This window comes from Lampris incognitus, chromosome 9, assembly GCF_029633865.1.
Source record: "Lampris incognitus isolate fLamInc1 chromosome 9, fLamInc1.hap2, whole genome shotgun sequence".
Taxonomy (NCBI): domain Eukaryota; kingdom Metazoa; phylum Chordata; class Actinopteri; order Lampriformes; family Lampridae; genus Lampris; species Lampris incognitus.
Window position 1 is genome coordinate 54,470,363 of NC_079219.1, and position 72,089 is coordinate 54,542,451.

At 48.2% G+C, this 72,089-nt stretch overlaps 2 protein-coding genes across 2 annotated transcripts in view; one reads left to right on the forward strand and one right to left on the reverse strand.

Moving 5' to 3' along the window:
* Nucleotides 1-14,477: 14,477 nt before the first annotated feature.
* Nucleotides 14,478-31,968, forward strand: LOC130118585 (metalloreductase STEAP4-like). Its single transcript, XM_056287026.1, has 9 exons — nucleotides 14,478-14,684; nucleotides 15,070-15,177; nucleotides 15,449-15,519; nucleotides 19,340-19,424; nucleotides 21,910-22,188; nucleotides 27,416-27,510; nucleotides 27,633-27,786; nucleotides 27,986-28,156; nucleotides 31,705-31,968. Exons 1-9 carry the CDS (start codon nucleotides 14,478-14,480, stop codon nucleotides 31,966-31,968), a joined length of 1,434 nt encoding a protein of 477 aa, XP_056143001.1.
* A 39,122-nt stretch (nucleotides 31,969-71,090) lies between these two features.
* Nucleotides 71,091-72,089, reverse strand: part of LOC130117931 (serum amyloid P-component-like) — a 10,187-nt gene continuing 9,188 nt past the window's right edge. Inside the window, exon 5 of the mRNA XM_056286199.1 lies at nucleotides 71,091-71,825. Within this exon, the coding sequence (XP_056142174.1) occupies nucleotides 71,607-71,825 (219 nt within the window). The 3' untranslated portion in view covers nucleotides 71,091-71,606. The remainder of the gene's footprint in view (nucleotides 71,826-72,089) is intronic.

The window sequence follows — 72,089 nt, forward strand, 5'->3', positions numbered from 1 at the left end:
ACATAATTTCAGGGTCATGATAGCTAGGCTACATGTTCTGTAGCTTCTCTAACCATGACAACATGATAATAATATGTAAAACAGTGGAACTAAAACAATGCTGAAATGTGAAGGGATATCTGGGGGATGTGGTCATTCTGGAGCAGTATCTCTGAAACACACTGAGAGGAACCTATGAGCTGCAGTACTACAGCAACCAGCCAGCTGTGCTGTCCTGAGGACTTTATACCAAGAGGAAGGTTTGAGGATGCACACTCGTATCACACAGAACAATAACTTACATGCAGACTACAAATCAATCCCACTTGAAATAAATAACAATTCAAACATTACATAACATCACACTACAGTGATTTTGTCAAGTATCTTTGCCTATTCTATGTTCAACCATGCCAGTGCCACATCAGAAGACTGGCTGGATCTGGCTTCATTTCAGCTTCAAAGTGATGGAGAGAGCAGGGGACTCTCCAGATCCAGTCAGTGTAACGTTAACGTTATATGAAAGCATCACTGGAATTTACCGTACTCAACTAGCTAGCTAACGTTACTGGCTTAACTCTGTTGACTAGCTAGCCCCACAAGTCACTTATGGGGCTGTTGACTAGCACGCCCATGTCCAAAATACAGTGGCATGGCATCTGTTCATCTACTGGATTACCTCTATCCAGCTAATTTAACGTTGCTAGCCACTCGGCGGAGAAAGCACATGTAATTTACATTAATCTAGCTGGCTAGCTAACATTGCGTCAAGCTAAAGACAACGTTAGCTACGTTAGCTAACGTTACTTGCGGCAAGCTAAGGCATAACGTTATTTGTCTCACATAAATAACGTTAACGTTATTAAGCGTATCGTCAAATTACAGTTTCTTGAACGATGGATTATGGCCGACTTTAGCCTATCGTTCAATAACGTGGGATAAGGTTAGCTACGTTAGCTACGATTACCGTTAGCACAACTCACCGTCCTGACGGTGTCTTTATGATAGACAACGGATCTAGTCATAGCTCTTTCTTCGAATTCATTTATTTTATTTTCCAAATCTATTTTAGATTTGAAACGTTGAATATCCTCCTGATCTTGAATGCCGTCCACGGTGGCTAGCTAACGTTAAACAGATCACACCGGTCGCGTGTGCCGTGGATCAAAATCCGGCAGATCTCCGCGTCATTTCCGTTTGTCTGTCCAACATGTTTCAACGTGGTCACAGTTGCAGAAGGTCGGTTACATTCAGATACCCATCCATTATCCTAATTAGGCTCGCGGGATGCTGGGGCCTGCCCCAACAGCCACTGGGCACGTTCAGATACAAAAGCATAATTACTCTCCATCTCAATGGAAAAACAAACCAGCGGCTCATTACAGGGGTAACATTTATATTACATGTTAAGAGATTTCTTGAAGTTCATTGGTTATTGGGTATGAAAAAAAAACTGAAAAAAAAAACTGACCAGCAACGCTTCCACTTAACTGGACTCAAATTTGGAGCTCTAATCAAAATTTTCATTTTTTTTACCCCCCTTCTTTACCTAGGTAGACAAAACTATTTAAATATCTTTTATAATAATTATTTTTTATAATTTTAAAACGTCTAAGGTTTGTGCAATGAACACATTCAATCTCTCTGTGGCTGTAAACGTATTGAAATATTATAATTCGCTGGATTTCCGGAAGTGGGCGTGGTCGCTGTTGGCGCGCAGCGTTCTAGAACGTTCACAGGAGCAGTTAAAAGCGCGTTCAGCGGCCGCGCCCTTCATTTGCTCGTTGGGCACGGTAGAGAGAGGAGCTCCTTGCTGCACACGGCGAAGTGAGAAGGAAAAGATGCGGAACCCACGAGAAGTTGAGCAACAATGTCCGGTGGGAGAGCAGGGGTACGAGGGACTCCCAGATGTGATGGAGTGGGAGGAGGAGGGGAGCGAGTTCTTTCACCCGCATAGTGTATTGGAAGATTTATCATACCTCGTTTACGAATACAGAAACCTGTATAGTGAACAGGAAAGTGCTCTCCTGGAAAAGGAAGCCAGCAACTTTGAGTTGCAGGCGGAGATGAAGGAGATGCAGGCGGAGATGCAGGTGGAGATGAAGGAGATGCAGGTGGAGATGAAGGACATGCAGACGGAGATGCAGGCGGAGATGAAGGAGATGCAGGCGGACATGCAGGCGGAGAGGAAGGAGATGCAGGTGGAGATGAAGGACATGCAGACGGAGATGCAGGCGGAGATGAAGGACATGCAGACGGAGATGCAGGCGGAGATTAAGGAGATGCAGGCGGACGTGCAGGCGGAGAGGAAGGAGATGCAGGTGGAGATGAAGGACATGCAGATGGAGATGCAGGCGGAGATGAAGGAGATGCAGGCGGAGATGAAGGAGATGCAGGCGGAGAGGAAGGAGATGCAGGCGGAGAGGAAGGAGATGCAGGCGGAGATAAAGCAGATGCAGGCGGAGATGAAGAAAATGCCGGCGGAGATAAAGGCGTTGCGGAAGGAGAAAAAGTCCCTCTGCATGGAGAATGACATACTCCACTTTAAGAATAGCCTCCTCATGGTTGATTCTGTGAACAAAGCGGGAAAGATACGGGCTGCGATTCTTGCCAAGGATGAGTTTGAAGGAAGGATGACGGCTGCTGTCCTCCGGGCTGACGAGTTAAATATGAACCTCCAAAAGTCGGAGGAGGAGAAACTCCGCCGAGAAGTGTGGTTCGTTGAGGAGAAAGTCCGTCTCCTCGGCCTCCTTCAGGCTGTGGAGGAAAAAGAGATATTGCAAAGGAGCAGAGAAGAAGATGTATCGAGATGTTCTGCTCTGCTGAGAGAGAAGGAGGAGGAGACACCGCTGTCAGCAACAGATTTGCTGGCCCAGCAGAGGGAGCACAAGAAGAACTGCCACGCCACAAAGGCGGGGGAGAAGGAGGAGAAAAAACACTTGGCTCGGATAGAGAAGGAGAGAAAGAAGGAGAAAAGGCTCTTAAAGAAGAAAGAAAAGGAGGAGAGAACGAAGTGCAAAAAACTCCTGGCCAAGGAAGAAAAGGAGAAGAGCTCCGTGGATGGCAGTACATATGACGGAGACAGGTATGGTCACTGTGTATCTAGTGGTAGATGAACCAAACTATGCACATTATAGACAAGTATATAACTTTGCCATGTGTCTCAGTGAAGTGGATCAAAGAAATGTGCAGTAATGTCAGCCAATCGGTGTGAAGCTGTAGGATGTATTAAAGTGTGTTAACAGTAGAATGACGAGAATTTTGTGCTTTACAGAACTTCATCTAAGGGGGAGACATCCCCGCATGATGAAGAGGAGGAGGAGACCAGGGCAGGAACATCCTCCCCTGATATAAATGAGAAGGCCAAGGGAGTAACCCAGCATAAGGCCAAGAAGGCCTGCTTCGGGTGCCTCCTGAGGAGGAATCTTCTCTTCTGATGTTCCCCCTCTTCCATCTTGCCCTCTTCTCTCTTCAACCCCAATAGCCAATGGACAATAATATGACTTCATGTGTATCGGAGGAGACGTGGCAGTCTGCAGCCTGTAACCGGATTGGCAGAGGGGGTGGAGCAGCAACCGGGACATCTTGGAGTGGGGTAATTGACAAGGTACAGTTGTGGAGAAAAAGAGGGGAAATTGGGGAAAACAAACCCAACAACAACAAGGGCCTAAGAGAAAAATAAAATGACCTGTCTGTGTCATGGGTGTGTGACCTAGGTCATCGGGGCTCTCCCATCCCCTGATTGTTGCTTTAGCGCACCTGCGCCCAATCTCCCTTCCCTTTCTCTGATTGGTTGAATAGTAAGCCATCGGTCGATGGATGGTGCCGAACCGGCACCGACTCATTCTGGGGAACCCGCCTGGCCAGGGGATTCCCCGTAGTCTCCGCCAGTCTCATGTCCTCCAGCAGCCGGTCGATGTCCAGTCGGACTCCCGGCTGCCGGCCACACCGGCCGACGCCTTCCACATGTTCCTGTTCGGCCGACCTGTCGGGATCGGTTGCCCAAAGTCCCCGAGTTCCAGACTGGTCGGTCTGTTCCTGTGCCGTCAGCCATCTTTGCCGACATGCGGTTTGTTCCTCAAAAGCCTGCACTCCGAACGGCTGTTCCGCCGACTCCGGAGCCTGTCCCCGCAGTGGCTGCTCCACCGTCTCCGAAGCCTGACCCCCAAGTGGCTGCCACGTCGTCTCCGAGGCCTGTCCCCCGAACAGCTGTTCCGCCGCCTCTGAAGCCTGTCCCCGGAGCGGCTGCCCTGCTGCCTCCAAAGCCTGTCCCCTGAACGGCTGTAATGCCGCCTCCGAGGTCTGTCCCATGAGCGGCTGCCACGCCGCCTCCGAGGTCTGTCCCCCGAGCGGCTGTCCCGCCGCCTCCAAAGCGGCGAATGGTAAGCCATCAGTCGATGGATGGTGCCGAACCAGCTCCAGCCCTAGACTCATTCTGGGGAACCCGCCTGGCCAGGGGACATCCCCGTAGTCTCCGCCAGTCTCATGTCCTCCGGCAGCCGGTCGATTGTCCAGTCCGACTCCCAGCTGCCGGCCACACCGGCCGACGCCTTCCACATGTTCCTGTTCAGCCGACTCCGGAGCCTGTTCCCAGAATGGCTGCTCCACCGACTCCAAAGCCTGTCCCCCAAGCGGCTGCCACGTCGTTTCCGAGGCCTGTCCCCCGAAGAGCTGTTCCACCACCTCCGAAGGCTGTCCCCGGAGCGGCTGTCCCTCCAAAGCCTGTCCCCAGAATGTCTTCCCCGCCGCCTCCAAAGCCTGTCTCTGAAGTCTGTGCCCCGAGCGGCTGCCACGCCGCCTCCGAGGTCTGTGCCCCGAGCGGCTGCCACGCCGCCTCCAATGTCTGTCCCCCGAGTGGCTGTCCCGCCGCCTCCAAAGCCTGTCCGCCGAGTTGCTGTCCCTCCGCCTCCGAAGCCTGTCCCCAGAATGTCTTCCCCGCTGCCTCCAAAGCCAGTCTCTGTCATGGGTGTGTGACCTGGGTCATCGGGGCTCTCCCATCCTCTGATTGGTGCTTTAGCGCACCTGCACCCAATCTCCCTCTACTTTCTCCGATTGGCTGAATGGTAAGCCATCAGTCGATGGATTGTGCCGAACCGGCTCCAGCCCTGGACTCTTTCTGGGGAACCCGCCTGGCCAGGGGACATCCCCATAGTCTCCGCCAGTCTCATGTCCTCCGGCAGCCAGTTGATGTCCAGTCCGACTCCCAGCTGCCGGCCACACCGGCCGACGCCTTCCATATGTTCCTGTTCAGCCGACCTGTCGGGTTCAGTTGCCCAAAGTCCCTGAGCTTTAGCTGCACTCCGAACGGCTGTCCCGCCGACTCCGGAGCCTGTTCCCGGAGTTGCTGCTCCACCGCCTCCGAAGTCTGTCCCCCAAGCGGCTGCCACGCCGTCTCCGAGGCCTGTTCCCCGAACGGCTGCCACGCCGCCTCTGAGGTCTGTCCCCCGAGCGGCTGCCACGCCGCCTCCGAGGTCTGTCCCCCGAGCGGCTGTCCCGCCAACTCCGAAGCCTGTACCCCAAGTGGCTAACACGCCGTGTCCGAAGCCTGTACTCCATGCTGCCGCCACGCCGCCTCTGAAGCCTGTCCCCCGAACGGCTGCCACACCGCCTCCGAGGTCTGTCCCTCGTGTGGCTGTCCCCTGTAAAAGGAAAAAAACAAGCCCCGTTATATCTTTCATGGCAAGGGCGCTATCATCTTACAGTACTACAATCTGTGACGTCACGGGGTTTGGCTTGGCTGGGTTCAACAGATAAAATGGTAGAGACAGTGAAAAATATGAGTGACATCATCAATAAAGGCATTTGAACTCACACAACTGGTGTATTACCTTGTTATACAGCATCACAATACACTTCCAAAGGTATCAAGCCACAGGAGTTAAATTGGGATTTGTTATATGTGTGTGTGTGTGTGGGCGGAGGGGGGGCTGTGGTTTCAGGATTGCCCTGGGTGCACTTGTGTGTAGACTACAAAATCTGATTGATATCATTTGGCAAACTGAATAAAATATAACAAGATTAGACAACCCTTTGTTCTGAACACTAACACGCTAATCAGAGTCATTCTGGATCCGCTTTGCAGTGCGCAAAACTACACATGACAAAATCTTTCTGTAAGAGCACTCTGCTGTGTATCTGTATCACCGGGGTGGTTATCACTAAAGAAGATAATAATACAAAGTATTATGAATAGAACGGTCTCTTTAAATGGTTACATTCATGTGGAATTATATTTTACAAATGTACAGGCGGGGCGGCACAGTGGCGCAGTGGTTAGCGCGGTTGCCTTACAGCCAGAAGGTCCTGGGTTCGCGCCCCGGGGTAGTCCAACCTTGGGGGTCGTCCCGGGTGGTCCTCTGTGTGGAGTTTGCATGTTCTCCCCGTGTCTGCGTGGGTTTACTCCCACAGGCCAAAGACATGTAGGTCAGGTGAATCCCCAATAATGGATGGATGGATGGAAATATACAGGCTGCCAACACCTTTTCAAATTTCCAAACCTTTCCATGACTGTTTGCTACCAAAAGATTGGAGGCAACCTGCCGCAAACTATCTTCTATTAGTTTAATTTTGTTAAAATTAAACATTAAGCAGAAGATCAGAGCAATTTACATTCTGTAACTAAACCTGTCAGTTTCTACTGACCCCTTTTTCTCCCTACCTTGCCATTCACCTATACCACATGCTGGATGGTTCATATCAATTTACAGTCATAAAACTAAGCCTAGCAAAATGGCCCTGGCTGATGATATTAGCAAGCAAGCATCATTTTTATTTATATAACACTTTTAAAAAAATAGCTACAAAGTTTCGAGATTTGCCCAGTTATATTTTAGGATGGAGTTATGGGTGTAAAGCCAAGGGTGGTAGTGCTGGATGTCTGCTGGGATGTCATTTTTGTACTCGGCCACCCTTTCAGAATCACGTTTGTCACTCTCTGTAACTTTGTGTCCTCTTTTGTAGCAGATCTAATTGAGCCCAGTCTCTCTGTAGAGATGTAGTTAACCATGTTCACAGTCTCTAACTCTGTCTCAATTTCTCCCTTAGTGCTCTCTGGTAAGTTTGCCCTACTCAGCATATCTGCCAGCAACAGATCTCGCAACTCGGTATCATGAGATTTCGTGTCATAATCACGAGATTTAATCAATGAAATCGTGTCGGGGGGGCACGATGTCGCTGAAATTTTCTTGTCCGGCACCACAAAGTTCTATCCACTGCATTCCTATGGGCTAAGTTTTTCTTGAGCGAGTCATGTTATCAAGATGCTGGCTCTGGCTGGTCTGGCCTCCCGGGAGAATGCCGGTCACTTACATATATATGAAAACACAAAATATGCGGTGGTTAGGGTTAGGGTAGTTTTTTAAAACGTGGCCTATAGGAATGCATTGGATACAACTTCGTGGTGCCGGACAAGAAAATTTCAGCGACATCGTGCTCCTCGAGCACGATTTCATATATTGAATTTCGTGACTATGACACGAAATCTCGTGATACCGGGCTGTATCTCAGCCTGGTACATAGATCACTCAGATGTCATGCTTTTGCAGCCTCGGTAGCATCCGCTGCAGTCTCTTTGGCGCACCAAAAAGCGGCCTACTGTGATTATTCTCCAGTGGCTTATGGTCGCTCTGTACAGTCACCTGTCTGCCATAGGTATATTTGTGTAAGTTTTCCTTCCCAAACATTATTGCCAAGCATTCTTTCTCGATTTGGACATGTCGCCTCTCAGTAGGTGTGAGTGCCCTACTACCGTCTGCTACTGGTTTACCTCTCTGTGCCAGGGCTGCTCCCAGTCCTGTTTCTGATGCATCACACTGTAGCATCAACTCGTCATTCTGGTTGCAGTAATTCAGAACCGGTGCATTAGCTATTTTGTCTTTCTGCCTCTGAAATGTTTCTTCCTGTACATCAGTCCATTCCCACATGTTCTGTTTGTGTGTGAGTGGTTGCAAAAACTCACAATCATTTGACAAGTGATCATAGAATTTTGACAGGTAGTTTAGCCATACCCACCAGTCTCTGTGCCCCCTTTACATCTGTCAGCCTCGGCATCTCCATGACTACACGGGTCAATCCGCAGTCCCTCAGTCGTCAGCAGGTGTCCAATGTAGGGTACTTCCGGTCGCCGTAACTTGAATTTGTCTATGTTCAGTTCGATGTTTCGTTCTCTGCACCTTGTCAGGAAGCGTCTGAGTTTCTCGTTGTGGTCTTGGTTTTCCTCCTCCTGTGTTGCCCCCTCACCTGTGATCAGCACTACTTCTACTTTCGGCTGCTCCCGTTAGGGGTCGCCACAGTGGATCATCCGTCTCCATCTCTTCCTGTTCTGTGTCTTCCTCTGTCACACTAGCCACCTGCATGTCCTCCCTCACCACATCCATAAACCTCCTCTTTGGCCTTTCTCTTTTCCTCTTTCCTGGCAGCTCCATATTCAGCATCCTTCTCCCAATATACTCAGTATCTCTCCTCCACACATGTCCAAACCATCTCAATCTTGCCTCTCTTGCTTTGTCTCCAAACCGTCCAACTTGAGCGGTCCCTCTAATATAATCATTCCTAATCCTGTCCTTCTTCGTCACTCCCAGTGAAAATCTTAGCATCTTCAGCTCTGCCACCTCCAGCTCCACCTCCTGTCTTTTCATCAGTACCACTGTCTCCAAACCATACAACATAGCTGGTTTCACGACCATCCTGTAAACCTTCCCTTTAACTCTTGCTGGTACCCTTCTGTCACAAATCACTCCTGACACTCTTCTCCACCAACTCCACCCTACCTGCACTCTCTTCTTCACCTCTCTACTGCACTCCCCATTACTTTGGACAGTTGATCCCAAGTATTTAAACTCATATGCCTTCATCACCTCCACTTTTTGCATCCTGACCATTCCACTGTCCTCCCTCTCATTCCCGCATAGGTATTCCGTCTTGCTCCTACTGACTTTCATTCCTCTTCTCTCCAGTGCATACCTCCACCTCTCCAGGCTCTCCTAAACCTGCACCCTACTCTCCCCACAGATCACAATGTCATCCGCGAACATCATCGTCCATGGAGACTCCTGCCTGATCTCATCCGTCAACCTGTCCATCACCATTGCAAACAAGAAAGGGCTCGGAGCCGATCCTTGATGTAATCCCACCTCCACCTTGAACCCATCTGTCATTCCTACCGCACACCTCACCACTGTCACACCGCCCTCATTAAAGTCCTATACCACTCCTACATACTTCTCTGCAATTCCCGACTTCCTCATACAATACCACACCTCCTCTCTCGGTACCATGTCATATGCTTTCTCTAAATCCACAAAGACACCATGTAACTCCTTCTGGCCTTCGCTATACTTCTCAATCAACATTCTCAAAGCAAACATCGCATCTGTGGTGCTCTTTCGTGGCATGAAACCTGCTATCAGCACAACGTCTGCTAAGATGTATACTCCAGGTAAGCCCTCAAGCGCCTGCATGAGCTTCCTTTGAAGACTTCTGGTGCTGGACTTAGTATACTCATCGGCATTCTCAGCCAACGGTAATGGCCAAATGAGGTGGAGTGGAGAATGTGGTGAGGTAGCGTGACTCTTCCTCTAATTTGACGTGCCAGAAGCCGTGCTTTACATCACAGACTGTAAACACCTTCGCCTTTGACATCTCTGGGAGGATGTCATCAATAGTGGGGAAGGGGAAATTGCTCCTTTTCAGTGCCCGATTTAGTGGTTTCGGGTCTATGCACATCCTCGGCTTCCCGTTCGACTTTGACACTGAGACCACGCTACTTACCCGGTCTGTGTTTTGCAGTTTGGATAACTACAAAACACATACATCCAACATTAAAAAAAAATCACTGTCCAAGAGAGTGAACGCCAGGATGACTGTCGGAACTGCCGGTCTGCATGGGCTAGCAGTTAGCATAGCCTGCCCCGCTTCCACATCCTATCAGACCGCTCTCGGTGTTTTCTCCTCGGGTGCAGGGCCGTGGTCCCTCGGCCCACCGGATGCAAAAGACCAAGCTCTCCCAGCCGATCCAACACCAGCTCTCCCAGCCAGACACCCAAGACACACCTCCCCGCACTCCACACGACGACACCAAAAACACAGTCAATGCGAGGCCGCCGCCAGACCATCCTCAGTGTTATCGGAACTGCCGGTCTCCATGGGCTAGCAGTTAACTTAGCCCGCCCCGCTTCCGCATCTTGTCAGACCGCTCTCGGTGTTTCCTCTTCGGGCGCAGCTCCAGGCAGGGCCGTGGTCCCTGGGCCCACAGGACAAAGCGGACCAAGCTGTCCCAGCCGATCCAGCACCAGCTCTCCCGGCCATCAAACCAAGACAAAACAAACTTATATGTGGACAAGGACACTGCATGGACGGTACTGGGTGAGGCCGCTTCAAATGTGTATTCGTGCCGCCATCTTCCCACTTAAAGGGTCTGTTGATTGTTTCTTCCATCTTTAACGTTGTATTTTTTTAATTGTTGCAGATTATTGCAGAACTATAAAAATGCACTGTGGAATTTTACATTTTTCACAGAGGGTGAGTGAGAATTAAAGTATTGCTACCGAGGAAGGAATACTTTAAGTCCAAGTCATCCTATTAGTGTGATTGCTTGGAGTGATACTGAGACGCCTGGTAAGTATGGACCCGGGTCATCGATGAATTCATTACGGGCAGCTCGAGCTGGATTGATTCTGTGTTTTCAGAAAATGTTTATTCAAGAAAACAGTTGAAGGCGGTGAGGTGAAGAAAGGTCGGAATGCAAAAGACTGAGAATGAAGAAGACCGACGGAGAGAGAGAGAGAAAACAGAGAGGCAAAGACAACGAGAGAGAGAGAGGAGAGAGAGAGAACAACAGAGACAGAGATGAGAAAAACAAAGGAAGAGAGAAAGACAGACAGAGAGAGAGGGAGAGAGAGAGAACAGAGACAGGGATGAGAAAAACAAAAGGAAAGAGAGGAAGAGAGACAATGAGAGAGAGAAAGCAGGAAAGAGAGAGAGAGAGCAGGAAAGAGAGAGAGGGAAAGCAGGAGAGAGAGACAAAGCAGGAAAGAGAGCGAGAGAGAGAGCAGGAAAGAGAGAGAGGGAAAGAGCAGGAAAGAGAGAGAGCGAGAGAGAGAGAGAGCAGGAAAGAGAGAGCGAGCGAGAGATGGAGAGAGAGAGAGAGAGAGAGAGAGAGAGTGAGAGGGAGAGAGCAGGAAAGAGAGAGAGAGAGCAGGAAAGAGAGAGAGAGAGAGAGCAGGAAAGAGAGGGAAAGCAGGAGAGAGAGAGACAAAGCAGGAAAGAGAGCGAGAGAGAGAGAGCAGGAAAGAGAGAGAGCGAGCGAGAGAGAGAGGGAGAGAGAGAGCAGGAAAGAGAGCGAGCGAGCGAGAGAGAGTGAGAGAGAGAGAGGGAGAGAGAGAAAGAGAGAGAGAGAGCGAGAGAGAGAGAGAGAGAGAGAGAGAGAGAGGGAGAGAGCAGGAAAGAGAGAGAGAGAGCGAGAGGGAGAGGGAGAGAGCAGGAAAGAGAGAGAGAGAGCGAGCGAGAGGGAGAGGGAGAGAGCAGGAAAGAGAGAGAGAGAGAGAGGGAGAGAGCAGGAAAGAGAGAGGGAGAGCGAGAGAGAGAGAGAGAGGGGGGGGAGAGAGAGCAGGAGAGAGAGAGCGCGAGAGAGAAAGGGAGAGAGCAGGAAAGAGAGAGAGAGAGAGCGAGAGAGCAGGAAAGAGAGAGAGAGAGAGAGAGAGAGAGAGAGAGAGAGAGAGAGAGAGAGAGAGAGAGAGAGAGAGAGAGAGAGAGAGAGAGAGAAGCGGCAGACGGAAACATGTCTTGAAGGCAGAACTCATAAATGAGTCATCGGAGCGGTTGCGCTATCAGGTCTTTCCCAGCAGCGCTACAAGTGAATGGAAGCCTTAAAGGTTGGGGCTAAAATGATTCCTCGTTTCGCTGCCGTCCCCCCCCCCCCCAGGTAGACATTAATGCCTCGGTTATAGACTCGACTGTAAAAGCTCCGGAGGTAATGTGCTGCTATTAGAGCTCGTCTACCATAAATAACTCGCCTGAATATGTATGTCTACATTGTGATTTCAGACGAGGCCGCTTTCACGGGGAGGAGTGTGGTTTTATGCAACCCCCCCCCAAAAAAAACAGAAAAAAGGAAAGAAGGAGTAAAGTCGTGTAATGCGGTATGTGGTTTCTGTGACCAGGGTGTGTCCCTGTCTACAGGCTCAATTCCCCAGGTGCAACAGACCACAGCTGGACTCTATTCAGCTGTGATCACCCTAATATCCGCTTCAGTGCACGCGCGCGCGCGCGCACGCACACTCAGACTTGCAGAGGCACGCATTTACACGTGGTGACACACTGGCAAAATAACACATTTATTGATGTGCACGTGTTTACAGACACACCAACACGTAGAGATGCGCAGGCGTGCGCCTAGTCCTGCAAGTACACGTTTGCAGATGTAGTCACTGACGTACTTTTCACACAACGCACACACACACACACACACACACACACACACACACACACACACACACACACACTTTGAAGACATGCTTGCTTTTATAGACACGCACAACAACATATGCATATCACACGCATATATGCACATATAAAATGCCCGTGTATGCATCTCTGCACACGCTGAAACACACACACACACACACACACACACACACACACACACACACACACACACACACACACACACACACACACACACACACACACACACCACACCGAGCTAAACGCGTGCAGATGTTGCAGCCACGGGGACACCGACCCACTCAATTTGCACAAATCCCCCTTCCAGCGGTTCGGTCAGCACGCGGCGTTTTGAAATGATAATGACTCCGCAGGCGCGGGCCTCCCACGTGGCACCATGCCTCGTGCGCAAATAGGAAATGGCAGCATAGGAAATATCAGCACACCTTCACCTTTCTCTCTCTCTCGGGTCTTCGGCGTGAGAGGTGAATTCCGCCTTTACACAGTGATTTCTAACAGCCTTTGTGGTCCCGGGGGCCAATAAGTTGTCTACTGATGTGTATTCTGGGGGGGGGGGGGTGATACTGAGCACGTTAATGGTTTGATTCAGACACAAAGAAGAAGAACACGAAGCTGAGGGAGAATGTGACTGCTGCCGGAGGATGGGTGGCTGCTGGTCGGGCTCATAATATTGATCATAAAGCTGCTGCTCCATCAATTATCTCTCTCAAACTATGACCAATCGTAGATAAGATTAAATACACTCTGGGATGATTGGATCAAGTGATGACTCAGCCGCACAACTGAACACACACACACACACACACACAAGCTCAACCCCGTCCTATAGGACCGGCCCAGTTACCCTCTGCAACCCCCCCCCCCATTCTTATGGTAAACAAACCCTCACACTGGTTCCCATATAGCTGAGCAAGATACACACACACACACACACACATGCGCACAAAACACACACACACACACACACCATTAACCCCTAACACACAAAACACACACACACACACACCATTAACCCCTAACACACACACACACACACACACACACACAAGGGATTTCAGATCTGCTACTTGTAGATAACAGGTATAATAAACCATTGTTTCTCATTAACCCGTAACACACACACACACACACACACACACACACACACCATTAACCCCTAACACACAAAACACACACACACACACACCATTAACTCCTAACACTTGCGTACACACACACACACCATTGACCCCTAACACACACACACACACCATTGACCCCTAACACACAACACACACCATTGACCCCTAACACACACACACACACCATTGACCCCTAACACACAACACACACACACCATTGACCCCTAACACACACACACACACCATTGACCCCTAACACACAACACACACACACCATTGACCCCTAACACACAACACACACACACCATTGACCCCTAACACACACACACACACCATTGACCCCTAACACGCACACACACACACACACACACACACACACACCATTAACCCCTAACACACAACACAACACACACACACACACACACACACACCATTAACCCCTAACACACAACACAACACACACACACACACACACACACACCATTAACCCCTAACACACAACACAACACACACAACACACAGACTCACACACACACTAAAAAGCGACGGTCACCATTATCAGGGAGTCGTGGCTGTCAGACAGGCCGGGCTGGGGGAGGGTCCAGCCCACGTGCTCGTGCATAATCTCAGCGAGGGCAGACGAGGGGCAATCAGGTGTTCAGACTCCAACGTACACACCCTCATCATCCTATGGCGACATGCAGCGGCAACATAAACGCCGTGCGCGCCTGGGAAAACCCGGCAGAAACGGCGGGCGGCTCACCGGCGCGGCTTCCCTCCACGACCGCCTTCAGACCCCCGTCCAGGAGCCGCTCGGCCTACCCGGCAGCACCCGAGAGCGTTGGTGGGGTGTTGCGCCCACGTACGGTGTGCGACCACAGGGGGACCCCCACTGTCTGAGACAGAGGGGCGGCCATGATGACCGATGCTGCGAAAGGAGGAGAGATCGGGATGGACGGCGTGACCCCGGCGGAGGCGTCCCCTGAGCCGGACCTGCTGTGTATCTATGGGACAGGGGACCTGGGTCGCTCCCTGGGCCAGCGCCTGCTCCAGACGGGCTACAGGGTGGTGTACGGCAGCCGCAGGCCCCGCAGCTGTGGGCCCTTACCCCGGGGAGCCCAGGTACGGCACACTGTGTAGCCATCTGTTGAAGTGTACCGAGGTGTATCGCAGTATTTCAGAACATGTTGTCGCACGCTGACCCGGGGTGCAGACCCGGGTCTCCCGCCAAAAAAAAGTCCACTCGAGTGGTGTCAGAAGTGGGACGCTGAGGCCATCGGAAGCACATGTGGCCGGAGGCGTGAGGGAGCCGAGTAGACTCGCCGGCCTTAAGCTGATGGGTCGGACCCTTTAGTTGACTGGTTAACGTAGTCGCCCGTGGTGCGGGAGACCCGGGTTCGAGTCCCGGCTGCCCCCCTTGAATTCGCCTCAATGTCTAGAATGTCTATACATCAACCTGTGTGTGTGTGTGTGTGTGTGTGTGTGTGTGTGTGTGTGTGATCTCCAGGTGCTGAGCCATGCAGCGGCCGCCCAGTCAGCCGGTCTGGTCTTCATTTGTGTTCACAGAGAACATTACAACTTCCTGGAGAATTTGGCTCCTCATCTCCAGGGGAAGGTGGGCCTGGCTTTAATGTTATATGCTCATGACGTGATGTAAAGAAACCACAGTTCTCTTGTTCTACGTCTGGACGAGTTCACTGTCACTTACCTGGCTGAGTTTTATCGTCACATCATAAGCGAATCGTCTTTTCGCATGGCCCTTTCATTGTAACAGACAATAAGTACCGTCCAGTCCGTCCGCTACGCTGAACTGCATTTCTTCATGTTGACTATGCAGTGTTGTGCTACGCTTTATGTCTTTATATGTTGTGTACTTTCCCCTCCAGGTGCTGGTAGATCTCAGTAACAACCTGAAGAAGGACATATACCCAGAGGCCAATGCAGAGTACCTGCAGAGGTAAAGGATCTATCTATCTATCTATCTATCTATCTATCTATCTATCTATCTATCTATCTATCTATCTATCTATCTATCTATCTATCTATCTATCTATCTATCTATCTATCTATCTATCTATCAGTCAATCAGTCAATCAGTCAATCAATCAATCTATCTATCTATCTATCCATCCATCAACAAATCAATCAATCAATCAATCAATCTATCTATCTATCTATCTATCTATCTATCTATCTATCTATCTATCTATCTATCTATCTATCTATCTATCTATCTATCTATCTATCTATCTATCTATCTATCTATCTATCTATCTATCTATCAATCAACAAATCAATCTATCTATCTATCTATCTATCTATCTATCTATCTATCTATCTATCTATCTATCTATCTATCTATCTATCTATCTATCTATCTATCTATCTATCTATCAATCAACAAATCAATCTATCTATCTATCTATCTATCTATCTATCTATCTATCTATCTATCTATCTATCTATCTATCTATCTATCTATCTATCTATCTATCTATCTATCTATCTATCTATCTATCTATCTATCTATCTATCTATCTATCTGTCTATCTGTCTGTCTGTCTGTCTGTACAGGTAGTCCCCCGGGTTACGAACTCCAGTACTTACGAACAGAACTCCGTAAACTCGAGTTACACAATGGTTCGTAGTAACGAACGGGCGGACTACTTTGCGCGACGCGCAAAACACTGCGCGTTTTGGGCGGTTCGTCGGCCCGAGGGAGAACAACGCCGCGCCTCGGTCGCCATTTTAAGTCGGGTCGCGTGAGCGTCGTGGTGTGCGCGCCGTGTCTGCTTTTACCCGCGTAACCGTGGCCTCAGCGCGTAAATCTGACGCAGGTGATGGCGACGCATCGAAGAAAGGCAAAACGATGACGGCTGAAACGGAAGCGGACAGAATAAAGCGTCCGGAGAGAGGATTTGTGGACAACCCCTGGGTAAGAATTACATCTCAGAACGTAACACATTTCACCGGCCACATTAACCCGGTATTAACTCAGTAAGTACTGGTCTTACAGAGAGTGGGCACGGTGGTCAGCGCGGTCACCTCACAGCAAGGAGGTCCTGGGTTCGAGCCCCGGGGTAGTCCAACCTTGGGGGTCATCCCGGGTCGTCCTCTGTGTGGAGTTTGCATGTTCTCCCTGTTTCTGCGTGGGTTTCCTCCGGGGGCTCCGGTTTCCTCCCACAGTCCAAAGACATGTAGGTCAGGTGAATTAGCTGTACTAAATTGTCCCTAGGTGTGAATGTGTGTGTGTGGGGGGGGGGGGCGGGGGGGCCCTGTGATGGTCTGGCGGCCTGTCCAGGGTGTCTCCCCAGGGCCTGCCGCCCAATGACTGCTGGGATAGGCTCCAGAGTCCCCGCAGCTCTGAGAGCAGGATAAGCGGTTTGGATAATGGAGGGAGGGAGGGAGGGATGGATGGATGGATGGATGGATGGAGGGATGGATGGATGGATGGATGGATGGATGGATGGATGGATGGAGGGATGGATGGATGGATGGATGGATGAACATGTGCAGTGTTTTCACCTGCTGAGTTGGTTAAACGAACGCTGAGGGGCCTCATGCTCGCCAAACGAAGCCTGCTAGGAGAAGTACTGACCTTTACACAACAGGTACAGGACGATACGTGGAACGTATTGGACAGCACTATCGAGACAATGGTAGTTACAAAGAAACAATGTATATAACAACATATTACTTGTTACGTTTGATTATTGATCATGTCGTTCACAGGCGTCATCTGGTGGGACCAGGCTCCCCGGGCCCCTAATGCCGAGACGCCGCTGTTATCTAAGATTGATGAATCCCTATTTTAAAAATAGATGGACACTTTCTCCCAGATATTTAATAGAGCCAGTCTGTCGTACCGGTGTGTGTGAGTGACACCAGTAAAAAAAGAGACACGGCAACCGAGTCTGTACCGGGACGAGCCTGACAGCCGCCATCCGTTACCCTGTATTTAGTTGATAAAGTAGTTTTTTACAGGCTTTCCCTGCAGTGGTTCCACATATGTTGTTGCAGTTTTACCTAATTTTCACTTTTTTTCTTTTTTTGTGTCTAGTTCATTGCTATTTGTTATGCCTATTTTTAATCTACCCTTTTTTCCTACTAGATGATATGGTAACACTTTACAATAACTACGCAAATGAAGCCTTACTTGGGTATTAGTAACTACTGAATTCATCATTTGTAAAGCAAGACGTGCTCCAATGTTAGCGAGTGTGTTAATAGATGTTTTTAAACACTTATTAATACTGCAATTCATGATTAGTTCATGCACAGATGTACATCTAAATACTTTGTTAATCATGTACTTGCACTTTCTAAAGGGCCTTATGATCCTTTAGACTTTTGTGAGTCTCAAGGTGCTGCTGGCCTTTCAATCTCATGTGTAAATGCTTTGTAAGGCACAGATAGTCCTCACTTTAGATGAGGTCATGCAAAATACTTGACTAACTACTAGTAGGTACCTGAATTAATCATGAATTGCAGTATTAAGTATTTATAAAACATCTGTTAACACACTCACTAACCGTTGGTGCATGTCTTGCTTTACAAATGATGACTTCAGTAGTTACTAATACTTAACTAGTGCTTCATCGGTGTGGTTATTATAAAGTGTTACCGATTATATTTGCGTTTTTGCTGCAGGAACAATTCAGTTTTCACAAAGTTTTTTACAAAATATTTGTAAAAAAATGGGCCCTGTTCACATCTGGCGTTAACATGCGTCTTGGGTGATCGGATCACAAGCGTTAGCAAACTAACTAGTTAGTTAAGTCAAGTCAACTTTATTTGCATAGCCCAATATCACAAATTACAAATGTGCCTCAAGGCAAGCTAAGACAAGCTAAGGTTAACGACGTTAGCTTCAGGTTAACTTGGGCAGCAGTTCAGAGCTAATTTAGCTAAGTGGCTAAAATGGCGGCGCAGCACTGAAAGGGCGAGTCTCTGAAGGTGGATGGTGCTTGTCGTTAGCTAGCAGGCTAGCGGTCCTTATCTGTATTTTTGCTTTGTTTATAGGTTAACGTTGTTGTAAAGTGTGACGATATACATATTCTTTTCATATTGGTGATTGAAGTTCGTCAGAATGTGTCTTTAAACAACTTTAGCGCGGTAGCTAGCGTGGCCAAAATTAGCATTGTAAAAACAATTTTTAGCTATCCTTAGCTAATGTAAAATTGTACCTACGTGTGTGTGTGTGTGTGTGTGTGCGTTTGTGTGTGTGTGTGTGTGTGTGGGGGGGGGGGGCCCTGTGATGGTCTGGCGGCCTGTCCAGGGTGTCTCCCCGCCTGCCGCCCAGTGACTGCTGGGATGGGCTCCAGCATCCCCTTTGACCCTGAGAGCAGGATAATGCTGTTTGGGTAATGGATGGATGGATGGATAAAAAAAATTAAAAAACCCAAAACAAACTATGATAACTTTTCCCTCCAATAATGATTTTTTTTTACATTGTTTTGGTAATTAGCCCTTTTTTGAACCATTCCTGGATATCATAAACTTACACGAAGGGAAATTATTCCTTCCTACAATCGCATTATTTCCTTTAGAAGTATTTTTGGCTGTGTGGAAATACCCGAGGAAGTAATATCACGCAGTTAAAAAAAGAAGAAGAAGAAGAAGCAGATTTGCAGGATGGAGGTTCACCTGAGACTCTAATCCTTTTTTAATGTCGGCCCACTGATGACAGTTAGCGCTCCGCTGCACATCTGTCTATTTGCAGATGTGCGACAGTGACTTGAGTGGGATTTGAAAGGTGCTTGCTGTGTGTTTTTCAGGCTGGTCCCCGGAGCTGCAGTAGTGAAGGGCCTGAACACGCTGTCTGCATGGGCCCTGCTCAACGGACCGCTGGCCGGACGACAGGTAAGACACAAGAATAGCAGAGTCTGTCAGAAGATGTGAACGAAGGGGCGTCCGGGTGGCGTGGCGGTCGGTTTCGCCGGGTCGAATCCCCACGATACCTCCGGGTTGGTCGATCGTCCCTGCGGACAATTAGCCGTGTCCGCGGGTGGGAAGCCGGATGTGGGTGTGTGTCCCGGTCGCTGCACTAGCGCCTCCTCTGGTCGGGGGAGGAGGAACCGGGGGAATAGTGTGGTCCTCCCAGGCGCTACGTCCCCCCTGGCGAAACTCCTCATTGTCAGGTGAAAAGAAGCGGCTGGCGACTCCACGTGTACCGGAGGAGGCACGTGGTGGTCTGCAGCCCTCCCCCCGATCGACAGAGAGGGCCGGCTCGGAAGAGTGGGGTAATTGGCCAGATACAATTGGGGGGGAAAAAGGGGGGGAAATCCCCCCCCCCCACAAGACAAACAATAGCGCAGTACCAGAAAATGGTTACAAACGTGATCCTTTCCTAAAGAGGTGGATGTCTGAATAGCGAACTGGACTGGGATGCTGAACTGGACCGGGATGACGAAGGCCGTCATTGTTGGCCTCGAACCAGTGACCGATGCGGCGTTCAGGCCCGTCGCGGTGGCAAATGAATAGGACATTGCACACCGTGCAAGATTTGGGGAAAGGTATCGATTTCATTTTGTTTCCTCGTGGATCACTGACTTTGCGGTCTTTCCCTAACAGCGGCTGTGAAAAAGCAGGACGGCGCTTGCAAATCGCACAAGCGAGCAAACGAGCGAGCGAGCGAGCGAGCGAGCAAACACACTCTGTGTTTCCGAGACGAGAGACCGGTGTTTATTTCTACTCGTGTTTCACAGCTACAAAGGGAAACACAAACACGTTGAAACCTCTGGAGGCCAAACCTGAATCTGCCTGAAATCCTCCACACACACACACACACACACGCACGCACACTCGGATGTGCACACAAACACCACGGCTGCCCCATTTTCTTTGAAAACAGGTAGCGAGCAAGAGGGGCGTTCGCAAGCCCGCGCCCCGGCGAGCGGGGGCGCGTGCCCGTGGGCACGCTCGCCGGCGTGTACTATTCCCCGGCTGGCAATTTGATTAGATCCACAGCAGGGCTGTCGTCGTGTCACATTTACATTCAGATGGAGATTCGCTCTGTCGGCCTCCACCCCCCCCCCCGCTGTTACTGGTGCAGTAATGTAGGGGAGACATGGCTCGCTGCCCGGTCCACACACACACACACACACACACACACACACACACACCTGAAGAGAAAACACTCAATCTTGCCACATCCGCCTGTCCTCCTCCCTTCTGTTTTTGGCACCCTGCACCCCGTGCTACATCATCTTCCTCTTCTCCCTCTTCTTCTTCTCCCCCTACAAGCAAGTTAATCTTCTTATCGCGGAGCCGTGAGTGGAGTAATAAGCCCCCCCCCCCCCTCACACGGAAAGCACAGTGATGGGATTACGTATTGTGCAGCAAATGTACGGTTTGCACGCGTCTATTTACGGACAGATGCCTTTTTTTAGGCGACGTCCCCGCCACCACAACGCCGAGAGAGCAGCGCGGGGCTGGGTTATGGGGAGGGGGTACCCACCGCGTGGTCCTGAGGTTTGGGGAGTTAACCTACAGCCGTCTCGTTTTCAGATCAGTTCTTTATCACCGGAAGGGCGAAAAGATGAAATCCTAAACTGGGCTTTTATTTGATTTTTTTTTTTTAAAGGACACAACAGGAGAAGTTGTATGGGACCTGTGTGGGCAGGGGAAGTGTAATCTGGATGTGAAATCGCAGCTAAAATTTGGTAAAAACGCCTCCAAAAGTAACGACGGTGAGGATATATGACGAAGCAGTACGACTGTTTGGTGCTTTACCTCACACTTACTGCACACTTTAGGCAAAGAGACGCAGTCACGGGCGCCTGGGTGGCGTAGCGGTCTGTTCCTTTTCATACCAACATGGGGATCGCCGGTTCGAATCCCCGCGTTACCTCCGGCTTGGTCGGGCGTCCCGCAGACACAATTGGCGGGCGAGAAGCCGGGTGTGGATATGTGCCCTGATCACTGCACTTGCGCCTCCTCTGGTACGAGACGCCTGTTCTGGGGAGGGGGGGGGGGACTGGAGGGAATAGCGTGATCCTCCCACGTGCTATGCCCCCCCCCCCCCTGGTGAAACTCCTCACTGTCAGGTGAAAAGAAGCGGCTGGCGACTCCACATGTAGCGGAGGCGGCGTGTGGTAGTCTGCAGGCCCTCCCCGGGTCGGCAGAGGGGGGTGGAGCAGAGACCGGGACGGCCCGGAAGAGTGGGGTAATTGGCTGGATGCAATTGGGGAGAAAAAGGGGGGGGGGATCTAAAAAAAAATAACACTTAATTTGAAAAGCAAAATTTGGATAGTGTAGCTTAACATGAGTATATGACCATGTATGGGTATTGAGCTCGTGTTCAGCAGTCGATATGGCGAAGCTTAAATGTGACCTTTGATCCCAGGTGTACCTGTGCGGGGACGGTGCCGGGGCCAAGCAGGCGGTGGCGGAAGTGGCCACCAGGTTGGGCCTCGGCGTCCTGGACAGGGGCTCGCTGTCGGCGGCCAGGGAGCTGGAGGACTTCCCCCTGCAGCTGTTCCCCGAGTGGAGGCTGCCGCTACGCCTGGCCGTCGGCCTCACCGCCTTCTTCTTCTTCTACCTGCTCGTCAGGGACGTCGTCTACGCGTACGTGGAAGAGGGGAGGGACCTCTCCTACAGGATCACGGTGTCCCTGGCCAACAAGGTATAGGAGGAAGTCTGACGACCCTCCTTCTTGTGCTCCATGTATTTGCTCCACTCCTGCACCACACCAGCAGGTTCTAGTCAGCCCCGCTCCTCAGCTAGGTGGGGAAAACTAGCAAATGAAATCAGCTGGTTTAGTAACACGGTTGGAGCAAATACACGGTTTGGACGTGTACGTTCTGGACCTGGTTTTTTACACCTCTGCACCGGGCGCAGTTGATGCGTTTGCGGCTGACATAACATGCTTGTAATTTCTCCAGCGCGCTCTCGTCACCCTTCGGTGCTTTTTGTCAAGAGCCGAGCGGAGCGTTAAATATGCACTTGTGAATGTTGTCCACCCCTGTTATTCACCACAAAGACGTTTTGCATGAAAATGAATACATCATATTATCTCTTCTGAGCCAACAGTTTCAGTTTCCTGGAAAAAGAAATGATGGCTTTATATCTCCCTGTCTAGATGGAGTTCTCCGCCCTCTAGTTTGCTTTCTGTCTTGTCGGCTCCGTCTCTCCATATGCTGGAGGAATTAGCACAGCACCATCTTGGATCCCTGCTCAGTTTATCTAACACGTGCGGAGCTGGGGGGACATTGGCCTCTACTATAGGGGACATTGTGTGTCCCCAGTTTAAAGATGTGTATCTTAAGTGTGTAAACACTTTTTTTCTTAGCACATTAATGCTCATCAGAGGGACCAGACACTCTCTAATAGATATTTATTAGGGCTGTCGACCAATTAGAAAACATGAACTAATTAATCACACAATTTGCCGTGGTTAATCACGATTAATCGCTTTTTTCCCTTCGTAAGACTCAACCTTGTAATAATGGATGTTTAAATGTCAAATCCCAGATTTAACGTGCGATCAACACACAGTCGAGTCAAGTCGATTTTATTTGTGTAGCCCACTATCTCAAATTACAAATTTGTGATTTTTAAAGTATATTTATATAGATATAAAGTATATATTGAATATATAAGTGAAATATATAAGTATATATATAAACATATATTAAAGTATACATTCAAATACTGTTGTTTAATAGCATCTTTCTAAGGTTGAACAGATTCTCTCTTGTCAACTGGATTTCCGATAAAACCGTCGAGGCCATCAAACCTGACTGTCAGCTCGAAAGGCATATTTCTTATATGCACTAACAGAAATGATAACAACACCCAGGCCTATTGGTTAAAGTGCCAGTTGAATTGCAGAACCATCAAGGCTATTAAGATTACATATCTTCGAAGGCGATAATATCTTCCCTGCATTAACATAAATGATAATTAACAACGTGTTCCATGTTCGAGTGCCGGTTGAATTTAAGGAAGAAGAAAGAGAGCCACTTTATTTTTGTCATTGCACAGTTAGTTGTTCAGTTGCAATGAAATGTGTTCTCTGCATTTAACCCGTCCTATTGTGCAGGAGCAGTGGACAGCTGTAGCACCCAGGGACCAACTCTGGTTCTTCTTTCCATTGCCTTGCTCAGGGGCACAGGCAGGATTATTAACCCTAATATGCAAGTCCAAAGGAAATGAATCAAGTGCAACTGGACTTGGTATATATCCGTGAAGACTAGACCAAGCTAGTCTTGGTCTAGTCTAGACCAAGCTAGTCTTGGTCTAGTCAGAAAGGCACGAACTGAGGAAGCCTCTTGGATGAGAGGCAAAACGTCTTCACGGATATATACCAAGTCCAGTTGTACCTGATTCAATTCCTTTGGATGACCATGACCTGGATGAATGAGAACATTCACAGACTAACGTGCGTGTCCTTTTGATGGTGGGAGGAAACCGGAGCACCCGGAGGAAACCCACGCAGACACGGGGAGAACATGCAAACTCCACACAGAAAGGACCTGGGACAGCCTGGGGTTTCCTGGGGTTTCGGGACTTTCTTGCTGTGAGGCAACAGTGCCAACCACTGGGCCACCGTGCCACCTCTTTTTTTTGCCACTTTATTTTGTGAATTCACGACGTTCGTTACGTGTTCGTCACAGACCTCCATATGTGCCCCAATGGCACAGCATAGTAGAGTATCTGATGTTCTCCATGAGGGGATGAGGGCTGGGAACCAATAAAGCCTCCTGCTGTGAGGAAGAGATGAAGGTTACCCACTGTGACGGTCCAGCGAGGCGCAGAGTAGGAAGACAGCTCTTCCTCTGCATTAGGAGTTATGAATCAGAGGCACAGATACAGACCAGTTTTACGAGTTGATATGAGACCGTATTCGCACCATACACAACCCAACCCCCCCGATGTGCCTATGAAACAACCCCGCGCAACCGCCACAGGAAGCAACCGGAATGCAACTGCGTTAATTTTCTTAACGTGTTTAATTTTTCAGATTAATCACAAAAATGAACGCGTTAATTTCAACAGCACTAATATGTGTTCATGTCCGTCAGCCTATCTCATTTGGGATACTTCCATTAATTAGTACACTAACATGTAGTACTACACTGTGTGCACATAGTGATGGTCTCTTCTGCTTCTGCACCACCAACATTTGGCCACAATTGTCGCTCACCAAAATATCTGCTAGTTTATTTGCTCACTTGGCTTCATTTCAATTCAATTTCATTACTGTGCTTTTACTTGCTTGTGTGGCGCCCCTTGTTTCACGCAACGGGAAAATTACACCGCGGGTGACAATCGCGGTCAAATGTTGGTGATAATGCCCCGCCCCGTTGCAATTGTTGTTTTTTTAAAAAGCGTGTAACTTGTATTTGTATAGTGCAGTGTTCACCGTAGCAGTCACAATGCTGCAAAAAAATTGTATTGTCCAAAAAATTCAGCACCTAACAAACCCAGAAGCCTTAAAAACTCAGTATGTGTCAGTCAGTGATGTGCGGTGAGGTCAGTGGCTGGGTAGGCAGTGGGCATTCACAAATCCAAATGACATCCTTTTGTGCTCTCTAATGTTTTATAACTATCCGATCCTTCTTCATGCTTCCAACTGCCACAGAATTCTAGAACCGTGTGCCCACCTGGCTGAACTGCTTTCCATCTAAGATGCCCGAGACGTGCTCTGGCACCGCAGCAGCTCTCCGGTCCTTCCTGACATCCCAAAAATGTCTCTTTAACTCCATCTTGGCGGACACACCGCAATAAAACAGATAGCTGTGCTTTGTTGGTTGTGCCAGCGGTCTCATCGACTTGTACGGACACGAAAGGGGAGCTGCATTTACCTCACCTTGAATGTTCTGTCGAAGAGTGTCACTTGCTGCCAGGATCAGGTCGTTTTGAATACAGTTCAGTGTTCTGGAAAACACCGAGGAAACTTCAAGATGTGTCGCCAGCCGCTGGTCTTTCTCCGCAATGAGGATTAAGAGCGCCACATAGTTTCCCCAGTTTGGTGAGCCGTTGCTTTCCTCGTTTCCCCTGAAGGCCAATTCCTGTTTCCCTAAGTAGGAAGTAGCACGTATCAAGTCCTTCAGAGTATCACGACTTTCCCTCACCTTCGCGTTGTGCGCAGAGACTTGCTGTTTGTTAGCCTCGTTTAAAGCTAGGTTGATAGGAGTGCAGTTTCCAAAGGTTTTCAGTGCGATTTGATGCCGAATGTGTGAACTGGACTGCTCGTGCTTGACTAGCGCTGCAGGCAGGTTGGTCAGGTGACAGTAGCCGGCACCTACCCATACACTGTCCCGCTCTCTGGAGCACAGCAAACAAGGGAAGCAGTCCGGCCTGCTGGTGGTAGCACCGGAGCCGCATAGCCACTCTTCCTCATGTTCCACTCCGGCTGGGATGATCGGATGATTTTCTGCCCTTTACACTGGTGGAGGTCAGGGAGAGCCGATGTAGGCCTGCCTTGCTTGGTGACAAGTAATGTTTGCTGGTAATGCAAGACATACGATGGTCGACATTACTGATTTCGCTCTGAGGTGTAACTAAGCTGCTCAAACCCAAATGAGCTAGCTTGCTTTATTGATAGCACAAATATCTATGACATTGTAGCGATTTAGCACCTTGGTGGCTCTGATTAGCTCGCACTCCCGCCATAAGCAGTGCCTTCCCTCGTCCGTTGATTTTGCCTTAAGCTACGCAATGCGTAGGTGCAAACTGCGGAATTCACAACATTAAAGGCCGAGCCTACCCTTCCCATTGAAAAAGCAGGCGAGCTTGTGCGCTATACGGCGTTTCACTCTTAGAAGTTTAAGGACTTAAAAGGGACAAGGACATAAAAACATCATTAAAAATACGTTATAACACAGCATACTCGTAACTGAAGTGAGATTTTGATATGCTGTCATGAATTTGCTGTATGGTTATTTTGATTAAATTATCACAGGGTAGGCACTTCTGCCTACCCTGACCGCATGTCATTAAGCTGTATAATTGTCTGAACTGTTAAACCTTTTTTTCATTATGTAATTTATTTACCCCTTAGCCCTTGGCATATATCACTACTGATGTTTATTATTGTTCAGTTTTGCAATAAATAAAAGGGGGGGGGGTTAGAAACAAGTTGAAACAAAAAACATCTTTTGACAGCTGTAGCGTCCTCTGCCGCTATTTTCACAAGTTTGAAAATAGGTTGGTGGTCCCTCCCCTTCCGCCAAGTAGCCAAGATGGCGGCCATTGAGGATGCGATGTGTCCAGTATTTCACACTCAATTTTTTTACCATTATGAGTGCACCATCCGGGTACTTACAGTGCACTGCATGTTGCCATAATTGTCAATGTGAACACACTTATGCCCTCAAAATAGCAAATGTGAGTACAGAAGAATGATTTGAGACACAGTGCATGTGTCCTGATGATGTGCAAACTCACTTGGCTGTCAACAAAACTCGAACTTGAACTTTTATTTGCAGCCCCCAAGTTCATTCATTGGTCCTGGGTACGACGTTAAACTGCAACCGTCGGGTCGTTGGCGACTACACTGGCACCCCCACTTCAACCCTTGGGTTGCTGTGAGGAGGGTGTGTGGACCCCCAGCAGGACTAAAAACAAAACCTGTCAAACGGCGGATGAGTTCCTCTGTGAACTGACGGCCATCCATACCTGCAGAGGAGATAGGGACCACCAGGTACTCCCCTACTGAAACACAATGATGGCTCAACCGAGACTCGTTGAGGCGTCAGCTGTGCTCCTACGACGTCCATAGGTTACGGAACTGACGATGAGGATGATGATGAAGTTCATTCAGAACAAATCAGATAAGTGTGATGTGGTAAATTCCAAGTAGTAAAGCTGTGTTTTTCTTTCTCTGTCCGACCTCCATCGTTCAGCTATTTCCCACCGTGTCGCTGATCCTGCTGGCTCTGTGTTACCTGCCTGGTATCCTGGCCGCCATCCTTCAGCTCTACAGAGGGACCAAGTACAGGTCAGACATTGACCTCTGGCACCGTAGTGCTGGATTCCCCGATAGACAGCTAGATTTGTGGGGATAGATTTCAGGAGAATAAAATCGCAGTAAAAACAAACAAAACAACATGTCTCTTCCAGGCGCTTCCCTGATTGGCTGGACCGCTGGATGTTGTGCAGGAAGCAGCTGGGTCTCCTGGCGCTGGGCTTCGCCTTTCTCCACGTCGTCTACTCATTGATCATCCCCATACGCTATTCTGCCAAGCACAGACTGATCTCACGGGTGGTGGATGAGGTAGGCTGGTGCGAGGCCGGTGTGCCGTTCGTGTCTGTGCAGCACCAGAACAGCAATTTTAACTTTACTTTTTGGTCATAGTCACCATGTTGAACTGATTTCTATCCACTTGTATGTCTGCCCTTCTGTCTGTCTTTCTGCCCGACCACCCACCTGTCTGTCTGTCTCCATGTTTGCCCGTTTGTCTCGTTGATCCTAGCTGAAAGACAATAAGAGCACTCCCTTCGATTTTGATAATACGAGGGCCTGGGGAACGGACTCTTTCTATATGCTGGGGATCCTGGGTTTCTTTCTCTTCATCCTCCTTGGGTTAACGTCCCTTCCCTCTGTGGGAGGCATGCTCAGCTGGAGAGAGTTCACCTTCATTCAGGTCAGTGTGTGTGTGTGTGTGTGCGTGTGCGCGCGTGTGCGTTAAAATGGATGTGTTCGTCATACGGCCAACAGACTTTATCAGTCATATGTTCCAAGGTCAGTACAACGTACAACCTGAGCCCATATCACTGTGATATTGCAAGTTTGAGGTCATTAAAACATTCTAGAAGAAATATGTCATCGACCACTCCCCTCCCGGGAGCCTAGTTGACTAACCGCCCAACACAGATCCGCCGTGTTGAGGCCTGGCTAACTTAAACCCTGGACTTTTAAATGTTAAGTTATTCATTAAATAGAATTATGATACCTGGGTATATAATCTCTGGCAAGAAGATTGTTAACGCAGGTCACGGGTTCTTTTGTGTAAAGGTCAGGCCCATGGGTAGACCCGGCTCAGGAGAGCGGGGGCTTGAGAGACGCGAGGTCAAGGTCAAGCCGATCTTTATCATTTTACGAGGGAAGTTCTGAAAGAGCTGAAACAACAGATACCGATTTTTTTAACAAGTCGTCCGTTGTAAAAGTTACCACTTAGTCGCCAAATAATTATAAACTTCCTGCTCGTACGTGCTCGAGACTGAGATTCGCTATTTCAAATTTGCTAAACCGATTTGCTGAGCTCCGACTACCACGGTCATCCTGGGGATGCAGTTCATTACCGCGCCACACTAATATGAATGTTTCCTTATGATACTGTGGATGCACTTGTTCTCAGATGCTCTGGATGAGAGCGTTTGCCAAATGGTACAAAATGTAAATGAGGGCGCATTATCCAAGTAATTACCAGTACAACAGCCTCAAAGGCCACCGGTGTTACAAAGCCAATTATTTGGGAATGGCTTTGAAATGATCTGTATGTATAAGCTGCTTTAACACTTGAGCACTCCACAAGGATGTGAAACAACCACCACTTCCAATCTATGATTAAAATACTCCAGAGAAGTTGAAAGAATATTTAATGTGTTGAACATTACGTGCCCTTAATATTTTACAGTGTATTTCACCGACCTTGGATTACTTACGGGGTTGGTGTGAAACCCCACTGGAACGAAAACCCAAACAAATATCGTAAACTTTAAAAATTGTTTGGTTTTCTATTGCAAAACACCATTTCGCGTGCCGTGTATTATTTGCAGCATCCGTACTATGACCGAAAGCTCTCGTTAGAACTTAGACACGGCCATTGGAAAGTGGAAAGTTAAAATCTTATGAAGCAATAACACTAAATCCAGTAAAAAAGAAAACATGGTCAGATGTATTTTTTAACCCTTCTCTTAATTCGATTAATGGGTGAAAGGGCGCAGGCTAAGTCAAACGCCTCGGCAAGGCCCTCGTCGGTATGTCAACACCAAAAATCATTTATTACCATCTGGATTTTCCTGAAAGATGCAAAAATACGACTCCAGCTGGGGACTGGAGTCACTTAGCGTCATTTCCGCATTAACTGTGCACTTTATTAAAGCGGTCGTCTGTATTTTTCATTGAGAACAGTTTTTTCCAATATTTGGTCCATCGCTTTCTACATCCCCACAGCTATCGAATAAATACATTCGCTGAGAAATAGATCTGCTCTCCGGCGGTTCGAATCCCCGTGTTGCCTCCGGCTTGGTCGTGTCTGCGGGTGGGAAGCCGGACGTGGGTATGTGTCCTGGTCGCTGCTCTAGCGCCTCTTCCGGTCGGTCGGGGTGCCTGTTCGGGGGGGGGGGACTGGGGGGGAATAGCGTGATCCTCCCACGCGCTACATCCCCCTGGTGAAACTCCTCACTGTCAGGTTAAAAGAAGCAGCTGGCGACTCCACATGTACCGGAGGAGGCGTGTGGTGGTCTGCAGCCCTCCCCGGATCGGCAGAGGGGGTGGAGCAGCGACCAGGATGGCTCGGAAGAGTGGGGTAATTGGCCGGGTACAATTGTGGAGAAAGGGGGGGGGGGTCCAAATAAATAAATAAATAATTCTGGTGTCTGTGGGCGCCCTAGACGCTGTTAACAGGGGCAGAACATTTTGTTTGTACCCGCTGCTCATCAACCAATCAGGAGAGTTTGTTGCACGCTGGCATCTCCAGCGGTCCCTACCGGCTGTCAATCAGTCTGCGTGTTCACAAGGCTCTTGGGCAGAAGTGAGGAGGCGGATTCCTTTGCAGGACGTTTTCAAATAAAAAAAAGTTAGCTCTTGCTAAACTCTGCCCAGGATTGCCTATCCCCACTTAAGTTAGTTTTCACCAGTGGCAGCTGGTGAAAAAAATGTTTGGGGGGGGGGGTGGGGGGGGCACAATTTACCTTGGCTCAGCACACCTGACAGCTGCTTTAATGTCCACACAGTCACAGAGTTACTAAGGACAACGTAGCCTATAGATTTCATCAGGGTTCGTAGGCGGTGGATGATTGACAATGGAGACGCGGCGCCGCGGTGGGTGTGAACATGATTGACAGCCACGAGAATTGTGCAAAAATCATTGAAACAATACCGGTTCGCTGCCAATAAAAGTGGGAGTGTCTGGGGGGCCGCACAGAGCTGCGCCCCATGGAAAATCTGAAGAAACCAATCAGAGGGCAGCCTCAGGTCACCTGCTCACCAAAAGTGGGGGGGCTTATATAAGGTATGGTTTAGCCGGCGCCCCCTCACCCAGCAAGTATATGCATTCAGACAGAAATCCACCAAATACCATTGGGAACCAATCTTCAATGGCTGCTGACAGGCGCTCACAGACTGAAGCACACTTCTATTTCATATTTGCATTATACAACTAAATTATATTTAACATGTTTAAGTAGATTATCATCTCTCGATATTTGAGGGGGGCGACGCCCCGGCGCCCTGTGCTGGCCAGCCGCCACTGGTTTTCACATAAACCTGCTGTGTGGGAAATTTATCTCAATGCAACGAACAGCAAGGAAATGAGCACAGTGTCCTAAAGCGTGTATAATAATGAATATAATGCTCACTAGAATAATAAAAATGTCCACGCCTTGCAGTAGCATTCTAAAATTCCAGTCGAAATGCGTTCAAATTCTGCAGGGCATGAGCCTCAAATAGATCCATATCTTAGGAGAAGAAAACAGTTGTTTTTGTTATTCGGTCATGGTGCTAAGCGTTATTAGTATTCAGTCGAAGAAAAGATTCAATATTTTTATCCTTTGTTTTTTCTCAGAGACTGTTTTCTCACAGGCTGTCTGGCCAACACTTAAAAACATGTGGTGTCGAACATTTGTAGTTTTTCAGTTTAATAAGTTACATTTTTAAAGAGAAATCTTGATCAGAAATGAAGGCCTTATTTAATTTGTGTTACAGTTTTTTTTCCAAAAATATCTGTATATTTGTTTTATATTTTCACTTCTGAAATGATGGAAGTGATGTGAATGATGCTCCTAACCGAGCGGCGTTTCTGCTTGGCAACTGAACGTTTCCTGTAGGAAAACCATATTTGTAATAACTTGTCAATCAGTGATGTTAACGACTTGAAGGTGTATTCAGTGAATGAGGCAGAGACAGAAATACAAAAACATATCAGCTCACCAGTTTTTTAATCTGTTGTACTTTCACATGTCCTCTCAGTCCAAGCTGGGCTACCTGACCCTCTTAATATGCACGTCCCATGGTTACGTCTACGGCTGGAACAAGTTCCTCCGTCCCTCCGTCTACAAGTGGTGGACTCCTCCAGCCTACATGCTGTGTCTGGTGGTGCCCTCTGTGGTTCTGGTGCTCAAGCTGCTGCTCCTCCTTCCCTGTGTGGACCACCGGTTGACCCGCATCCGACAGGGCTGGGAGAGGACTGGGACCCGGGCCGAGAAGGACGAGAACATCGCCACCCACTTCTGAACTCTGACCCCGCCGTGACATCATGGACACTCAACAAAGTTCAAAATGTCCGACCGTATGAAGCATTTCGTGCAAAAAGGCCATCCATCCATCCATTTGATCCTACACATGTAAAAAAAAATTTAATTTTTTTTTTCAGTGAATCTCTTTTTTGACTTTGCCTTCAACTGCTTCTGACAGCCCTCTCTGCTGCAATGTGCTGCAAGTAAGCGAGCTACACAACTAGGAGGACTGCCTCGTGATTGTTTTATTTTGCTCGAAGCCATCCTGAATGGTTTATTTCCTTTGGGCAAGGTGAGATTTCTCAGAGGCTGAATTAGGGCATGGTCGCACATACACAAAATTAGCTTCTACTACTGTCGGCTGCTCCCGTTAGGGGTTGCCACAGCGGATCATCCATTTCCATCTCTTCCTGTCCTCTGCATCTCCCTTTGTGATACCAACTACCGGCATGTCCTCCCTCGCCACATCCATAAACCTCTTCTTTGGCTTTCTGCTTTTCCTCTTGCCTGACAGCCTCATCTTCAGCCTCATTCTCCCAATATGCCCAGAATCTCTCCTCCGCATATCATTGCAATCTCGCCTCTCTCTGTCTTTGCCTCCAAATCGTCCAACCTGAGCTGTCCCTCTAATATACTCATTCCTGATCCAGTCCATCGTCTGATCATCTTCCTGATCACCGCTTCCGGTGTGGGAAGATGGTGGGGCGAACTCGCATTTGCAGCGGCCTCACCCAGTACAGACTACGCAGTGTCTTTGTCCACATTTTTTGTCTGCATCTAAGTTTGTGTCATCATGGCAACTTTTTATTTTGATCTTCGTTTTATTTGTTTAATGATTGGGAGAACTGGCATTGGATCAGCTGAGAGAGCTTGATCTGCGGCATCCTGTGAGCCCAGGGACCACGGCCCTGCCCAGAGCTGTGCCCGAGAGGAAACACCAAGGCGGTCTGGCGGGGGCCTCGCCTAGCGTCAACTGTGCAGTGTTTTTGTCTGTGTCTGCGTTTGTGTTATTGTGTGGAGCACAGAGAGTCTGTGAATGTTCTCATTCATCCAGGTCATGGTTATCCAAAGGAGTTGAATCAAGTCCAGCTGCACTTAATTCAACTCCTTTGGAGTACAGAGAGGTGTGTCAAAAATGTCTGACTGGGAGAGCTACCTCAGATTGGCTGAGGGAGCCTGGTCTGCTGCATCCGGTGGGCTCAAGGACCACGGCCCTGCCCGGAGCTGCTTTATACCTTTGTAATTACTACACCTCTGCACATGACCCTGATTTTGAAAATCGTTACCGGTAAACTTCTCCACTCCTCAAGCATCCTCTCACTTTCCAGCATTGTGTTAACAATCTAGTTAAAAACTCCCCTGCCATCTTCTAAACATCTCCATGCCTCCACATATATGTCATCTGGACCAACCACCTTTCCACTCTTCATCCTCTTCATAGCTGCCCTCCCTTCCTCCTTGCTAATCCACAGCACTTCCTGATTCACCATCCCCACATCGTTCAGCCTTCTCTCTCTCTAATTTTCTCCATTCATCGGCCCCTCAGAGTACTCCTTCCACCTTCTCAACGCACTCTCCTCGCTTGTCAGCACATTTCCGTCTCTATCTTTCATCACACTAACCTGCTGCACATCCTTCCCCACTTGAACCCTCTGTCTAGCCAATCGGTGTAAGTCCTTTTCTCTTTCCTTAGTGTCTAATCTCTCATACAATTCGCTATACGGCTTTTCCTTTGCCTTTGCCTCCTCTCTCTTTGCCTTACACTGCATCTCCCTGTACTTTTGTCTATCTCTGTGACTACTCTCTTACCACTTCTTTGCCAATCTCTTCCTCCGTGAACTTTCTTGTACTCCCTCATTCCATCACCAAGTGTCCTTGTCTTCCTTTCTCTGTCCAGATGACACACCAAGTACTTTCCTAGCTGTCTCCCTCACCACGTCTGCAGTAGTTGCCCATCCATCCAGCAACTCTTCACTACCACCCAGTGCCTGTCTTAACTCCTCCCTGAACTCCACCCAACAGTTTTCCTTCTTCAACTTCCACCACTTGAATCCTTGGCTCTGCCATCACTCTCTTCCTCTTCTTGGTCTCCAAAGTCATCCTACAGACCACCATCTGATTCTGCCTAGCTACGTTCTCCCCTGTCACCACCTTGCAGTCTCCAATCCCTTTCAGATCACTCCTCCTGCAGAAGATATAGTCCACCTGTGTGCATTTTCCTCTACTCTTATACGTCACCCTGTGTTCCTCCTTCTTCTTGAAATATGTATCCACCACAGCCATTTCCATCCTTTTCAAAAAATCCACCACCTTCCACATTCCAGTCCTTCCACAATTCCTTTCCTTTCCACCATACCTCCTCGTCACCTCTGTTCTCTTCACCAGCATGCCCATTGAAGTCCGCTCCAATCACCACCATGCTCTTCCTTCAGGAAGAGTATGTCAGCAGTGTGTTGGAGGTGAAGAGAATGTCCTACCCCAGCGTTTCTCAAACCTCTCCTGGAGGACCACTTGTCCTGCATGTTTTAGATCTCTCCCTGCTCCAACACAGCTGATTCAAATGATCAACTCGTTATGAGCTCCCGAAGCTGCCTAACAACAAAACTGATCATTTAAATCAGCTGTGTTTGGAGCAGGGAGAGATCTAAAACATGCAGGACAAGTGGTCCTCCAGGAGAGGTTTGAAAAACGCTGTCCTACCCCATTTCTCCTCCCATCCTCACCATGGCAGAACAGTTTAAACTCACCTCCAATGTTCCTGGCCTTACTCCCCTTTCACCTAGTGTCTTGTACACACAGTATATCTACCTTCCTTCTCTCCATATGAGCCAGCTCTCTCCCTTTACCAGTCATAGTGCCAACATTCAAAGTTGGGACTCTCACCTCCACAGTCCTACCCTTCCTTCCCTCCCGCTCCCCCGCTTCTTCGCCCTACAGTAGCGTAGTTTCCACCGGCACCCTGCTGGCCAACTGTACTGGTGGTAGCCGTTGGTAAACCAGGCCTCGGCCAATCCAGTATAGAAATCTTATTTATGATCAGCACATTTGATTTGGCATATGTTTTATGCTGGCTGCCCTTCCTGACGCAACCCTCCCCATTTATCCGGGCTTGGGACCAGCATTAAGAATGCACTGGCTTGTGCGTCCTCAGCGGCTGTGCGAAATTAACATTGGCAAATTTTTGCCTCCCGTTCACTTCCATTCTATGGGAGCAGCAAGGTAGATTCACATCTTCGCTTCGCGTGGAGTTCAACTTTGGTGAACTCTGACCGGCGAATTCGCCAATTTTTCTTTGCCACCAAAAGCGAATGTTTTATTCGCCCCATTCACTTGCCTAGAACGGAGGTGAACGGGAGGCGAAAATTGGCCAATGTGTGAGGGTTAGGCTGAATTCGGAGCCTGTCAAGTTTAATTGTATGGCCCTTAATCACAGCTGCAGTCTCAATGGGCTTAGCCTGTGGCAGACACAGAAACTGATTTTTCTCCTCAGAGCGCTTTACTGATTGCTGACGGCTTGTAATGATAGTTTCCCCGATTTCTACCAAAAACAAAAACAAAAACAAACAATTTACCTACAGCGGCATGTCTGCATGTCAGTATCTCGAAAGTGCTCATCATAAACAGCTGATTATATTCTCCACAGCAGAGGGTCACAATGTGCCTGGTCTGATGTTTCCAGTCTAGGATTTAGATTTTTAGGACTCACTATCACTACTCTTTTCTGCATAGTTTTACTTTTTTTGTGTGTGATTGTCGCTTTGCTAGAGAAGGTGTCGTAGTTTTTCAAATGCTGAGTTTGGATTAAAATTGTGTCTGCCATGACCCGCTCCGGATCCTAGGTCATGTTTCACGTGTTTTTCGTATTTCCCAGTGTTTCCTCTTTTATTTTGGTATTGATGTTTGTCAATCGTTTCAGATGTCTCTCCCTGTCAAGTGTCCCACCTGTGCATCATTGTCTCCCCCATGTTGCCAGTTCGTCTTTACCCCCCTGCGAGCGTTCCAGCGTGGGTTCCATTTCTGCTCGGGTACCGTATCGACTCGGGTTCCTTCGACTACGTATGACGTCACAGGTTATGTTGCTAGCTTTATAGTTATTTAGCTGTGTGATTTTTACCATCCACGTTGACACAGAGTCGGTTAGTGAAGGCGCGAAGGCCGAAGACCCGAGCTGCATCTAACGTCAGTCTACTGTTTCCCGCTGTTCCTAAACCGAACTAGCCCCTACGCAAGCCCCTACCCGATCATAGTGTGTGAAGCAGTGATGTCATCTGTAGTCGCAGGACCCCGAGCAGGGCGAGTAGATCAAGTACCGACACCGGCACTACTTCCTCGTCTTCCCAGTGACTGTTTTTTGTGACTCTGCCTTTTGCCTGCCTTTTGATACCTCTGCCTGATCTGATTGATTCCCGTGTACCGACCTTTTTGCCTGATTAAACCTTTCTGGAACTTGTACTACCTGTGTCAGTCCGCTTTGTGGGTCCTTCGTCACTGTGAGCCTGATAGTATGTGTTAGAATATGGGGGGGGGGGGGGATACTGGATGAGTGAAGACGCCAAATCCATGTGATTTACTCTCCATCCAGATGGTGCTTGATTCTGTTCTGAGATAAGTTTGCAGTGCCGGCTCTCGGCCTCCATCACAGACATGTGGTAATACACGGCGTGTCCAGATGAACGGCTTCAGAGCTCTGTGATTTCCTTGCCTGGGTTATTGAGCATGCATCAAGACATCATAAACAGCATTTGCTGTTGAGCAAAATAAATGTGGAATGAGTGTTAAAAAAAAAGAAAGAAAAAGATTTGGGGCGTCCGGGTAGCGTGGCGGTCTATTCCGTTGTCTACCAACACGGGAATCGCCGGTTCGAATCCCCGTGTTACCCCCGGCTTGCTCGGGCGCCCCTGCAGAAACCAATTGGCCGTGTCTGCAGGTGGGAAGCCGGATGTGGTAATGTGTCCTGGTCGCTGCTCTAGCGCCTCCTCTGGTCGGTCGGGGTGCCTGTTCGGGGGGGAATAGCGTGATCCTTCCACGCGCTACGTCCCGCTGGTGAAACGCCTCACTGTCAGGTGAAGAGAAGCGGCTGGCGACTCCACATGTATGGGAGGAGGCGTGTGGTAGTCTGCAGCCCTCCCCGGGTCAGCAGAGGGGGTGGAGCAGAGACCGGGACAGGTCGGAGGAGTGGGGTAATTGGCCGGCTACAGTTGGGGAGAGCTATCCCTGTCGCTAATGGAACTTTATTTGAACATTTAACTTAAACCAAATGAACAGATTTCCCCTGGATGGGCTATTTATTCGTGTCATTATCTGAGTAGATTTTTTTTTTTTTTGGTGCTTTGAAAAAAAATCAAATTCAGTTTTGCCGTTCACTCCCCCCCCCCCCTGCTCAATGTAAAGAAAAATAGTGATATTCCCAGGTGAACGGCATTGTTTTGATAAACACAGACTTCTCTCTCCTCTCTCCCCCCCAGCGCTGCTTTCGTTTCCCTGAGGTTGCTCTTTCTTTTCAGGATGTTATTGATCTCTGCTTTCTGTCAGACACCTCTCTGCCCAAACCAGCTTTCCTCTCAAGGGCACACACACACACACACACACACACACACACACACGCACACACCGAGACGCACATATGCACATGCACTCACAGAAGCGGAAAAACAGGAATGCTTTTAAACACACATGCACATGCATAAAAGCACATACACACAAATAGATCTGCACAGGTGCACACACCTATGTATAAAACACACACAAATGCATGCACGCTTTCACATCACACATACTTTAAAGCACGGCTGCACGGTCATATACACAACGCAGATCTCTGAAAGGTTAAGCAAATTATCACATCAAAAGCAGGGGGACACACAAACACACACACACACACGCACACACACACGCAGACCTGCACACAACGTGCACGCCTACCTGCCTGCCAGCCCTGCCAGTGTGCTGCCGAGAGAGGAGCATGCACGGCCTCCTCCGCCCAGAGCGGAACATGGAGTCAGAGACGTCCCATTATCTGCCATCTAACAACATTATCTGCGCACGCAATCTGCAGTCTCCTGCCCCCCTCCCCTCCCCTCCCCTCTCCTCCCCTCCCCTCCGCTGTGTGTTCTTCTCCCATTACCAAGAAGTTGCTGTTGATTCTAGTCGTTTCCCTGCTTTAGGGTACAGCGGGAGCCCCGATATGTAAATGAGACGCGGTGTCTCCGTAGAGCCGCGGGGGCGGGGGCGAGGGGGGGGACGAGGGGGGGGGGAATTAAGATGTAACAACACGAAGACAAACTGTGAAACAAGCTGGCTTATAGTCACCGTCCCCGCTCGCGCTTCATTTGGAGCGGCGAGGCGGCGCTGACGCCTTTAACAGGATTACACGAGTCCGGGCGCGATGGCCGGCCTCAGCTGCGCGCGTGTGCGTGCGCGCGCGTGTGCACGCAGCTGACGGAGAAGGTAGATTCGCCATTTAATAAAAGTGTAGACCACGACTAAATAAGGATTCAAGCGTTAAAGCAAACTCTCGGAAGATGGACGACGGTCATTTGAATTTTTATGTTCCGCTTAAATCCTGGTCATGACAACGGTGGGATAACAAACCGTGTTCTCACAAAGTATCCCAGGTAACTAGTGTAAACTGCTAATAAGACACGTTAGCCCCTAGCTAACGGGTCTGACCCCTTTAGCCGAGCGGTTAGTGACGTCGCCTTGTGGTGCAGTACACCCCGTATCGAATCCCGCACCGGGCAAGAAAATAACCGGTTACATTGGTGGCAGCGGCGGGATCCGGAAGTGTGCAGATCCTCGCAAGTCTCTTCGGAGCGCGGGAAGAACAAAGTGCGAGGGCGCGCTTCCGGGGAGGGTGACGACTGTAAACTACTAATAAGACACGTTAGCCCCTAGCTAATGGGTCTGACCCTTTAGCCGACCGGTTAGCGATGTCGCCTTGTGGTGCAGTAGTCCTCGTATCGAATCCCGCACCGGGCAAGAAAATAACCGGGTACACTAGTAATTATACTTTTCCTCAGACTAGACGGTAAATGGCGTGTAAGGCTGTCTCACTCCTCACTCGGAGGTGGCATCCTCTTCGTCATGTCTCCGGGGAGACGGCAGCCGGGAGGCTGGACTAGCTGCGGCCGAAACCGTCTTTATTATTAAACGTTTGTTTTCCTACCCCTGGTAATACCTAACAAAAAAAACAAAAAAAACAACCCCGGAAGCTGGACGTGTGCTGAGAAGATAGTCTGTACAGAGAGCGGAGGATGCTGGAAGCCGCGAGGAAGCGGAGGCCTGTGAAAGCGGCAGAAGGGAGGAGGAAAGGCAAAGCCTTTTCTCTTCACCCGGACTACACTGACCTGCAAGCAGGCTTGCGACTGGTTTCTACGGACATCGCAGTGGACTATTGTGACGTTATACCGGACACTAGAACCCCTACCTGAGACGACCGCTGGCGGTCAAAATGACCGCCGGGTTTTGAACTCGATATTCTGTCAAGATAAATACGCATTGGCGATATTAATGCATTGTATATGTCAGCACGTCTGTTAGGAAACGACTGACCCCAAAATTAACGTTTTAACAGCTATAATATTATTTTTAAACACTTCAGAGAGACGTGGTCGAACTTGAATGGCGAAGTTGAAAAAGTGAAAATTGTACCTGAAAAACAAAACGGAAAACACATATCGCTCGTCTAACAAACGTCACAAGGCCTATGAAACGTGACATGTGAAAAAAAAGCTGAAAATAAATATTGGAACAGTCCCAAACAACGACCGGAACTTAAAAAACTACTAGAACGACCGTGGGCGGTCAAAATGACTGCCACGGTTTTAAAACTCTATATTCTGTCAAGATATACCCAACTGAGATATTAATGCATTACATATGTTAGTATGTCTGTTAAGAAACGACTGACACCAAAAATATCATTTTAGCAGCTTTAATACTATTTTTAAACAATTTAAAATGGCCGCTGTCCAACGCCTGTAAACACTGCAACACGTCGGTGTTAGTCATGGTGCGTCTGCAATGGCGTCTGTACCCAGCAGGGGCGGATCTACAGGGTGGCAAGGGGTGGCAGCTGCCACCTCTGGGACACAGTCTTGCCACCCCGTTTATAAATCAGATATGTTTTTAAAGTATATTTTATGTACATGCATGGTGAAGGTCAATGAGACCCGCACCAAACTCATCTCAAACAGAAGTCGCCGATTTAGAATCCCCCTCCCCCTCACAGGCGCGGCTCTACAGGGTGGCAAGGGGGTGGCAGCTGCCACCTCTGGGACACAGTCTTGCCACCCCTTTGCCACCCCAGGAAAAAATCTCTAGATCCACTACTGGTACCCAGGTCTGTATTTCTATTTTGTTTTTTTTTCCACAAAGTTATTAAACGTTGAAAAGCCAAACCCGTCAAAATGACGGCCTTGGTCGTTGTAGTGTTCAGCAAGCTACTTGTGTTCGTTTTTCACAGGACTTGAGTCGTTCTGCGTAAGATTTGGCAGAGGTGGGACCAAGTCGTTGTTTTCTGGGTCCCGAGTAAGTCTGAAGTCTTGGGACTCAAGTCCCCAGTCCTAAACCTTGAGTTTCAAGTCCTAAACAAGTCCTGATATGTTCATCAAATGTAATGCCATTTCAAATGTTTAACAACAGCGTAATAGTTCGTATACTAAATTTAATAATGAATACTTTTCAAAATGTCTATTTATTACAGATCGATTCAAAGGTGATCTGTAATAATGGAAATGACGCGTTGATTGGCTGCGTTTTATCTGTGGGATTGGAGAAGGTATCAGATCTTTCAAGTAAACAGGCTCAAGTCAGAGGGCGTCCAGGTGGCGTGGCGGTCTATTCCGTTGCCTACCAACTCGGTGGTTCGAATCCCCGTGTTACCTCCGACTTGGTCGGGCGTCCCTACAGACACAATTGGCCGTGTCTGCGGGTGGAAAGCCGGATGTGGGCATGTGTCCTGGTCGCCGCACTAGCGCCTCATCTGGTCGGTCGGCGCGCCTGTTGGGAGGGGGAGGAGGGAGAATAGCGTGATCCTCCCCCGCGCTACGCCCCCCTGGCGAAACTCCTCACTGTCAGGTGAAAAGAAGCAACTGGCGACTCCACATGTATCGGAGGAGGCATGTGGTGGTCTGCAGCCCTCCCCGATCGGAAGAGGGGGTGGAGCAGCGACCGGGACGGCTCCGATGAGTGGGGTAATTTGCCGGATCTACTTGGGGAGAAAAAGGGGGGAAACCCCCCCCCCGCCAAAAAAAGACTCAATTCCAAGTCAAGTCGAGTCAAGAGCCGTTGGTGTTAAAGCTAAAGACATGCTGCAAGTCTTCTTCCCGTCTGTACAATCGAAGTTTAAAGTCACGTGACTCGAGTCCGCGCCTCTGTGACTTGGCCTGTGGTTGGGTATACTACACATCGTGTTTTAATCCCATTTAAAAACCTTGCGCCATTTTTACAGCCACGACACTTATGAGGAGATATTGTAGTGTGCTGGTTCGGGTCCACCCTTGCAGGAGGCCATTGACACACCAGTCAGCTGTCACCTTATGACATCATCAAGAGGGGACGACTTCTCGTTTGACAAGTCAGGCCATGTAACGCACCAGAGCAACACAGGTCAGTTTTACTTGTGTAGCCCAATATCACAAATTTGCCTCAGGGGGCTCCACGGTAACACAACATCCTGTCCTTAGACCCTCGCATCAGATAAGGAACAACTCCCCCAAGAAAAACCTTTAGGAAGAAACCTCAGGGAGAGAAACAGAGGAGGGATCGCTCTCCTCCAAGACGCACAACGTGCAATGGATGTTGTGTCTACACAAGTTACACAACACAACACTGAAAGAGGACAACAGAATTACAAAGGAATTATAAGATATATGAAGAATATGATGAGGAGGATGCCAGGCAGTGTCCAGATGCCACCAGAACAGCCCAGGATCTGAGCCACGTGACCACCATCACCATGGAGACAAGAAAAGATTAGTGACTGAGAGAGGGATATGACATTAAGACAGGATAACAACATTATATGGGTTCATAAGATGTATAAAAAGAACACGTGACGAGGGGGATGCCAAACAGCGTCCAGGTGGCGACCGCCATCACCATGGAGATCTGGGAGGAGGACAGACAACGAGCTTTCACACCACGGATTGTCTTGTGGGGTCCTCGGTGGGCCCACAAAAACAGTAAATACCAGGTCCCCCGCCCAGCTTGAGAAGTGTAGATGGTTTGAAGTAGATTTTCTCTTTCAAAGCACATGTAGGGTATTTGGAGACACTCTTCCTGCAAGGATTTTTGATTAAGAAAACCGGCTGATTTGATTTTCTACCTTGAAGGCAGATTTTCAAGGTTTTTTTGTTCTTGCAGTTTCTGTGAGCGTTGGATGATGAGCTGTGAGCTCCTGCTCGACGTCAAGGCCTGTGACACCACATCGCCATTCATTCCACTCGAGCCCAGGGTTCGGTCTTTGGGATCTGTAGAAACGAGCACAGTTTATGAAGACGGAACGTTTTGGCATGCTCCGCAGTGTCTCTACTATGTCTTTACTGTCTCTTTGCCTGTGTGCTCCCTTGTCTCTGTTGTATTTCAACACGCTGGATACAAAAGGTTTGACTCCCACATCACCTGCTGCACAAGCAACAGGGGTAATCTACAAGATTATGCAAAGGTGTGTATTCATTAAAACAGAGAGAAAGCGAGATCTGCTATTTAACTGATTAATTGAACGTTTGCTTGAAGAATTAAAGGTTTGATTGATTAACATATTGATCGGTTGACTTCCATTTATTGTTTTGCTCTGTTTGCTTTGTGTGACGCCGCATCACAGTAATCTGAGATCCTACCACAGATGCCGCCTCGCCCCCTGATTTGGGCCCATGGGGTAGAATCAGCCATGTTTGATGTTTCCATCTTCTAAACAGGTGTAATGCGGTGCATGACTGGGCAACCTGCTCCCACGGCAGAACCCACCCATAGCCCACAATGACTGCGTTTATGGCGAGATGAGGGAGAAGTGAGGCGGGGACTCTGAAAAATTAGATTATTTACTCTGTACTTCTTGTCACGGGCTGTGTGATCTGGGGGCATTGGTGTGGTTTTAACGTTTTTTATATCTAATGTGATTGGACGTTTCTCGCGGCTGTCAATCATGTTCACACCCACCACCACGCCTCGTCTCGACTGTCAATCATCCACCGCCTACGAACCCTGATAAAATCTGTAGGCTACATTGTCCTTCTTAGTAACTCTGTGACTGTGTGGACATTAAAGCAGCCGTCAGGTGTGCTGCCCCTAGGGAAATTTCGCCCCCCCCCCACGAAACATTTTTAGCACCAGCCGCCACTGGTGCTAATCCAGCCTTGCGATGTCCCCGATGTGTCTGGAGTCAACAGGAACGATTATACGAGTCACATCATGGCGTTTTTGATGCTCTGTTGTTACACAGCCATGTGAATGCACTTACAACCCCCCCCCCCAAAAAAAACTCCAGTGCAATCTTCTGCTAGACACGTTTTTAAAAAAAACTTTTTAAAAAAAATGTATGCAATAGTTTGAAGCGTTCTGATCCATCAAACTCTGGGTTAAACGCATGGGTAGGAAATCACGATCCAGGTCAGGTATTCGGATGACCATTTCAACCTCTAGTAATACGGACATCAACCCCGTGCTGAGACCTGATCAGCAGAAATAGCGTCTGTAATGCATGACTATATCCTGACAGCGATGGGCTGAGGCAGGAACAGTCTCTAAATTGCTGCTTCCTCCAATTTGACATGAACCGATCTGACTCAGTGGAACATTTTTTTTTTGTGCTATTGAAATTTTACATTTGCTGCCAAAGAATAGATTAATCCCTGTCTTTGGAAGGCAGATTTTCACAAGTGGCTCGTCACACAACCGCATTGTTAGAAATCCCTCGCCACCATTGTTTTCCAAGGACACATAAGTGGTCTCCCAGAATGTCCCTTCCGTAATTACTGTAATTTCCCTCAGAGCGGCAGGTAGATGGGCAGTAAAGCTGTCTTTCTTCAAGAGACCGTCTAGAAGTTGTGTTTCTATGACACAATAATTGCGGGGTTGTTATTATAATACCACTGGGGGGGGGGTTATACTCGGTGTAGATCTAGTTGAAGTGAGGACAAATCCAGGCCAAAAAAGAAAGTGTTTAGTGCATATATTTGAATAGCAGTGACCTGAATGGCTGGTACAAGAAGCAGGGGAGAGAAGGATGGAGAAAGAAGTACAGCACTAGTCCGCGGTGGTGTAGCGGTCTAAACATCGGCTTTGTGTCCATGCAGTTGCCCACTGGGGACGGGGGTTCGCGCCCCAGTCTCGTCAGATCCGACTATGGCCGGACTCGATGAAGCGGCGATCATTGGCAGCGCTGTCTTCGGGAGGGGGGCGGAGTCGGCTTGTGTTCGTCACGTGAATGCGTCTCTGCGTGAGTCGCCTTGTCCCGGAAGTGGGGAGGCGGGGCGGTTTCCTTCGAGACTGCCGGCCGGAGAGGCGCAGTTGGCGAACGCATGCAGTACGAGGGTGGGTGTTTGAATTAAAATAGGGATCGATTGGCCGCTAAATTGGGAGAAATCAAAAATAAAAATTTGAAAAAAAAAGAATAAATACAGCACTGAAAGAAATGTTGCCATGATGTACAAAAGACGACGGAAAGGAACATTGTGATTACAGAGCGGGAAAGTGACGTAGACGCCCAGCCGACCTGCTGCCTATTAAAGTGCATTGGGTGATGTTCGCCACAAGCAAACAATTAACCCTGCTGCCCTGACTCTGAACTATGTTATACTTCAAAACCATTAACTTCCGCTTGACTTGATTTTAGGAGAATTCAGTAGATTTTTTTTTTAAACGGCTTAATGATTCGCACACAATATCACACTTCAATTCCCAGTAGCCCCGCCCCCCCGGTTACTAAGCGACACGAGGCACGTTGGCACTGGAATTTCTGTCCCAACACTAGCTAACGTTAAATGAACTGAACTTGAGCTTCGTGAGAAATGCTAAAAGTAGCTACAGTGGTAGCTAGCGCCAAGGGGCTCGGTAATATTTAAACAAGGCATCGATGGAATAACTCCACAATTATCAAATGTCCAGGGTGCCGTTGCTGGTGAACAGGCCGCCCAGGGCCCACAGGAAGTGCAATTGAGGGGGAGGCGCACTGATCAGTGCATGGGGTGCTGCTGCCCCCCCCCCAACAAAAGACAGAGTAAGGGGACGGTATGGGGGGGAGTTTTGGCGTTCCTGTAGTGCGCCGCCCCCTCCAAGCCATGGACCATCTGGAGAACCTGGAGACGGAGCACACGGGCCACCAATAGCTGCAGGACCTGTCGTGGAGCTCAAAGTTGCCCCATTGAGAGTGTGTGATGTCTTGAGTTGAGGCAGTTGGAGGACAGTGGGGGGAGCTAGAGGACAAGATAGGATGTAAGTGACTGTAAGAGGGGAGAAGGAGTGTGACGTGGGTTGTTGAAGTAAAGAAGCGTATGCTAGCAGACGTGTGTCTTCGAGTGGTCCCTTAGCAACACAACAGAGTGGTATAGGCCTTTACCTCGGGCCCCAGTGCTGACACCGCCCCATCTCCAGCCAGCCCCTCACCAGCTGCCTCAGTTGCTGCGTGGTCAATGGCAACAACCTCTCCTCATTGCTGGCTGTCTGGACGGCCACCACCGTCAGCGTCATCTGGCCCCATCCCTCTTGCTGCTGGCAGTAGCGGCACTCCAATGCAGCACTCCAACGCAACTCACTTTTCCCTTGTGGGAAAAGTGAGTTGCTGCTGGAAGTGGTGTTGGTGGGCCAGTAGGGGGCAGTCTGCCCTCTGGTCCTAATTAAAGAAAAATCAAAATCAAAATCCCACTGCCCCAGTGCAGTGACGAGGACACTGTGCTGTAGGAGATGCCATCATTTAGATGAGACGTTAAACCGAGGTCCTGATCCCATGGCACTCATAACAAAGAGTGGGGGTTTCCCGGCGCCCTGGCAAAATTCCCAACCTGACTCTCTCCATCTGGCCACCTAACCATCCATCCATTATCCAAACTGCTTATCCTGCTCTCAGGGTCACGGGGGCCACCTAATCATCCCTCCGTGTAATTAGCTCAATGATTCCTCCCTCTCCACCTCAAGCTGATGTGTGTTGAGCACAAAATGGCTGCCGTGCATCACCCAGGTGGGTGCTACATATCGGTGGTGGTTGAGGCGATTTTTCTCCCTTCCATGTGGAGCACTTCGGGTGTCAAGATAAAGCACTATATAAATGGAATCCATAGTTATTATTATTATTACTATTATTATCATTTATTGTCCACTGATATGGATCCAGCTCCAAAGCCCAGTGACCTCATCATCCTGTGACGTCGTCTGTGACATCTATTTTCTTAGACTGAGGAGTGAGCAGTGGTCAGTGACGACTGTGATCAGATTCCAACACAAGTAGTGTCTGACGTGCCTGACTGACCAGAAAATGGCCCCAGGTTCTTTGTCATATGTAGACATTTTTTTCTCTCTCTCTCTGTGGGTCAGAACATGACTAGCATACCATTCCTTTCCATTTTGAACCCGAGAGAGCGCTGTGCCCGCTGCATAGTTACATGCATTTGTACTCAGGAAGAATGGCTGGTGAAAGTTGAGAAGAGGAGGGAGGTGAGTGTATTCTATGTCGTCTGGAATGTAGTTGCGCACTGTTGTCCATTCACACAACAATACTGACATGACATGAACGGATTCAAACTTGTGCGATTTCCCTACCTGGATTATTGAGCATGCACTTTGAGTGGCTGCTGCAGCTAGAAAAGTGTTATATAAATGCAATCCACCCACTCATCCATCCATCCATCCATCCATCCATGCATGCATAAAGACATTCACACAACATGTTTTTGTGTGAGCCTGTGAAGAGGACGAGCAATGAATGCATACTTGTGCACAAAACGTCTGTGACAACGGCACAATCCCAGAAACGCTTGTACCTCAGAGGGTGATCGTGGAACAGGCCGTTCACATATGCGCTGGCTGTTGACTGGGTCCGGCGCCAGTCCCTCACGTGGAACAGTGTGTCCCATGTACTTGACTGGAGATTTGCAAAACTCCCATTTCTTTGGGTTCAGCTTCAAACCAGCTTGTCTGAACTGTGTAAGAATGTCTGTCAGATTTTGAGGGCGATCGCCAAAGTTTCAACCCGTACAAATGACGTCATCAAGATAAATGACACAGTGGAGACCTATCAGAACAGAACCAGCTCCATTAGTCTCGGAGAAGTTGGTGGTGAGTTTTTCCAGACCCATGGGCCATCACCTGTTGTATGACACCTAACTTCCGGTGGCGCTGCTCTGCTGGTGACCCGGGCCCTTGCTGCTGTTTGTTGGGCTTTTATTTTAACCTTTTCAGTATTTTAATGTGTTTAAACTAATTGCCCTACTTGTCCTGAGGCCTGTCGGCATTTGGTGTTCACGTAGACTTAGCCAGATAAGGCAGTGAGGCACTACTGGCGGCTTGTTTGGGACTTTTTCTCCTGGCGCTGCTCTTGGCGTACCTGGTTATGCCGTGCCAATCACTCTGGACAATGCCGGTGACCTGTGGAGGTTCACTGCTCTCGTACACAAGAGATGACCTCTTGTCGCGCCGGTAATGCTGTTGGTTCTACCGCTCCTGCAAACCTGCGAGTTCAGCTGACCCAAAGCAGACGTCAGGGGATGAGACAGCGAGTCCAACAGTGTGGACATAGCCCCCCCCCCCCCCCGCCAGCAATGATATTCAGCAATATCGGTATCGGATAAAATCAAGGAGCGACGCAATAATGCCAGGGTCTGCTACGAGTTCCAGGAAGCGAGTATTGTTGTGCTTACTGAGACCTGGCTCCACTCGGACATTGGCAGCTCTCTGGTTGAGGTGGACGGTTTTTCCCTGACCCAGGCAGACAGAACAGCAGCTTCGGGAAAAGGCCGAGGTGGCGGCATCTGTGTGTTTGTGAATGATAACTGGTGCCGACAGACCACAGTAAAAGCAGCGGTATGTAACCTTGACATTGAACCACTGTCCTTATCCTTAAGACCCTTATGTAATCCTCTGTGCAGCCTATGTATGTGCCTCTCGGTGCAAATAGTACAAGAGCTGCAGGCTACATAACTGACTATACACATGATCAATTGCAACACACACCGGGAGCCCTAGTTTTTATACTTGGATATTTTAACTACTGCAAGCTAGAACTGGTGCTACCTGGTTATGAACAGTATGTGAACACGGAACAATAGAATTTTGGACAAACTTCCCACCATCAAAACGGGTACGGGTACGGGGTATGGGGTAGACTCAGAACTAGCTGGAGGGACTACATGTCCAATCTGGCCTGGGAACGCCTTGGGATCCCCCAGGAGGAGCTGGAGGGTGTTGCTGGGGAGAGGGACATCTGGAGTGCCCTACTTAGCTTACTGCCACCGCGACCCGACCCCGGAGAAGCAGCTGATGAGATCAGATGAGATGAGATGAGATGAGATGAGATGAGATGAGATGAGATGGGAGGAAACTGGAGCACCCAGAAGAAACTCACGCAGACACGTGGAGAACATGCAAACTCCACACAGAAAGGACCTGGGATGGCTGGGGTTCGAACCCAGGACCTTCTTGCTGTGAGGCAAACATGCCAACTTTTTTTTTTTAAATGAAGATTCTTTTCGTGTCATTTATTGTGAGTGACATGAATAGAGTCGTACCGGCTTGGACGTCGCCTGGGTTAACAAGGTCCGCGTCAGGTGTTGGGGAACCAGACCAACCTGATGGAATAAGACATTTATGGACATGGGCCGAGAACCTGGAACTGACGTACTATATATATGCTGTTTTGGGTCTCAGCAGGTCCCATTTCAACTTGGCAGTATCCGGTTGACATGTCCGTGGTGGAGAAAAACTGAGAGCCAGACAGTTCACCCAAGCTATCATCAACTCTAGGGAGAGGATGTGCATCAGTGATGGTAACTGAGTTCACCTTTCTGAAATCGACACAAAATCTGTATGTACCATCCTTCTTTTTCACCAAAACCACTGGCTGGCCCAGGGGCTTTTGCTGCCCTTGGTCAGATTGTGAGCTTTAAGCTCTTCCACCTGGAGCTGGATTTCTGCTTTCGCGGAAGGAGAGGTACAATAGGCTCTTTGTGAGATGGGAGTGTTGCAATTTTCTGTGTGATCAGGTTTGTCCGCCCAAAGTCATGTGAGTGCTGAATGAACACATCTGAGAATGAGTTTCATGTTTCCTTCGGTTTCTTGTGTTGTGCACTTGTGAGGTCAGGCTTTCCAAAATCCTTCAGTTCAAATGGACTGGACACCACAGGTTGCCAACAGAACCTTCCATCACAGTGTACCCAGCTTTGGTACTGCCGCCAGAGGTGGCATGAAAAGGTCCTATCTGTGTGCCACAGTGGAACAGCACCTCCTCGCTTTGGCTACTTTGACATAGATGAAACTTGGTTCAGCTTTTGCCACAGTCCATGCAAAATCAGTAGATGATTGGTTAGCGTAGTGTGGTTCAAACACACGTGCGTAGCCATTGGATACCAGTCTTTCAGTGATGCAGCCAGTTTAGCAGCGATGACCATCTCTAACATGGCAGGGGCCTTAACTGTAGAACAAGTTGTAAACTCGGTTAGTTTAGGGACATACTGGTGTGGGCTGGGCCCTGTGATGGCCTGTCCAGGGTGTCTCCCCACCTACCGCCCAATGACTGCTGGGATAGGCTCCAGCATCCCCGCGACCCTGAGGACAGGATAAGCGGTTCAGCTAATGGATGGATGGATGGATGGATGGTGTGGGCTGACTAATGGAACTACCTTGTCATCTACTAAGAGAGACATGTGTCGTGTGTTTACAATGACACCATGAGCAACCAGAAAATCCCAGCCCAAATTTAGCGCTTTAGCACAGTTTCTGACAACTTGAAGGGCACGTGTCATAGGCTTGTGGACTATACTTAAATTGACTCTGATCAAACCAACAGACTCAAGAGAGTCGTCCGTGATACCAACGAGAGGAATAAATTACTTTACAACTGGCTTTTTATGAAGGACGGTTGTGGACATCCTGAACTCTTCACTGACAACGGAAATGTCTGCGCCGGTGTCAACAAAAGCATGTACAACAGAGTTCTCAATCACAACTGACACATATCTACTGACACATCAACCTCAGATAAACTGTCTCTGGTGAAGTCAGTAGGTGGGTCATTACTGACTTTACAGGCCTGGGTGGAGTCAGTAGTTGGCAATTGGCCCTCATTGCCAACCATTTGTAGTTTGCCTTGTTAGATTTGGTGTCACACATCCAGGACATGGAGATCGTTGGAACTGTTGTCGGTCACCTCGGTGGTCAGGAGAACAACCACGCCATGTGTAGACTCTGGGTGATGGACTGTGATCACGTGCCTAGTGCTCAGGCAGTCCAGAGTGAGGTTGGGTATCCCATCTTTCGTGCCTTGATACCCGGTAAGGGCCATCACAAGCTGAGTATCGGTCCTAGGAAGAGTCTTCATAAGATCTCCTGTCTGAGGCATAACAATGGCTGCGGCTTTGCTCACTGGAGGCTCCGCTGACGAGATCTGTAGTCCGATGAACCGCGTTGTGTGTCTCGTTGCTGACGTCGCACCTCCAACTGTAATTTCTCAACCCTTTCTGAAAGTGTCTCTAGTGTTCTCTGCATTTTTTCGTGAACCATCTGAGGCGGCAGAGTGGACCCCAAGAGGCGCGGCAGATGCAGGAAGATGACTGGGTGTCAAAGTAGAGAAGGCGGGTGAGGCCTGGGCCTGCGGAAAAAGCACTGCAGTGTTTGGGGTTGAAAACACCCTGCCGGCACGATGAGCATTCTCAACCTGTACTGTAAACGGAAGAGCAGAATCCCGTGTCGTTACACCTTGCCCACGACAGCACACCTGAAGATGTGGCTCTACTCCAGCAATGAAACGCCTGACATTTCCTCCATCTTCAGCGTTTGGTCCATATGTAGGAAACGCTCCCTCCACCAGTCAGCTAATTTCAGCAGCAAACACTAGAAGGGCCTCGCCGGGCAGGCGGATGCGTGCGTCAGGGGCGGACTGGCCATCTGGAAGTTCTGGAAAAGTCCAGAACAGCCGTCTGTCCAACGGCCGTCAGCCTGGCTCCGTGGCTCATCGACCGGACCAAGTTGAGCGTCAGATGGAGCTACGCTGGCAGTCGAGAGCAGAGGGCACTAATGCAATCGTTTATTTGCTAAGCATAAACACACCCCCCCCCTCCCAAAACGAATTACAAGAAGAGTGCTTCGATGTTTCAGTGGTCATGGCAAGCAGAAAAGTAGGAGGGAGAAGTTGAAAGAAGAAAAAAAAAGCAGAGTCACCGGAGACTGATGCTTCGAAATGTAAAAAGCTGACGGAGGCTTTTGGCTGCAGCGCCACTGCCAGCAGCAGTAACTTAATCACTGAACGAGAGTGTTGCGGGCCAGGTGGCAGCTGAGCCGGAGCAACTTCCATGGGCCGCTAATGATGACGAGGGACAGACAGCAGAGGGACAGGGAGCAGAGGCAGAGGGACAGATAGCAGAGGGACAGGGAGCAGAGGGACAGGGAGCAGAGGGACAGGGAGCAGAGGCAGAGGGACAGACAGCAGAGGGACAGGGAGCAGAGGCAGAGGGACCGGGAGCAGAGGCGGAGGGACAGACAGCAGAGGGACAAGGAGCAGAGAGACAAGGAGCAGAGGGACAGACAGCAGAGGGACAAGGAGCAGAGGGACAAGGAGCAGAAGGACAGACATCAGAGGCAGAAGGACAGACAGCAGAGGGACAGGGAGCAGAGGCAGAGGGACAGATGGCAGAGGGACAGGGAGCAGAGGGACAGGGAGCAGAGGCAGAGGGACAGACAGCAGAGTGACAGGGAGCAGAGGCAGAGGGACAGGGAGCAGAGGCAGAGGGACAGACAGCAGAGGGACAAGGAGCAGAGGGACAGACAGCAGAGGCAGAGGGACAGACAGCAGAGGCAGAGGGACAGACAGCAGAGGCAGAGGGACAGACAGCAGAGGGACAGGGAGCAGAGGCAGAGGGACAAGGAGCAGAGGGACAAGGAGCAGAGGGACAGACAGCAGAGGCAGAGGGACAGACAGCAGAGGGACAGGGAGCAGAGGCAGAGGGACAGATAGCAGAGGAACAGGGAGCAGAAGCAGAGGGACAGACAGCAGAGGCAGAGGGACAGACAGCAGAGGGACAGGGAGCAGAGGCAGAGGGACAGACAGCAGAGGGACAGGGAGCAGAGGGACAGACAGCAGAGGCAGAGGGACAGACAGCAGAGGGACAGGGAGCAGAGGCAGAGGGATAGACAGCAGAGGGACAGGGAGCAGATGCAGAGGGACCGGGAGCAGAGGCGGAGGGACAGACAGCAGAGGCGGAGGGACAGACAGCAGAGGCAGAGGGACAGACAGCAGAGGCAGAGGGACAGACAGCAGAGGGACAGACAGCAGAGGCAGAGGGACAGACAGCAGAGGGACAGGGAGCAGAGGCAGAGGGACAGGGAGCAGATGCAGAGGGACCGGGAGCAGAGGCGGAGGGACAGACAGCAGAGGGACAAGGAGCAGAGGGACAGACAGCAGAGGCAGAGGGACAGACATCAGAGGCAGAAGGACAGACAGCAGAGGGACAAGGAGCAGAGGCAGAGGGACAGATAGCAGAGGGACAGGGAGCAGAGGGACAGGGAGCAGAGGCAGAGGGACAGACAGCAGAGTGACAGGGAGCAGAGGCAGAGGGACAGACAGCAGAGGGACAAGGAGCAGAGGGACAGACAGCAGAGGGACAGGGAGCAGAGGCAGAGGGACAGATAGCAGAGGAACAGGGAGCAGAAGCAGAGGGACAGACAGCAGAGGCAGAGGGACAGACAGCAGAGGGACAGACAGCAGAGGCAGAGGGACAGACAGCAGAGGGACAGACAGCAGAGGGACAGGGAGCAGAGGCAGAGGGACAGATAGCAGAGGAACAGGGAGCAGAAGCAGAGGGACAGACAGCAGAGGCAGAGGGACAGACAGCAGAGGGACAGACAGCAGAGGCAGAGGGACAGACAGCAGAGGGACAGGGAGCAGAGGGACAGACAGCAGAGGGACAGGGAGCAGAGGCAGAGGGACAGGGAGCAGAGGCAGAGGGATAGACAGCAGAGGCAGAGAGACAGACAGCAGAGGGACAGACAGCAGAGGCAGAGGAACAGACAGCAGAGGGACATTCATATGGGCAAGCGGTCCTGGTGAGCAACCAGGCAGGGACACGATTACATGTATCCAGGTGGCCATTATGTTGCCCCCTTTCTCATGATAGTTCACTTCTATCAACTAGGCCTGCATGATTAACCTACACGACCTGCGTATCCCTCTCTAGTCAACGTATCCCTCTCTAGTCAACGTATCCCTCTCTAGTCAACGTATCCCCCTCTAGTCAACGTATCCCCCTCTAGTCAACGTATCCCTCTCTAGTCAACGTATCCCTCTCTAGTCAACGTATCCCTCTCTAGTCAACGTATCCCCCTCTAGTCAACGTATCCCCCTCTAGTCAACGTATCCCTCTCTAGTCAACGTATCGCTGGCTTACTAAAGGGAATGCCGACACGAGGCAAAGTAATAAACCGTTTTTGTAAAATGATGGTGTCATTTGAATTATCCAGATGAAACAAAAGTGTAGTTACACTAAAACAAATATTGAATTGATATGAATCTGCATGGGCAGCACGGCGGCGCAGTGGCTAGCGCGGTCGCCTCACAGCAAGAAGGTCGTGGGTTCAAGCCCCGGGGTCGTCCTCTGTGTGGAGTTTGCATGTTCTCCCCGTGTCTGCGTGGGTTTCTTCCGGGTGCTCCGGTTTCCTCCCACAGTCCAAAGACATGTAGGTCAGGTGACTCGGCCGTACTAAATTGTCCCTAGGTATGAATGAATGTGTGTGTGTGTGTGTGTGTGTGTGTGTGTGTGTGTGTGTGTGTGTGTGTGTGAGTGATGGTCTGGTGGCCTTTCCAGGGTGTCTCCCGCTTGCCGCCCAGTGACTGCTGGGATAGGCCCCAGCATCCCCACGACCCTGAGAGCAGGATAAGCGGTTCGGATAATGGATGGACGGATGGATGGATGGATGGACGGACGGATGGATGGACGGATGGATAAACCTGCATGGAGAACATTACACGAAGTGCTGTTATAGGCGATTAGACATGTAAACCCCGTGTGTAAATAATTTACATCTATTCATTTAGCAGACGCTTTAGCATACAACGTATCTTTATAATCATTTGTTTATTCAGGCTGAGGATAGTTTCAGCTCCAAAGATGGCAGTTTTTTTGGGGGCGTCCGGGTGGTGTGGCGCTCGATTCCGTTGCCTACCAACACGGAGATCGCCTGTTCGAATCCCCGTGTTACCCCCCCGGCTTGGTCGGGCGTCCCTACAGACTCAGTTGGCCGTGTCTGCGGGTGGGAAGCCGGATGTGGGTATGCGTCCTGGTCGCCGCGCTAGCGCCTCCTCTGGTCGGTCGGGGCAACCCATGACACGCAAGGCCGACGGCGGCACGCAAGGCCATGCACACGGAGCAATTCGATAAAAGAAGGCAGGTTGCCCCCAGTCTTTTGGTAGCTAACAGTCACAGAAAGGTTTGGAAATGTGAAAAGTTGCGGGCAGCCTGTAATATTTCAAAATATAATGAATTCCAGATGAGTGTAACTACTAAAGAGACTTTTCTATTCACAATACTTCCCGTTTAACCCCTGTTGCTTGTTACTATAAGCGGTTATTTTCTTGCCCGGTGCGGGATTCGATACGAAGTATACTGCACCACTGGGCGACATCGCTAACCGCTCGGCTAAAGGCTCAGACCCGTTAGCTAGGGACTAACGTGTCTTATTAGTAGTCTACATTACCTTTGGGTGTGTCATGTGATGTGTATAACAAGGTAATACACCAGTTGTGGGAGATCAAATGCCTTTATTGATGACGTCACTCACATTTTTCACCGTCTCTAGCATTTTATCAGTTGAACTCAGCCGAGCCAGAGCGGTGGAAAAACGGAGTGGCGACACTCCCATAGGCTCCCATCAGTGGCGCCCCCAAGGGGTGGCCACTATCCCTGGCTCCCCCGCTGGCCCCCCCCAGCCACGAGTTGCATATTGTGGAGTTAGAAAACAACGAGACAGGAGACGTGAGAGTAGACGTAGTCGAGGTAGTTTACTAGCTCCAACTTAGCATGTCATACATTCGACAACGACACTGAACTCAACTCTCAACCGGAAACGGAAGTGCATTATCTGACCCCTCGCCTCTTCCCTTAAAGGTACACCGTCCTCTTAGGTGAATGTCTCTCGTTATATAGATGTGGGTCACCACAATATGCAGAATATGCTTCTGATTATGTATAATATGCTTCTATCTGATATTTTCATTTTTCATTTCTGGACATACACAATGTAACAAGGAATCGTCTAACCTGTTACAATATATACAGATACATGACACATTGAAACTCAAAATGTTAACTGTACCGTATTGGTCTATTCAGCAACATTAACTGTGAAAAATAAGAAGCCACAGTTTTTCAGTGTGCGATTCCTTAACTTGACAGTTTTCAGCTAGCCTATACAGAATGCTGCAAAAGCATGAAAGATTTCCTGAAAGGCAGTCACGGCTTTTGGTTTTGGTGGGCCACCCCAAGATTTGCAGTGGCCCCATTTGGCCACCCCTATGAAAACTTTCTGGGGGCCATTGCAAAAAAAATAAATAAATAAAAATGGCGGAGACTTCCGGGTTACGGGGACCACGGATAGTTCCAAACACTGGATTCCCAGCATCGCTTTCCATGGCGTCTCAAGCCATTTCGGCGGTAAGTCGATAAGTTGGCAGGTAGGATTTTTTGAGAATTCACTCCATTTACTGCATTACCTGTCGTTGGTACAGTAAATACTGTTATTTTTATATGTGCTCAACATTAGCTGTTCAATATTTTAACTTAATTACTGTTAACGTAATGACCCTGTGTGATGGTCTGGTCCGGTTCAGACGTTGAACCGGACGCCAGACAGAGAACTGAAAAACCGGTTTGTCTGTGTGGTGCCAGGTTGGTAAGATCAATATCTTAATATTCAGTCTGCTAATCCTAGGACCAACCCCCTCCCCCCATACAGTTTTGGATTTACAGTTTTCTTGTCCATTTATTTTTCATTTTAAGTTGCTTATTTGTACAGCCAAGTGGTGTAAATTCATTTTCACTCCTTGCCACTAGATGGCGATAGTGACCCATAAAGGGCCGAACGTGAGCGAGTTTTCCTCAGTTGTGAACCACTTCCGGTTCGCGTTGGCTACCATGATTCCGAATCGCATGACGTCTAAACGTCTTTCTTGTGTTATTTACAGGTGAGCTAGCATGGCGAATGGGAGCATGCTAATATGTTGTTGTTGTTGTTCTCAGTTTAGTTAATAGTTTTCCCAGTGCGTGTGTTTACATTTGGATACAGGTAATCACGACGAGCACGCTGCTAGTTTTACAAGGCCTTGCCCCTGATAGCGTTACAGTTAGTTCGCTGAATCCGTGCTGTTTGGTAGGCTAGTATGTGAACTGTTGAAGGCTATTCTCTTTATTATTCACAGCTAGAAGACGTTTTGGGTTTACCTTTTCTGCCATCAATCTGCACCTGTTTCATCCGTCCAAAAGCCGGATGCATGGCCGTGTTGGGTGGACTGTGGTCAGCAGTTAGGGAAGGCTTAGCCTTCTTTAGCCTATAGGCTAAAGCCTGTAAAAATAATAAATGTTAAGAAAGGTTGTGTAAGCGAAGAAATACTATATGTTGGCTCAACTTAATGGTTGTGTCAACAAGGAAAAATGAGCTCTTATCAATTATTGCATTTATGATCCTTCTACTTTAAAAGTTGCATCAAGTGAACGAGTATTACTGTGCTCAGGCAACTTTTGAATTTGCATGAAAACTACTTTGGCCGAGCAAAAGAGGGGGCGTGATCAATCTTCCGAGCATGCGCAAAAGGACACATCGGGGCTTCTGAAGGTTCCCGCGCGATCTTTTACCTGTCCTAGTCTGGAGTCATCCGACATTACGTGGAATGAGTGGCGAGTCCCCTTAAAATACACTTAGGCCACAACTTAGTCTGCAAATTTAAAGTTTAATTTTTTTTGGTCAGTCTCCATAACGGTTTGTAGTGCTTATTAGTCCTCTGGCAATCCACTCACTTGCAACTCGCATATAATGTTACAGTTCGCTTATTTAACACGCTTGTATCAAGATTCTTAGCAATAACTCGCCTATTGAACAGCCAAGATGCAACAGTTGGCAGTTTCCATATTACGCGTTGTTGTCATGCACGGTAATACAATAAAGGGACCCGGCAGCCGGTCGGTCCCGTGTTCCAAACTTCACTGTTTTTATTAACCGAGCCTCATACACGTTGCGTTCCCCATACATTACCAACCGAAGCACACTGATTACGTCATACCAGTGCAACTACGGTGGCCTGTAGTCACACGTCAAATAAACACCTACATTACATCATTACATCTCCCCCTTTTATGAGTAGAGGCTCACATACTTAACTGACGAGGTACTTCGTCACATGAACACAAATTCCATGAACGTAACAGCTCTCGATAAGTGCTTCCCTATTTGGGCTTGTAGAACGGTCCTTGGGTGGTTGGCATGTAACTTCAGCATCACCACATCGTATATGATGTCGGACATGTATATATATATATTTTCCTTTTTTCCCTTTTATCCTGTAATCACACCTAAAGTAACTACATATGGCATACAACTGACATAGAACAAAATGTCATATTAGTATAAAATTTCTCATACTCATTTATCTCCCTCACACAAGCACTTTATGAACATAGATAAATGCAGTGTGACGTTGAGCAAAACAAAGTCTCTAGGGTTCTCTATACCTATGAGGCTGAATCAGTTTGTCTCTGCTCAGGGGCCTTGTCTCTGTGGCTGGGACTAACCACAGAAGGAGGACTGCTGGGTAGCTGCACTGGAGGTCTCTCCGACTGCAGGTGCTGCTGGTCTGTTGGATTAGCAGGCTCAGGGGCTTCCTGCAGATGCTCCAGGACTGCCTGCAGATGTCTCCGGTTGCGTCGCATCACTGCAGCATTGTCACACTTCACCAGGTGAGATCGTGGCTCATTACACCTGCCAATGACTTTAGCAGAGGTTTTCCAACCCTTTTCTCCATCCAGTTTCACCCTGATGTCCTGCCCAGGTTGTAGTGCAGGAAGTGGTTGTGCAGAGTGACAGCGGTCATGGAAGAACTGGTAAGCTGACTTAGCCTGAATGTCCTTTTGCTGGACTTGATGTCTGTCCACAGGAGCAGCTTGTAGTTTCTCCTCCAGCATCGGTAGTGTAGTTCGAATGTCTTCCAGCCATGAGTAAAGCTGGGCTCACCCCTGTCGCTGCACTGGGTGTCGCCCTGTAACACATCAAAGCGAGGTGCGGATCAGGTTGCTTCAAGATGTGCTTAGCAGTCTGCATGGCTCACTTGGCAGTGCCGTTCGCCTGGGGGTAATGAGGGCTAGCTGTTGTGTGCACAAACCCATATCTCTGACTGAAGTCCTGAAACTGCAGATGTGAACTATGTGGCATTGTCACTCACCAGTTTGAGTGGTATTCCCCATCTCACAAACTTGCCATTGAGCCTATTAATGACTTGACGGCTAGATGTGGAAGATAGGTGAGCTATTTCGATATCCCGAGACTAATAGTCAGTCACAATGAGATAGTTCTGTCCCTCTAACTCACACAAATCTGCAGCAATGCGCTGCCAGGGGCCCCCAGGTAAAGGTGTTTGTGAGGAGTGGTTCACGTCTCTGAGTAGGTGTGTTTTCAATGCAGAATTTTCATGTTGACACCGTCTGTGTGATGTCTGCACTGATGTGCGGCCACCACACTTGACATCCTAGCTCGTGGTCTGTGCCTTGTCAGCCTTTCGTGTCCTTCATGCAGCTGTTTGAGCATGTCAGATTGTAGTGCTGTAGGAATGACAATCCTGTCCTGATATAACACTAGCCCATCGGTCTCAGAGAGGTATGCTGTTGCGTAGTAATATCCATGTAGAGATGGAAATAATGATGTCTTAGGTGGCCATCCGTTACTGATAAAACCCATGATCATTTGCAGCTCTCTATCGTGTTGTGTGGCTGTGCGGATTTCGCTGAGTTTTTGTGATGAGACTGGTGCGTTAGTTATTATTGACTCCACATATCCTTGTACCTCATGGTCCGTGCCCCCGTCACCCACTTCAGTCAATGGGCTCCTGGAGAGGGTATCTGCGACGACCAGCTGTTTCCTTGGGACATGCCCTGCTACTACATGAAACCTTAAAAGGCACATGAGGAACCTTTGGCACCTTGGAGGGTCATACGTGTTTATGAGGGGCCCGAGAGGTTTGTGGTCCGTTTGCACGTGGAAGCTGTCCATGCCCTGCACATAGCGTGCGAAACGTTCACATGCCCACACACCTGCTAGCCACTCTTTTTATGTTTGGGAGTATCTCCTCTCTGAGTCGGACAGGGTGCGGAAGCGGAATGCCACTGGCTTTAACGCACCGTTGTGTTCCTGTAATAACCCTGCTCCTAAGCCATAGCTACTGGCGTCAGCACTGATGACAGTTTTCTGGTTGGCATCATAATATGCGAGTGCTGAGGATGAAACAAGCATAGCTTTAACTGTGTCAAATGCCTGTTCTTGTACATCACTCCACACCCACTCACTCTCTCTCTTGAGCACGTGATCGGGTGCAGCTTCGTTGAGAGGTCAGGCAGGAACCTCCCTACAGAGTTAATGAGACCTAGCACCACAGTGCTGTGCCATTTACAGGTAACTCCACGAGCCACTCATTTTCTGAATCTGGCTGCTCGATTATGACTGACATAGTTTCAGTTTCTACTCCAGGGAAAAATGTCTCCCCTCTGTCTGGTGCATTATTGGACACAAAAGCCACCTCTTTTAGCATTTTTGTTTGACATACTGCCTCAACATGTCCCATTTTGTTGCACTTTCTGCACCTCTTGTTCTTGGTTGGGCATGGATGTGTTTTCTCATGTTGTCTGTTACTATGAGAACAGGTAATGGGGAATTTTGACTCACCATGTTGGTGTTTTCTCTGCCATTGTTGGTCATTGCTGCTGTTTTTAGCCCCATCCATGTTTTTATTATGAAAGCGCCGCCTCCCTTGTCTCGCAGCATCCACTGCACAGTCCGCGTGCAGACTCATATTCTGCTGCTTGATTTGTTCACTTTGGCATGCTGTTTGTATAGCCCTTTCAAGCGAGAGGTCTGGCTCAAGCTGTAACTTCTGAGAAATGTCATTGTCCAATATGCCGATAACAATCCGGTCTCAGATTTGTTCATCTTTAGGACCTTCAAACTCACAATACTGTGCTAGCTCATACAAGCTTCTAACAAAAACTTCAGCCGACTCACTGGGCCTCTGTACACGTTTATGAAAACATGCCCTGCCATGTATCACGTTCCTCTTTGGTACAAAATGGTCACTGAATTTGGTTATTACCGTCATGTAGTCAAACTCTGGACTAATGTTGTCGTTGTTGTCATCGGAATTATCGTTATCCTCTTGCTGCTCAAACACAAGAGAGTCCTGTATTGCCTCTGTCTCTCTTCCCATGGCATAGAGAAGCGTGTTCACTTGGACTTCCCCGCTGTCCTTGTCCAGCTTCGATGCCACCCGAAAGCGATCGAAGTGGTGGCGCCACATTGGCCATTCACACGGTCGGGTGAAATCAGATGGTTCTGGTGGTCCGAGCTTTGCCATTTTTTACTTCTGCAGGCATCCGGTCGGCCACTTCTGACACCATGTCATGCACGGTAATACAATAAAGGGACCCAATAGCCGGTCGTGTGTTCCAAACTTAACCATTTTTATTAACCGAGCCTCATACACATTTGTGTTCACTATATGTTACCAACCGAAGCACACTGATGACATCATACCAGTGCGACTACGGTGGTCTGTAGTCACCCATCAAATACACACGTATCATGACAGTTGTACATACATTTTAATTTTCTTAATGGCTGTTATTTGCAAATGCTGCTCGCATTCCAATGTTGCATGATGTATTGACTCATGAAATGGGCGACTCAGTCATCTACTACGGACGTAGTACTAAAATGCTAAATTCATGTATCAACTGGAGCAGATAGCGCTCTAGTGATTAGATACAGCATTTGAATCGGCATAAACGGCATAAAAGTCAGATTAAAAATCAAACTGGTTCGCTAATACAGCTGGTATTAAGTAGGTTCATTCATTCATTCATTATCCAAACCGCTTATCCTGCTCTCAGGGTTGCGGGGATGCTGGAGCCTGTCCCAGCAGTCATTGGGTGGCAGGTGGGGAAACACCCTGGTTAGGCCGCCAGACCATCACAGGGCTGCTAAGCTAACTCCCTACAGACAAAGGGCCATAGCGGAAAAGTTTGGCTTTATCACAACTATTTCGCAACAGACAAGGACATTGCGACTCAAAGCTTAGAGTTTAATACATGGTCTTTGCAAATTCTTGATATTGCCGACAGAACCCGTCAAACGTGCCTTAAAAACAGCGTGATCAAATCTTTTCTTGCATATACGCATCCCTGAGCGACGGAGGTCAGCACACAGTCTAGGTGAATCTGAGCTAATGGATGTGAGAAAGTCAAGTGTTTTAGTTTGGCGCCTAACAAATCTGCTGCGACGTGTCCTCCATCCCATCTTCCTATTCAAGCACTCTACAAAGAAGCTGCTTTACCAGCTTAGCCATACCCTGACATGTTAGAACTGCAGTGAGGCGAAGAAACTGTGCAACAAAATGCATTTTAATCTAAACCTCGTGTGTAAAAGAAAATCAGAATCATGTTAAGTAGGTTTTACCAAATTAGCGTGTGTGCTTTGATAATTAGCCTTGTTGACCAAAATGATAATGAACATTATTAACGGGTTATCTGTTTTGGTTAACTAGGAAGTAGTTAGCTATTTTAGTAGGCGGCAAAGTAGCGAACATTGCTAGAATGTGATCTGTTGTAACCAACACTTTGATGGTTAGCCCTTAACGAATGTAGCATTGTAGATCTCCATTTGAAGAGGTACATGACACCCGCGATTTCGCGATTGTGCACTGTGAATAGGTAATGACAACACTTCAGGGTTAGAATTACAATAGGGCCCAGGAGTGCTCCCGGACAAGTCCGTAGCACCCCTAGAGGAAGCAAAAATAAAATGTATTAATATTGATAATTGAACTTTTTTCATGCATCTACACCAGTTAAAAAACATGTGCGAGCATGGTTTTGTCTCTCATGTCTATAGGCTGTAATTATCCGCCACGCCAGAGAGGCGCTATGCACAGAACAAGTGCATTTTTTCTCATTTCAACGAAAATTGTCAGTCACTGTTGCATAAGCGGGAATGGATTCATAACGGTATGGCAGCAAATTGCAAATTTTGCTTGCTTTTTACTTTACCCATACAAATCGGCAACACTATTAAATAGTGTAGCAAATATGTCAAAGCAAAAGCAAGTCGACCTAGGGAAGTTTGGTTTTACTAAACAACCCAAAAAATCATCGAGTGACAGACCAGCCAAAGCAGAGACAACCAACACTGCTAGTGCTAGCAGTAAGGACGTTAGTACAGAAGCTGGCATAACATTAAACCTGCCTGCTATAATCCACCACAAAGCAACGGAGGCTGCTAACGTTAGCAGCTGCAGTGCAGAGTTGGAATTGGAGTCCTCCATCGTTAAGTCCATGGAATCGGAATTTTCCACTGCGACCATGTCCACGGAGTCGGATCTTCCAAATATGTGGAGCGACAAACAGTGGGAAGAGTGGAAAGAGCGCTGCCTATGGTTTTTCATCAGAGATGGAAAAGTAGGACTTGCAAGGAGGCAAAAACCCTCCTGTCTGCCTCTGAAAAGGTTCATGGCACCCACTTATCAGACGAGTGGAGCAATGGAACTGTGAGTACTGTCGCCAAAGGCATGCGAAATAAAATTCACAAACATAGGGATAGTGCAGTGCACCAAAGGGCCATTGAAATGGCCAACCAAAAAGAAAAGCAAGTACTTCAGAACATCGTTCTACAGGCAAATTTGCATCTGATTGAGGAGACATCTGCGTTGTTCAGTATGGCGTACTTAATTGCTAAAGAAAGGTTAGCCTTCACAAAAAGGGACACGTTGATCTCACTTTAAGTAAAAAAAAAAAAACGGCTTAAAAGTGCGACCTGTGCAAAGATATGACCATGCCTGTGCTAACATTATAGTGCACATAGCCAACGATATGAAAAACAGTCTGATCTCTTAAGCTGAAGTTGCTTGAATCTCCCATTAGCTTCACAATTGATGAACGCACCGTGCACGGGCTTACTTACCTGATTGTTTATCTCCGATGTTATGTCACTGGTGATGGACACATTGAGAACTTTTTTTTTTTGATTTAGTGGAACTTTCTCAGATAAAAGTATATGGCCTTTGTGCATTTGTGCTCTGGTAAAGAGCTTTAGCAAAGCAGGATTGGATGATGACTATTTACGGAAAAAAATCTGATCAGCGTAGCCACGGATGGCGCTTCAGTTCTCACTGGAAAAACGACTGGACTACTAAAAAAGCTCAAAAGGGATTTCCCCAATGTGGAGTCAATCCACTGCCTGGCCCATCGCCTAGAACTCATGGTCTACGATTCTTTAAAATCCACTATGGGCTGAAAGAAGCTGCAGCCAAATTGAATGTGCACATTTTGAAAGTTGGGCAGGTTTATACGATCCGTTGGGCGTCAAGCAGTTTTAACATGGTCAAGGGCTTATGGAAAGTTTTCCCGCCTTTAGTGCAAATGATGAAAAAGGCAAGCGAGGGCATAAGTCACTCCGACCTGGAAAGGAAGAAATATAGTGGATTATTGAAGCATCTCGCAAACACAGGTTTTGTGATAGATTTGACGTCAATGAAAAACGTACTGCGTGAACTGCAGGGTCTGTCCCTAAAACTCCAGAGAAGGGAGACCAGCTTAACTGATTCGAGTCGCCACACCCAGCGAACGATGGGTGCGTTGAAAGCCATGGAACTGAACGGCGGGAAATCCATGCAACGACCGGAACAGCACCATTCAACTGGCCTGTTTAAAGGTGCTGTTTTGACGGAGAGTAGGGAGAAGATGACTCCAACAGGGTAGACAGCAGCACTGCTGGAATGGGTTCTTCCTCTTGTACCTCTGGGTGCGCTTGATTTCAACGTTGATCTTCTCCACATACTCTTGCGTGGCATACACAGTAGCCTGGACGTTGTTGAGCATGGGTGCCTGCTCCTCCACCAGTAAGGCCATGTGCAGGAACAGATCATGGACCTCCTTCAGCCTTGTCTCGAGCTCCACCGGCTCACTGTGTCCCGTCCCTGTGCAACCTTTTTTCTATTATTATTATTATCATTATTATTATCACAATAATAGCATATGTGGTATATGTTGTTTTTATGCTGATCAGCCATTTCAATGCGTGACATGTCCGTCCATCCAATTTTTAAAATTATTGTTATGTTTTGGGGGAGGGCACCGGACATCGCACTACAATTCTAACACTGCCCATGTCACAATCGCGTAAATAAACACGAGGAGTCGAAGCAGCGGGCATTTAACAAAATGAGACATCCCTGCCCAGTTGAGTCTCATTTTAATGCGCCGTCAGTTAGTATGTTTTTCACGTCTGTGAGTTATTACTGTCGATTATTCGACCAGTTATGTCCATACAAAACGCGTGCTCTTAAAGAAATACAATAAATCATCCAATAACTGCCCTTTTTCATTTTTATTTTATTTACGTTCCACTTCGTTGTGGAGCACCGCAGGTTTTTAAGAAGTGCTGTGTAAGTAAACATTATTATTCTGACAATGATGTCTGTCTGAAAGCAAAATACATAGCAAAAGTTCAAACTCATTCTTAAAACTCGTTATGTGGGAAAATGTAAATATCTGAACATTAGAGTTTGTACATTTTGACATGAATCCTGTCAGGCTCGACCCGATGGCGCCGGTTCAGGCTCAGATTGTTTAATTATTCCAGTGGGTTAGAGACGGTCGGGCTGTGCGCTGTGCTGGATGAATGACCTTGAACCTGAAGTTGAGCTTGAACGTGCAAGCGGGCAGGGAATCTTCCTTCCACAGTTGTGGTTCTGATGTGTGTCAGAAATTACAGATGAGGTAAACAAAAAACAAACAAAAAAAACCCACAGGAGTACTTGGTGACTGCCTAGTCAACTGATGTCCTCTGCAGGTGGTCCACCAATGTGGCCTGGGACACGTGCATTCACACTTCAAATGTGATGTGGACAAATGCGTCCCAGGCCACCTGCGAATGTGGCCTGAGTGATCAGATCTCAAGACGCATTGAGGACGATTTGGGTGCATTCTCTGCTGTACTTAGAGCTGTCTCTTGCTCAAATACTCCTGTCCTCAAAAGAATAATTGGATTCTTTTTTTTTTAATTTATAGTAGATGGTGGAGGTAGTAGATGTGGTATATATAGTGTACACACACACACATATATATATATATAGTATATAATATATAGTAACAATCACGGATGAATAGACTTGCTAGCCCTTGGCTAAGGGGTCGGAACCTTTAGTTTACTAGTTAACGTAGTCACCCATGATGCGGGAGACCCGGGTTCGTGTCCCGGCTGTGGTGGTTCCCAGCTTGCCCCCCGAATTCACTACAATATGGTCGCGTGGTGTTTGGTAGATTATGTCTTTGTTGTAACAATGCTTCTTGGCAATAAATCTTATATCAGGCAGCTGACTGTCAGCACCTGGGGTACCAGAAGCTCAAAACAAGAGTCAATAGCAACAGCAAAATAAGCTGTTTGCATTGGCAGAGAAGATTTGGCAAATTTTTCATGGGCACAACCCACATACTCAGCTCTGCTGCTCATCCCACAAATGCATGTTCCTTACAAATGTGGCGCCATTTAAAAGGGAAATAAACAGGCTTTCCAAAAATATAAGATATTTTGCCAAGAAGCATTGTTACAACAAAGAAATAATCTACCAAACACAAATTTTCTTACTTTTTGTGCTATGTGTGTGTGTGTGTGTGTGTGTGTGTGTGTATATATATATATATATATATATATATATATATATATATATATATATATATATAGTAAAGCATAGCATAGCCCTGTGATGGTCTGGCGGCATGTCCACGGTGTCTCCCCACCTGCTGCCCAATGACTGCTGGGATAGGCTCCAGCATCCCGCGACCCTGATTGGGATAAGCAGCGTGGATAATGGATGGATATACAGTATAGATATAGTAGATGTGGTGATGAAGGACATGCATGTGGCTGGTGTGACAGAGGAAGATGCAGAGGACAGGAAGACATGGAAACGGATGATCCGGTGTGGCGACCCCCAACAGGAGCAGTGGAAAGTAGTTGTAGTAGTAGTAGTAATAATAATAAATCAATCTTATATAGCGCTTTTCTAATACTCAAAGTCGCTTTACAATAAACGGGGTGAAACAAGATGACAGATATACATAAAACAAACATACAGGGGTGGATGGGAGGGGGGGCTACGAGAGGGAGAAGCGGCAGCCACACACGACGCCAGCAGTACTCTCCGACTTGGACAGATACACAAGGGAAAGAAAAACAAACATCATAAATCACATAAATCACAGATGAAGTCTGAAGAGGTGAGTCCCGACCAATGACCTGAATGTGGGCAGCCCGCAGCAGTGTCCGATGCGCTTGGGGAGGGAGTTGAGGGAGGGGGCAGGTCGAGCGCTCAGTCCCCAGCCTGCCCCAGACCAGGGGTGGATGAGCGGACGGGGGGCACGAGAAGGCAATGGAGAAAAGGTGTGTCTTGAGACGGGATTGGAAGAGTGGGAGGGATTCTGAGTCTCTAATGATTTGGGGAAGTGAGTTCCAGAGCCTGGGAGCTGCTCTGGAGAAGGCTTGGTCACTAAAGCTGCGGAGGTTGGACCTGGGGGTAGAGAGAAGGGAAGCTGAGGTGGATCCGAGGGATCGAGAGGGTTGGTAGGGGGAGAGGAGATCGGTGAGGTATGGGGGAGCCAGACTGTGAAGGGTTTTGTAAGAACCAGGATTTTGTAATTGATCCGGTGGGAGATGGGTAGCCAGCGGAGGTCTTTTAGGACTGGGGTGATGTGGTGCCAGGATTTGGTGAAAGTTAAAGTCGGGCGGATGCGTTCTGGACCAATTGGAGTCTCTTGATAGAGCTAGCACTGATGCCATAGAGGAGTGAGTTACAGTAATCAAGGCGGGAGGAGATGAAGGCATGGATCAGTATCTCAGCAGCAGGATGGATCAAGACCGGGTTTCTTGAGAATTGGGGTGACAGCTGCAGTTTTGTAGGCAGAGGGGACAATTCCATGGGACATTGAGGAATTGAAAAGGTTGGTGAGGTAAGGGCATAGGGCAGGGAGGCATTTCTTCAGTAGGGGGGTGGGGAGGGGATCAAGGGAGCAGGTTGTGGATTTTGATGAGCTGATGAGTTCAGAGATAGTGGTAGGGGCAACTGGAACAAACCGGGAGAGGCGGCGATCAGGGGGAGGAGGAGGGAGGTCAAGAGGAATGGGGAGAAGAGGGGCCGGAGTAGGTGCTGCTGAGTCAGATGCAGGGGACAGTGATTAGTAGTAGTAGTAGTAGATGGTGGAAGGGCGTAGCCAGGAGGTTGTGACTCATATTGCATTACATAGCCAAGCCTGTGACAATCCATGGTTGTAATAACGCAGTTATAACCACAGAAGCAGCACTGAGTCTAAATTCACTGTTTTGCCTATATATCATATAGATTGCACTAAAACGTCAAGATAAGCACCAGGGTCGATGTCTCTGACTTGTGTGACTTGGTTGTATCCAAGTACATCAGTATTCAGTGAAAATAAGTTGTTTTAGAGTTGTGTAGACCTTTAAGACGATTGAATGGAAACACTCTGATCTGCATTTTATTTAAGTCAAGTCAGGGCAACTTTTTTTTATAGCCCAATATCACAAATTACAAATTTGCCTCCAGGGGCTTTAGATTTAGATTTATTGTGTTTTCAAATATTTGAATAGAATTGTAGAATTGATGAGTTGTTGCCTCAAGCGAAGGAGCTCAAGTATCTCGGGGTCTTGTACACGAGTGAGGGTAGGATGGAGCGGGAGATTGACAGGCGGGTTGGTGCAGCATCAGCAGTAATGCGGACGTTGTACCAGACCGTTGTGGTGAAGAGGGAGCTGAGCCGGAAAGCAAAGCTCTCAATTTACCAGTCAATCTTTGTTCCAACCCTCACCTATGGTCATGAGCTTTGGGTAGTGACCGAAAGGGCGAGATCGCGGATACAAGTGGCTGAAATGAGTTTCCTCCGTAGGGTGTCTGGGCTCAGCCTTAGAGATAGGGTGAGGAGCTCGGACATCCGGAGGGAGCTCGGAGTAGGGCCGCTGCTCCTTCGCGTCAAAAGGAGCCAGTTGAGGTGGTTCGGGCATCTGATTAGGATGCCTCCTGGGCGCCTTCCTTTGGAGGTTTTCCGGGCACGTCCAACTGGGAGGAGACCCCGGGGTAGACCCAGAACTCGCTGGAGGGACTACATGTCCAATCTGGCCTGGGAATGCCTTGGAATCCCCCAGGAGGAGCTGGAGGGTGTTGCTGGGGAGAGGGATGTCTGGAGTGCCCTACTTAGTTCGCTGCCACCGTGACCCGACCCCGGAGAAGCGGCTGAAGATGAATGAATAGAATTGTGTGTGTATGTACTTTTGATGTGTTGTTCAAGTGTGGGTTTGCACACCTACTTGTTTGTGTGTGTGTGTGTTTGTGTGTGTTTGTGTGTGCGTGCGTGCGTGCATGCAGCCACTTAATGGGGTGAAAGATTCTTGTTTGCGCTGGACTTTTCTTGTGCATAATATGACAAAACTTTCTGCAGACGCCATTTATTAGCCCTTCATGTGTAAATTGCATCAGCTGTGTGTGTGACTGCCCTATCATCCTGGAATGATCAAGCAGTGATTTGCTGTTACAAGAGGCTGAAAGTGACAGATGTTATGCAGGTGGCACGCACAATGCATTATGGGACATCCGTGTCTATCAAGTAACTAACCGATAAGGTTGGTGTATTTCATCGATTTGGAATTCAAATGTTGACTTTTTAGTTTTCAATTTCTTTAAAGGTGAATTTAGCCGTTGAATTTTCAGAATTTTCAGTTACAGGTTCAACAAAAATCATGTTTCAAAGGTAAAACCTTCAAATACAAATCTCAAATTGCAGAAATTAAGATTGTAAATTCATTAGGTCAAAGGTGACACAGCCAGGCTTCCCGTTTGGAACAGCCGAACTCTCTGATGTTCAGTTTTCATACGATAGGTGGCGCGATGCAAACTGTGGATGCTAAAATTCAATAACTCTCTCGCAGCCAGGTCACTCTCAAGCTAATGCTAACCAAGGTTTATGTTAATTATGTTAAATATTAGGATTAGCGTTAATGTTTGTGAACTATAGCCTGTCCTAACATAGAATCTTCAAGGATTATGAGCATAAGCCATATCATAATCCTTCAATCAATATGTACTCAGATCTTACCATGATCAGGGGCCATGTTGTGTCTGTACTGAGATTTAAATGTAAAGCCTTTGAAAGTGAATGAATATTGTAAGATATTCTATTTTGCTGCGTTCTTTTTCTGATTGTAGGCCTATCATATAAATGTTCTATTTGTTCAGTGATTTAAACATATTTCTTATTATTTAATTAATGTATTCATTCTTTTTTTGGGGGGGGTTTCTTCCCAATTGTACTTGGCCAATTACCCCACTGTTCTGAGTCGTCCCAGTCGTTGCTCCACCCCCTCTGTCGATCCAGTGAGAGCTGCAGACTACCATATGCCTCCTCCGATACGTGTGGAGTCGCCAGCCGCTTCTTTTCACCTGACAATGGGAAGTTTTGCCAGGGGGATATAGTGCGTGGGAGGATCACGCTATTCCCCCCTGAACAGGCGCCCCAACCGACCAGAGGAGGCACTAGTGCAGCAACCAAGACACATACCCACACCCGGCTTCCCACCCGCAGACACGGCCAATTGTGTCTGTTGGGACACCCGACCAAGCTGGAGGTAACACAGGGATTCGAACCCGCGATCCCCTTGCTGTTAGACAACGGAATAGACTGCCACGCCACCCGAATGCCCCATGAATGTGTTCATTGTTTCTTGGTTATTAGATTACATTTTACCAGCAGTTGATCATATCTTTTCCAGTTGCAAATATCATTATTTTGGTACTAGCAGTTTTTTCAATCACACTAAAAAATCCTGATTGAATATTTCTTCCTTGCGAGAAGCCTACTTTCTGCCATCGCTGACCATCATAGACCGCATAGGCTTGTCCATTGTTTATGAACATTCTGTTGTGTCACTTAAGAGATAATTTATCCTGTGACCATTATTATTCTACTGCACCGCTGATTGAAGCCATTGATTCAAGAGCAAGACACCTTGTCAGATTTGGACAAGACTTAAGCACGATAATGGATGGTTTTATTTTACTTAATTTTCTCTGCTGATACCATGAAACCATCCGTTATTATTATTCCAATATTAAAAACTAAAAAGGTCTAATTTAGAAATCCCAATTAATGAAATACTCCACCAAAAATTCCGATATATTGAATTAATATTCAAATTATATGGACTGCTGTCTGGCTCCATACCATTTGCCCTAAATAATAAAATGGCAAAGTAATTAAGATTGATGTTTAAATCTGGGTTGTAATTAACATTGTATTTGTTTCATCCTGCATGAATTGATCGCTGTAATTTTACATGTGGTGCTTGAAATGTATATTACAGGACCTACCTCAATAAAACAAATCCATTTCGTGTTGGCCTATGGTGTGGTGTCTCTTCCTGAGAAGAGGCATCACACTTACCACTGTAGACTTCTGTGAGGGAGGAATTACAACTCACGCAGGACCCTATACTGTCCCTGTGATGAAGATCCATCTTATATCACTCGCTGGCTAATTACAGGGTATTTAAGATTTGAGCCAGACTCAGTGGTCTCCTCTACAGTTGGTACAACAATCAACCATACCACGCAGATGGATCTTGTCTTCTTTAATTGAGTAACATATTTTCACAAGGGAACCTCAGACTCATTCTTAGAATTTCCAAATTTCTATGGTCTCCAAGAACACAGGTAGTCGCCCGTGATTTCCTTTGTAATTATTATAACTGGTTGTTGAGCTATCTCTGTTGAGTGAACGTCTAGTATGTACCGTGATACAGTCATTTCCAGGTTATAATAACAGCAAAGACAGTTTTATAATTGGCTTAGATTTAGTCTTTGTGTAAAAAAAAAAGCGAATATTTAAGGTGTTCAGTGACAATATTGAACGCTCAACAATGAAACTTCATCTAAACAAAAATCACCTACCTAAACAATTGGTTGGAAGAGCAGAGGATATAATGCAGAAAAAAACATTCTAATTATTGGTACCATGATATGATCTATAAAAGACAGTAGAAAAAGATCTTACATAGCGGCTTGGGTAACCATTCTCTTTCCTACCAATGATGAGGTCTACTAATGTAACATAGGTGGCTGAAACTTGTGGTTCAGTCACAGTTAACTTGCTTATTTTCAAGCAGCACCCTTCCTATAATCTCAAATTCCAGCGCCCGCCAATTGACCACGTTTCCTGGGGTGAAGTTGAGGCCATCTGTATAGTCGTGGATCTCGCATGGTGAGAGAACGTAGTTCCACAGGTTAACATCGGCGAGCATGCCAACAAAGGACTGTTTGCTATCAAATCCCCCACCGTGGTTGTCCTGCTCCTGGAGGGGTTGAACAAAAAAAAATTAAGATTATTGGCTGCAACATTATACCACAATTTACCATTTGTAGAATAAAATTTGACACAGTGAGCCACCAACTGGCGCTTAGCAATTGTCTGTATTTCCTCCAACATCCTACCAGAGATTGTGTAGAAGTGAGATGTTCTAGCCTCACGAATTTTCTGAAGCCATTTCCACGGGCCTAATGTGAGCACTAAAACCGATAACTACTGGTAGTCCTCGGGTTACTAACGCTCGACATAC

Coding starts and splice junctions, on each gene's coding strand:
- LOC130118585 (XM_056287026.1), top strand. CDS start 14,478: ATGATGACCGATGCTGCGAAAGGAGGAGAGATCGGGATGGACGGCGTG. Junction 15,520..19,339: donor AATGCAGAGTACCTGCAGAG/GTAAAGGATCTA, acceptor TGTGTTTTTCAG/GCTGGTCCCCGGAGCTGCAG. Junction 28,157..31,704: donor GAGAGTTCACCTTCATTCAG/GTCAGTGTGTGT, acceptor ATGTCCTCTCAG/TCCAAGCTGGGCTACCTGAC.